Raw genomic sequence first — 72,089 nt, 5'->3', positions numbered from 1 at the left:
AGACATGTCTTCCCAAAACGGACTGAACAGTGAAAAAGTTTTCGCATCTCTTCGTTGGTTGCCTCCCGGTTTTCTTTCTTCCCTTCTTTTGAGAGGTTTGGAAAGACGAGAGAGTCAAGTCAACAGCGACTCACATTCATCGGATAGATATTTCGCTTTCCGTTGCTCAAAAATTAATTAACTTGTGACCGACCGTGGCTGTCCCTGTTTTCTTTTCCTTTATTTTTTTTTATTATTATCATTCCAAGCGGCCATTCTCTTTGTTTGGCCAGCAAGGAAGGCGGGCACGAGAAAACTCATTGCTTGATTCGTTTTCAGGTTAGATTCAATATTTCCGGTGTGATGAATGTTTTCTTGCTTTATGAGAGAGAGAGAGAGAGAGAGAGTAGAAAGAATAAGTATATATAGGAAAGGCTGATTGAAACTGTTTATGAGAGATGGTGATGGAAGGGAATAAACGGGGATGAACAGAATGAAAGAGTAATGCGTGGAAAGGAATGGGTGATCGGTTAGTGATACGAGGGAGAGAGTGCATGTTTAGGGAGAGTGGAAGGACATAATAGAGATTAGTGGAATAATCGAATATAATGGTCGGGAGTGCAAAAGATTTTGTTGAAAACGATGGAAAGGAAAGAGAGGAAAGAGACGGGGAATAGGAGAAGAAAAAAAGGAGTATGAAAGGAGAAGAAAAAGAAACTGAAGAGAAATAAAATGACGAAGTGAGATGGCGGAAAGAGGAAAGAAAAATATCGGAAAAGAGAGAAAAAAAAATGGTGTTAGTAGCGGAGGGCGTATAAAGAGGAAAATGGTAAGGTTAGGAAGGATGAAAAGGGGGCAATTGACTGATAGTGCAAAAATTGACTGTTGCTCTATGAAGGGATATTTAATAGTGGCATTTAATAGTTTTATTTCCGGGACACACACACACACACACACACACACATACACACACACACACACACACACACACACAGACCTACGTAGAACAAAAGCTGTCAAAAATATAATATTTATGAAGCCTTAATGATTACAGTGTGTGTGTGTGTGTGTGTGTGTGTGTGTGTGTGTGTGTGTGTGTGTAATAATAATAATAATAATAATAATAATAATAATAATAATAATAATAATAATAATAATAATATAATAATAATAATAATAATAATAACAGGTTTATTAAATTATTAAATACATTAAACTAATACCAAATAGGCTACACTAGAGGGAGAGAGAGGGTAGGAGGTGGTTTGGGAGAGCTAAAAATAGACAAAAGGGAGAGGGAGGGTGGTGTGAAGGGGGCACTTAGAGGGTGGCGGCGAGGTGCTAATCTGCACCGCGGCCCTTTGGGTTTGACTACCACTGCTTGGCATCTTGGCCTTCATCTTTTCTGTCCTGTCCTACCACACGTAGATTACTAGTAGTAGCGGTAGTAAACAGACACCCTCGCCATAGACCGATAGGTCTTCTGGTGTCTGTTCTTCCTATGTATTCTTTTGTATCATCCGCACTATCGCTGGCACTGCACTTCATTAGAAACGGTCGGTTCGCGGCGCTCTGAAGGGGGTGAGTTTGTTGTGGTGTCTGGTGAAGCAGGTGGGGGGAGGCGCGTCGGGTGGCAGGAGGTGGCGGTGACGAGGATGGTGAAGCAGGGAGATGCCGAATTTTCTGAGGGCGTCCTGGTGCCTGTCAGACAACCTCAGGAGACTCAGGATGGTCAGGGCATTGTCGTAGATGTGGTAGTCAGGGCCTAAAATGACCCTGAAGACCCTCTTCTAAACCCTCTCAAGCTGCTGTTGTTGGGTGAGGGTAAGAGATGATGACCACGCTGGGGAGGCAAACATGAGTTTTGGGAGTATGAATGATGTGTAAATACTGCACAGCTCAGCAGCCGGTGCCCCCAGCGTCCTGAGTCTACGCAGCATGTACAGTTTGTAGGAGGCTGCTCTGACGGTGTTGGAGACGCGGAGCTTCCAGTTGAGTTGGTTATCCACAGTGATGCCGAGTAGTTTGGTGGACTGGACAACCTGGAGGTGGTGTGACCCAATTGACAGCAGTGGAGGTGGCACATTTATTTTGGACGTGCAGACGTGCATCATCACGGTCTTGGTGTGGTTGATTGTGGCACTGTTGTCAACCGTCCAAGCCTGAAGGTTGTCAAGCGACGCTTGAAGAGGTGCTTAGTCTGGATCCCTGTTGTTGACGGGGACGCCCAAGGTGCTGTCGTCAACACATTTCCAGCGATGTGGTGTGTCCATGAGGGAGTTATTAATGAGCACGAAGAAGCAAAGATGACCAATTTTAGTGCCTTGCGGGACGCCACACGTCAGCTCAGGAGGAGGGGAGACGGAGCCCTGGGAGCGAACTATTTGCTGGCGTGTGCTGAGGAAATCAGTCCGCCACGATGCAATATTAGGGTGAAGCCCCAGCTCAATGGCCTTAGTAATGACAACAGTGTGGTCTACAAGGTCAAATGCTTTCCTGAAGTCGACAAAAGCAAGGGCAAGGGAGGTGTCTCGTTTGGCCTGGTGGCTGTGTATGAAATCTAGAAAGCTGACCAGGCAATGAGTGGTGGAGGAGTGCTTCATGTTGCCAAAATGTTGGATGTCTATGAGGCTACTAATATCATCATAAGCCCAGTTAAAAATAAAATCTTCAAAAATGAGGCTGGGAATGGGCGTGATGGCGATTGGCCTAAGGTCATTAAGGGACTATGGACTGGAGGTTTTGGGGATGGGAGTGACATAGGAAATTTTCCAGTCGCTTGGGCAAGTGTTTTGTTCAAGTGAAGCATTTATTGTGGAGCAAATGGGGGTGGCAAGGTCAGGGCAAATTCTTATAAAATTTAATTGGGAGGTCGGTGGGCGTGGTAACTCTGTGCGTCCTTAATTTCTTTAATTTATTGAAAACATCAACCTCCTGGACTAATGGGGGTGGGAAGGGGGATGGTAGGTATGTGAGGAAGGCGGTGAGATCACGTTTTGGGAGGCTTTGACAGATACCCGCGAAATGGGTATTTATCTCCTCGGCCGCTCGGTCAGGTGATAAATGTGAAGTGCAAGGAACGGACGGCGAGTGTTTGCCGAGTCCACAAAGAGACCTGACCTTGTGATACCACTGTCTGCTGTTGGCCTGTTTAAGATGGTGTATTTTATCTGGATAATAGTTCGCTCTGGCAGTTTTGATCTCCCTGATGAATCTGTTCCTGAGCTGTCTGTAGCGGGCAGAATCTGTGTTGTGGAATCTTTTTCTCTGCGAGATGAGCCTCTTGACGGTGGGGTTGATCCAGTGGGCGTTAGATGGATGGACTGGGAACGTCTTGATGGGATAGAAGGTGTGGTAGGCGCTGGTAATTGTGTGCTGGTACTGCTTCCATTTGTGGTTGACATCTGGCTCATTTGTCAGTTCAGTCCAGGGGTGTTGCGTCATCCACTGCCCGAACCGTCTGATTGCTTAGTCAGTCAAGGGGCCTGAATGACCTGGCGGAGGATGATTGAGGCAGTGGTGGTGTGAGCCAGTTCCACAGGACTGACCGGTGGCCGTTGCGTCCCATGAGGGGGAGAGGCTGGGGGGGGGAGTACTGCTGGCTCAGGTCGGTCATAATGAGGTCGAGAGTAGCTTGTTGGTGGGTGGGGAAATTAAGGACCCAAGTGAGATTCAGTTGGTGCATCCTGGTGTGTGTGTGTGTGTGTGTGTGTAATTCACCACGGCCTGATCAAGAGTTGGACTCACTTTCGCCAGCAAGTACCCTCCCGACACGAGCAAGTGCATGCTCATTATCGTCGATCTCTGGGTACTGCCAGGACCTCACACACCACACACCCCATCCCCTTTGCTTCAGGGGGGACAGTAACCACTCCTAGTCCACGGAAATAATCCGGCCTGAGCGGGGCTCGAACCGCCGCTTGTTTGGCCGAGAAGCCTTGCAGCACGGCGCTCTAGCCGATTGACGGTGTGTGTGTGTGTGTGTGTGTGTGTGTGTGTGTGTGTGTGTCCCGTTGTTTAGCATTATAATGTATTTTTCATATCTGTCTCTCTTTATGTGTTCATCTGTCTGTCTGTCTGTCTGTCCAGGTCAGTAATGTGCGTTTGATCTCTCTGTATAGGTCACGTCCATCAACCCCTCTTCTCTCTCTCTCTCTCTCTCTCTCTCTCTCTCTCTCTCTCTCTCTCTCCCCGCGTACATGTGAGCTTTCCACTTTCCTTTTATATTTAACCTCCCGCTCCCCTTCCTTTCAGCCTCTCTCTCCTCCCTCACCTTTAAAATCATCCAGTACGTTCCCCTTATAATCTTTTCCATCCACCTTTCATTCTTCTTCTCCTTTTCTTCCTCATTGTCATCCTGCTTCTCCTTCATGAGATACCTTTTTCCCTCTTGTCTCCCTTTTTCCTCGTTTTCCTATTCTATTCGTCATCCTTTTTCTTTACGGTCTCCTTACCTTCCTTTTGCCTCCTCTCTTGCACCTCCTCCCACTAAATGATCTCGCCCCCACTATTGCCACCTTGTTTCCTCGGCCCTAACCTCTTTTTTTCCTTCCCCCTTTTCCTTATCTTCTTTTCTTTTACTTTTCTTCTTCTACTTCTTCTTCTTCTTCCGTCTCTATCTGTCTCCATCATAGCTTTCTCCTTTTCTTCGACCTGTCCTCTCCTGTCCTCTCTCTCTCTCTCTGCTTCCCTCTCTCTCTGCTTGGTTGTCAAAGTGAGGGGATGTATGAGCTGCGTGCGCGTACATGTTTGTGTGTGTGTGTGTGTGTGTGTGTGTGTGTGTGTGTGTGTGTGTGTGTGTGTGTGTTTCAGGTATGTGCATGCTCTGTGTTCTGTTTTTACGCATTATTTTCCTGTCAGCCAGCATGACAGTCATGTTTTTGTTTCTCTCTCTCTCTCTCTCTCTCTCTCTCTCTCTCTCTCTCTCTCTCTCTCTCTCTCTCTCTCTCTTTTTTCCTTCAGGTATTACATAATCTGTCCTGTTTTGAGACACACACACACACACACACACACACACACACACACACACACACACACACATACCTTGACTCACAACTTCACTTCGTCAGTGTTATCGAAAAAAATCTTGAAAAAAAAAAAATAATAATGTAATCCCGGCATGTCGCAGTAACGCTTGCACGGAGAAAGAGGCAAAGGAGGAGGAGGAGGAGGAGGAGGAGGAGGTGGAGGTGAGTGAAAATGGCAGTATATATGAAATGACAGGTTTCTCGAAGCAGAGTTTTGATATTTATACCAGAGTTCATTTAGGGAACCCTCCATGACTAGTGCACGATAGCTATGATGTGAGAGGGATAATCGCTCTCGCGATAAAGCCTAGAGAAAAACGGCAAATATCCCAACTTCTAGTCTATAACGAGTCTAGGCTGCACTAGAATAAACAAATAAAAACGTGTGAAACAGTCGAGTGAAGCAATCGAGCAGGGTGCTGGCAGCGCCACCTGGACACAGCCAGAGAGAGGTGCCGCAAGCCCCATTCTTTCAAGCCGCCTTGCTCCGTCAAGACGCTCTCCCCTGCTATGCTGCCACAGTGACCTGTGTGACCATTTTTGCTTGGCCTGGTTTCCCTGTGCCTTGCTAAGTTCCTCGTCCTTTTGAAGCGGCGGTTTTCTGACCCCTTTCCCGCATCGGCGCTCTGTCGCCGGGCGAGACGAGCGGCCGTGTTTGTGACAAGTGATTAGCGCCCATGTGGTTCGCTTGACTTGCGTCCATTTGGTTCGCTTTCGTCCTTGGAGGCGCGGATCCCTATCCCTTCCCGGACCGGCGTTCTCTCTCCGTGTTGTCGATGAAGTCGATGAAGTTTTTGGGGTACAACTTTGCAACGGTGGTTGAGTGTTGCGTTGTGTTGTGGCGTTGGTTGGCTATATCACCCCACTTTAGTAATTTTCTTTGGTATTGTCTTTGTTGTTACTTTGGTGATTGTTGTGCTCGCTGTTTCCACATTTGTAGTATAGTTTGTTTTTTCTCATTGACACTTTGGTTGTCTGTAAAAAGTAAAAGATTAGCCAGTTTTTCTTCTTCAGTTGTTGTGTTCACTTCAGGGAAGGGTAGTTGTTGTCTGATGCGTCTGTATGCATCACAGTGTAGTAGGAAGTGTTCTAGCGTTTCGTCTTGGCTAGTGTTGCATTGTGTGCACGGTGTGTTCCCGTTGGTGTGTATGTTTCTGTTGTTCAGTTTGAGGGTGTTGCTGTGGCAACGCATTAGAATCTTGCTGGCCTCGTCATTTTCATAGAGGCCAGTTTCCTTGATGTCAGGATTGTATCTTCTGTATAGGGTGAGGGAGTCTCTTGCAAGTAATTCATTTTTTCCATTCTTGGGTATCTTTTTCATTTATGGATGTTACTATCTTCTAATGTGTCGTGTTGCTGAGGCTGTATATATTGATGTTATATTCATGGAGGTACTTGAGCACTGTTTTTGTCCACTTGTCTTTGCTAGTTTCTATTTTATGTAGGAGACAATGTCTTAGAAGGTCATTGTTTGGATGGTCCATGACGTGCTTCACATATAGTAATTTAGCCTTTACATCCCTGTTCTTCATTGATGTTGATCCTATTTCTCCTTTTAGGAAGCTGTTGGGTGTGTAGGTTGGGGCTCTCAGTAGTATTCTGTATGTCTTGTTATCTGCTCTCTGTAAGGCTTCTAGTTCACTGTTGGTGTAGGGGGATGATCCCTTGGCAGTATATAAATTTGGGTATTGCAACTTGTTTCCAGTACGTTTTGCCGATGAGAAGTCTGTTTGTGCTTCTGGCCACTACTGCTGCTGCTATGTTACTGAGGTTTCTGGCTTCATTCAGTTTTGTGGTTTTAAAGTTTTTGAAGCATCTTCTTTTGTTGGTGATGTTGATGCCAAGCTGCTTTATTTCATTAGTGATCTTGATGCCATTTATGTTGTCTTGGTCTGTGTTGCTGTTGTAGATCATAACAAAGCTTTTCTCCTTGTTTATTTATAAGCCACAGGTCTGAGTCTGTGCGGGTTTTTGTCATGGTCTGTGCTTCATGTATGCTCTGTGCCAGCAGTAAGCCATCGTCGGCATAAAACAGGGCAGGCAGGAAGCACACTTCATCTCTGTAGTCACTTTGTGCTTAGTTTAGATGTAGAATGATGAGGTATGTTAAGAGTAGAAACAGAGATGTTGAGCCATTGCAGCCCTGCCTGATGCCACTTGTCAGATTGAGTTGGGTCATGATTTCGTTGTTCAGGTACATGATGGTAGTGTCTTGTTGGTAAATTTCACTTATGATATCTGAGATGTGGGGGTGAATTCTGAATTTCTTCATGCATTCGATGAGTGTTACGGACGAGAAGAGCGGCCATGTTTGTGGCGAATGACCTTCGTCCGTCTCCAAAGGTGCGGGTGCACGACTCTCTCAAGGACCGGCGTCCTCCCTACACATGTCACTGGCGGGAGGAGCAGCTGCTTTCGTGACGAATGACTTGCGCCCTTCTGGTTCGTCTCTTATCCCTGAGGCACGGATCTACGATCCTTTCCCGGACCATACTCTCTTTCCCCGTGTTACGGCTGCCAGGGACGGCCGTGATTGTGGCGAATGGTTAGCGTCCTTTTTGTTCCCCTATGTTCCTGGAGACCGGTGCCCTCTCTCCCCGTGTTACGGGTGTGTTGAACGAATGTGCTGTGCCGAGTGTCGGAGGCCGCTTGACTCTTTTTCGCCCTTGGGGGTGACCCCGCTCCCCGTATCATACCCCTGCTTGGACCGCGGGCGTGGCTAGCTGCCGTGTTCGAGACGTGCGTCGACTCAAGCCTTACCATCAGCTACGTATATTTGCGGTGGCCTACGTAGTCCTGGGGCCGCCCTAGGTAAATATGGTCTACCGACAGGTAAAATCATCACCCTCGCGCATGCAAGGTACCAAACTCCGCCCATACCCGTAACGTCAAAGAGTGGTATATGTCTGGGTCTTGGATGTGGGTGAGCTTCTTCATTCAACGGAGCTCCCCGTTGTCTTGATTTATTTGTGTCGAGCAGGTTCTTCATTATTTTCCATTCTTTTCTTTGTCTACAGAATTGGTATATATTGTTTTTTTTTGCCTCTTGTCACATGCTGTGTATGGCCCGCATATTTTAGTAATTTTTAATGACATCTCAAAAGAGAGGGGATTTTAATGAATGATTGAGAAGCGCGAGAAAGTATCTGCCATGACTGGGCCACCCCTCTTTATTAAGGGGGATATGGCTATTGTCAATAGATTGATAGAAATGTTACTATTGCTGTGTTGTAAAGATATAGTTTCAGGATATGGTGGCTGAATACATTACGAGTTTTTACCTTCTTCAAGTTAATGGTGGCTTATAACACCATATTCCTCTTGCTATCTACAAAGAAGACTTCATTAATGTAAAAAAACTAACTTCATACGTGTTCACTTTTTCAGTATAGCAGTAGGCAGGATGCAAGTAAAATCAACATGTGGAGCAGTATGCTTTATTTTGTTTTTTTCACTTTTGAATTTTCAGCTTCACCCTTCTCAGCTGTTTTCTTTCCAACTTTTGCTTTCTCAACTGTTATCTTCTTCATTAGTTTGTCCATTTTATTTTTGACTTTCTTGGAAGTGTCTACCATTTGTCTATTTTTAAAGTTTCTCATTCTAAAAACTACCCTACACCTACAAAATACTTAATTACATCATTAGGTAAACTTACCTGTCTACTTATTAACCTACTTAGGTTATACATGCACTGCCTGCCTGGTTTTAGTAATTTTTTTCCATGGTAGCAGACAGACAACTACTCCATTAACTTTATTTTCTCGTGAAATTCATGAGAAGGTGTCATCAGTTTCCTCTCTTCTCTGCAGATTTCTTTAATCCAAGTGTTATCATCTGATGTAACCTTGATTCCCAAGAAGCTATACTGAGGAAATTTCTTTGAAATAAACCCACCAATGCCTCCATCCTTTCTTCCAAGCTTTCCTGTTTAACATTAAACGACAGCTCAATAGGTTCACTGATTTCAATTTCAAAAGCTGGATCTGAAGAGAAAAGCATGGCCGAGAGCATTAGCTCAGACTCAAGTGATACATTTTCAGAACTCTCAGAGGGAACAGTAGGATCTGGGTAAGTCATTTATGACAAAGAGACTTCCTTGTTTTCCTTTTATGTGTTGTAGTTGCTCCTCACCAACTCACAGTTTTTACCAAGTAGGTATGACTTGAACTGGATTTGGGTGTTGATATAAGGCTCCCATATGTCTAAGATAACCAAAGAAATGTTCAAGGCCATCTTGATTTAAACTGTATGTTATATGTACTTTAGTCCAAACTCTCTTCAAAAAAACATACCATTTGAGCAAAGACTGGCATGATACAAGTATGCCTTTTTGAAAAGGGTACAAAGTTATTTCTTTGCTCTGATAAATGTATGCCAAAAGCAACTCTGTTTTTCTTTTTGTCAACAGGGCCTCTGGAATTGAAAACATCAAACCAGGCATCAACTAGTGCTATCAACTTGCTTGAATCATTCCAGTCCATGCTCTTCAGGAGTCCTTGCTCTCCAAACAATTTTATGGATTTGGCTTGTTTCAGACATTAGTTGAGCAGCATGTTTAACATTCATTGTTTTCACACCCTGAACATTTATGTGCTTATGAGACAAACGATGTGTTGTTTTTAAATCGTGCTCACTTCTGATGATAATTTCTTTGACACTACTGTTAGTCACAGTGTGCTTGGAATTACCATCAAATGTAAATCCATGCTTTAAAAAGTTATTCCTGATCAGCTTCAATAGGTGGGGAGCATCTGCAAACACATAGATCTGTCGAGCAGAAGCAGCTGGATTTATAAAGCATGTATTGTCTACACTGATGCCCAAAGAATACCACAAGCTAACATTTGAAGAGCCAAGATCACTAACCATAGCAACAACAACAAATCCTGCTGCTTCTACTTTCAGAATAATATCAAACAGAATGTCTCTTGTCATGTTTGTGTCAAAAGCATAATAGACAACCTGCTGCCAAGCCTTTGCTAGACCTCTGATCATGACACATTGAAATTTACTTTTAGGATTGTACAAGGTGTCAGTTCCCATGTCAAATGACCAATCCTGTGAAACTGTTGTTTCATCAAATGAAATAACACAAAGACGATCATTTTCAGCCATGGTTGAAGCTTTGTCATTCAGTAACCTTAAAACAGGATGTAATAAGCTTGGCTCCACTGGAAGCTTTGAGATCCAGCGACTGATGGTGGCTGAGGAAGGCAGAGGGATTTTCCATTTTTCCCGTATAAAGCGAAATGCTTTTGAGCTACGACTTTTTAAAGTAACTGCTTTAGAAATATCTTCTTTCCAGGAACTTCTATGGTTTTGGGTTATAATAGCCTCAACTTGATTTGGTGTAAAAAGGTCAAGAAGTGCCTTGGATATCGCATTGTTTTGCTCACTTTTTTGTTTGATATGATTTACAATTTAAAGAATTAATTACTTCTTTGCGCTTTGAAACTTCACATTTCAGGCTGTCTCTTCCCTTGGTCAAAGTGACAATTTTAAATTTAAGGCCTTCAACAAGAATTGTCATTTCTTCCCAAAATTTCAACATTTCCTCATCACTGTAACAAGCATTGAAATTTGATTGTAGTTGTGCTGCTGTGAGTAGAACTGCTCCAGGGATGGCTGTGGAATCTCTTACTTTCAGGGGTGCTGTGCAGAGGTCCCTGGAGGCTTTGACAGGCCCGTGCAATCTGCAACATACATGAAGAGTCAGGTGCATATTTACTACAGAAGATTTTTTAATGTATCACTGCTCTCTCTACTATCTACCTATTGACAATAGCCATATCCCCATATATTTACTACAGGGTTTATTTATGGTATCACTTATATCTATTCTATCTATTGACAATAGCCATATCACCCTAAGGAAGAGGGGTGGCCCAGTCATGGCAGATACTTTCTCACACTCCTCAGTCATTCATAAAATCCCCTCTCTTATGAGAGGTGTTATTTTATAAATAATTAAATATTTAGATAAATACTATAATATTTAAAATCCAACCGTACATCATTCATATCATTTACTATGGAATTTTTTAAAGTATCACTGCTACACGGAATTTTTTTGTAGTAAATTACAACATTCCATACTTGATGCAGCTGACTTACATTAACAGTGGAAAAATATGACATGAATATGCAATTATTAAAGGTATGTTTACTTAATATGTATTGCACTTGGTGCTTTTTCTAGACTGGCAGTTGTAATTCAGATATTTTAGCCACTGCATACACCTGTATTGCTGTACCTTTGTCATGGAGGGGAGCACTGCTTGCTGAAGTTGTTTCAGCTAGTGCCTCATGATGCACCTGCACGGATGTGTCCCGAGCTCTCTGACTGCACATACAGAACTTTCAGGGGTGCAGGTGCAGAGGTCCCTGGCGGCTTTGACAGCCCAGTGCAATCTGCAATTTACATGAAGAGTCAGGTGCATATTTACTATAGGGGACTTTTTAAAGTAACTGATATCTATACTATCTATTGACAATAGCCATATCACCCTAAGAAAGAGGGGTGGCCCAGTCACCCAGATACTTTCTCACACTCCTCTGTCATTCATAAAATCTCCTCTCTTTTGAGAGGTGTTATATTAAAAGTAATATTAAAAAATATACATGAGTTAGATGCGTATTTACTACAGGGGATTTTCTCAGGTATCTCTGCTACACGGCTAATTAATGAAGAATAAGCAACACGTGGATTGCTGCTCCATTATTTGCCGCCATTATGTTGTTTTCTGCTAAAAAAGTGAGTTATTATTTTTTTTAGCCTTTCAGGTTAGTATACCCAGTAAATGACATTAATATCAGTTTCAGATACTATGAACGGCATTTTAACTATTCACTTGTCTGGCATGTAGTGCTTGTTAACTAGTTTGGTCAGCGTGAAAAATAGATAACTATTGACATAGCCAGTCCGCCATTAATAACAGCCAGTTAGGTGGGTTAATAATTACACTTTCCTTTATTGTTTGGTAGATGAAGTGTTGGTACAGCTTCTGGCTTGAATTTAAACTGGCAAGCTGGCACCAGTAATCCCAGAAGCTCGTACTTCCGGTTCCTTTCAAATACAGTGGACTCAAAGTGGCGACTACATACACGGCCAAGTTTATAATTGTAATTTTCTGAGGCGCCACATAGTTGAAGCCACTTCCTTTTCAATTCACTGTCTTTTGGGAGCGTGTGAAACCTTGTGGCCCCTCCTCTGACCTTAACAGACTTGCAGCCACGCACAACACAACAATTGGGCATATTTTTTCAATTATTTGTTCAAAATCGAAAATGGAGAAGTTCCCCATGCACGTCCTGCAAGCCACTTCGTCACGGGGTCAAGTCTGATACTGAGCCGCTGTTAGCTCTGAAACCTCTCCTCCTACCCACGCTCTGACATCACACACACCCGCACTCAGAAGCGCAGATTTAGAGCAAGCGTTTAGGGGGGACGATATTACTTGCCCGAAGGATGTTTTTACCTTGGGGGCCGCCAATATTTATACGTATAGGTGCGGCCAGTTACGTTTATTTGCTGTCCCCTACGTATATTTCCGGCCTACGCATCTTTGCGGCCACTCATATAATTATACGTGTATGTGCTGCCAGCTACGTTTATTTACTGTCGCCTAAGTATGTTAGCGGCCGCTCATATATACCTGTATGAGTGGCCAGTTACGCATCTTTGCAGTCGCATACGTTAATGCGTAGCCAGATGCGTCTTTTTGCTATCGCCTCCGGTTATATGTGGACAGCTACGCATCTCTGCTGTCGCCACGTTATGTGCGATAAGCCTACGCATCTTTGTTGTCGCCACGCCATGTGCGGCCAGCTACGCATCTTTGTTGTCGCCTGCGTTATGTGCGGCCAGCTACACATCTTTGTTGTCACCTGCGTTATGTGCGGCCAGCTACGCATCTTTGTTGTCACCTGCGTTATGTGCGGCCAGCTACGCATCTTTGTTGTCACCTGCGTTATGTGCGGCCAGCTACACATCTTTGTTGTCACCTGCGTTATGTGCGGCTAGCTACGCATCTTTGTTGTCACCTGCGTTATGTGCGGCCAGCTACACATCTTTGTTGTCACCTGCGTTATGTGCGGCCAGCTACACATCTTTGTTGTCACCTGCGTTATGTGCGGCCAGCTACGCATCTTTGTTGTCACCTGCGTTATGTGCGGCCAGCTACGCATCTTTGTTGTCACCTGCGTTATGTGCGGCCAGCTACACATCTTTGTTGTCACCTGCGTTATGTGCGGCTAGCTACGCATCTTTGTTGTCGCCTACGTTATGTGCGGCTAGCTACGCATCTTTGTTGTCACCTGCGTTATGTGCGGCTAGCTACGCATCTTTGTTGTCACCTGCGTTATGTGCGGCTAGCTACGCATCTTTGTTGTCGCCTGCGTTATGTGCGGCTAGCTACGCATCTTTGTTGTCGCCTGCGTTATGTGCGGCTAGCTACGCATCTTTGTTGTCACCTGCGTTATGTGCGGCTAGCTACGCATCTTTGTTGTCACCTGCGTTATGTGCGGCCAGCTACGCATCTTTGTTGTCGCCTGCGTTATGTGCGGCTAGCTACGCATCTTTGTTGTCGCCTGCGTTATGTGCGGCTAGCTACGCATCTTTGTTGTCACCTGCGTTATGTGCGGCTAGCTACGCATCTTTGTTGTCACCTGCGTTATGTGCGGCCAGCTACGCATCTTTGTTGTCACCTGCGTTATGTGCGGCTAGCTACGCATCTTTGTTGTCACCTGCGTTATGTGCGGCCAGCTACGCATCTTTGTTGTCGCCTACGTTATGTGCGGCCAGCTACGCATCTTTGTTGTCGCCTACGTTATGTGCGGCCAGCTACACATCTTTGTTGTCGCCTGCGTTATGTGCGGCCAGCTACGCATCTTTGTTGTCGCCTGCGTTATGTGCGGCCAGCTACACATCTTTGTTGTCGCCTACGTTATGTGCGGCCAGCTACACATCTTTGTTGTCGCCTGCGTTATGTGCGGCCAGCTACACATCTTTGTTGTCGCCTACGTTATGTGCGGCCAGCTACGCATCTTTGTTGTCGCCACGTTATGTGCGGCCAGCTACACATCTTTGTTGTCGCCTACGTTATGTGCGGCCAGCTACACATCTTTGTTGTCGCCTACGTTATGTGCGGCCAGCTACACATCTTTGTTGTCGCCTGCGTTATGTGCGGCCAGCTACACATCTTTGTTGTCGCCACGTTATGTGCGGCCAGCTACGCATCTTTATTGTCGCCTGCGTTATGTGCGGCCAGCTACGCATCTTTGCTGTCGCCACGTTATGTGCGGCCAGCTACACATCTTTGCTGTCGCCACGTTATGTGCGGCCAGCTACGCATCTTTGCTGTCGCCACGTTATGTGGGGCCAGCTACGCATCTTTGCTGTCGCCACGTTATGTGCGGCCAGCTACGCATCTTTGCTGTCGCCACGTTATGTGCGGCCAGCTGCGCATCTTTGCTGTCGCCACGTTATGTGCGGCCAGCTACACATCTTTGCTGTCGCCACGTTATGTGCGGCCAGCTACGCATCTTTGCTGTCGCCACGTTATGTGCGGCCAGCTACGTATCTTTGCTGTCGCAACGTTATGTGCGGCCAGCTACTCATCTTTGCTGTCGCAACGTTATGTGCGGCCAGCTACGTATCTTTGCTGTCGCAACGTTATGTGCGGCCAGCTACTCATCTTTGCTGTCGCAACGTTATGTGCGGCCAGCTACTCATCTTTGTTGTCGCCACGTTATGTGCGGCCAGCTACACATCTTTGTTGTCGCCACGTTATGTGCGGCCAGCTACACATCTTTGTTGTCGCCACGTTATGTGCGGCCAGCTACATCTTTGTTGTCGCCACGTTATGTGCGGCCAGCTACACATCTTTGTTGTCGCCACGTTATGTGCGGCCAGCTACACATCTTTGTTGTCGCCACGTTATGTGCGGCCAGCTACGCATCTTTGTTGTCGCCACGTTATGTGCGTCCAGCTGCACATCTTTGCTGTCGCCACGTTATGTGCGTCCAGCTACGCATCTTTGTTGTCGCCACGTTATGTGCGGCCGGCTACGCATCTTTGCTGTCGCCACGGTATGTGCGTCCAGCTACTCATCTTTGCTGTCGCCACGTTATGTGCGGCCAGCTACACATCTTTGCTGTCGCCACGTTATGTGCGGCCAGCTACACATCTTTGCTGTCGCCACGTTATGTGCGGCCAGCTACACATCTTTGTTGTCGCCACGTTATGTGCGGCCAGCTACACATCTTTGTTGTCGCCACGTTATGTGCGGCCAGCTACACATCTTTGTTGTCGCCACGTTATGTGCGGCCAGCTACACATCTTTGTTGTCGCCACGTTATGTGCGGCCAGCTACACATCTTTGATGTCGCCACGTTATGTGCGGCCAGCTACACATCTTTGCTGTCGCCACGTTATGTGCGGCCAGCTACACATCTTTGTTGTCGCCACGTTATGTGCGGCCAGCTACGCATCTTTGTTGTCGCCACGTTATGTGCGGCCAGCTACACATCTTTGCTGTCGCCACGTTATGTGCGGCCATCTTTTTTTTTTTTTTTTTTTTTACAACAAAGGAGGCAGCTCAAGGACAGAAAAAAAGGAAACAATAATAAAAAAGCCCGCTACTCGCTGCTCCTAAAAAAGAATCAGAAGAGGTGGCTGAAAGAGAGTTCAATTTCGGGAGAAGTCTCCTGATACCCTTCTCTTGAAAGAGTTCAAGTCGTAGGCAGGAGGAAATACAGATGAAGGAAGATTGTTCCAGAGTTTACCAGCGTGAGGGATGAAAGAGTGAAGATGCTGGTTAACTCTTGCATAAGGGGTTTGGACAGTATAGGGATGAGCATGAGTAGAAATTCGTGTGCAGCGGGGCCGCGGGAGGGGGGGAGGCATGCAGTTAGCAAGTTCAGAAGAGCAGTCAGCGTGGAAATATCGATAGAAAATATAAATAGAGGCAACATCGCGGGGGAATTTAAGAGGTAGAAGACTATCAGTAGGAGGAGGAGAGCTGATGAGACGAAGAGCCTTAGACTCCACTCTGTCCAGAAGAGCTGTGTGAGTGGAGCCCCCCCACACGTGAGATGCATATTCCATACGAGGGCGGACAAGGCCCCTGTATATGGATAGCAACTGCGCGGGGGAGAAGAACTGGCGGAGACGATATAGAACGCCCAACCTCGAGGAAGCTGATTTAGCGAGAGAGGAGATGTGAAGTTTCCAGTTGAGATTTTGAGTAAAGGATAGACCGAGGATGTTTAGTGTTGAAGATGGTGATAGCTGAGTGTTGTCGAAGAATAGGGGATCGGTGTTTGGAAGATTGTGTCGAGTTGATAGGTGGAGAAATTGAGTTTTTGAGGCATTGGAGGACACAAGGTTCATTCTGCCCCAATCGGAAATGATAGCAAGGTCTAAGGTTAAGCGTTCTGCAGCCTTAAGTCTGGAGTTGTGTACTTCCTGTTGAGAGGGTCTTCTATTGAAGGAAGTTGAATAATGCAGAGTGGAGTCGTCGGCGTATGAGTGGACAGGACAGTTTGTTATGGAAAGAAGATCATTGATGAATAACAGGAAGAGAGTGGGTGATAGGACAGAGCCCTGTGGAACACCACTGTTGAACGGTTTAGGGGAAGAACAGTGACCGTCTACCACCGCAGAGATAGAACGGCCGGAAAGGAAACTGGAGATAAAGGAACAGAGAGAGGGATAGAATCCGAAAGAGGGCAGTTTAGAAAGCAAAGACGTGTGCCAGACTCTATCGAAGGCTTTCGATATGTCTAGCGCAGCAGAGAAAGTTTCACCGAAACGGCTAAGAGAGGATGACCAAGAGTCAGTTAAGAGAGCAAGAAGATCGCCAGTAGAACGCCCCTTGCGGAACCCATACTGGCGATCAGATAGAAGGCTAGAAGTGGAAAGGTGCCTTTGAATCTTCCGGTTAATGACTGATTCAAAAGCTTTAGATAGACAGGAAAGTAGTAAAGCTTTAGGGCGGTAGTTTGAGGGATTGGAACGATCACCCTTATTAGGCATAGGCTGTACAAAGGCATACTTCCAGCAGGAAGCAAAGGTAGATGTTGATAGGCAGATACGAAAGAGTTTGACCAGGCAGGGTGTCAGCACGGAAGCACAGTTTTTAAGGACAATAGGAGGCACTCCATCAGGTCCATAAGCCTTCTGAGAGTTGAGGCCAGAGAGGGCATAGAAAACTTCAATTGGAAGAATCTTAATAACAGGCATAAATGAGTCAGAGGGGGGAATGAATAGGAGGAATATGCCCAGAGTCGTCCAAGGTGGAGTTCTTACAGAAAGTTTGAGCGAAGAGTTAAGCCTTAGAGACAAATGAGACGGCAGTGCTGCCGTCAGGGTTAAGGAGAGGAGGGAAAGAGGAAGAAGTGAAATTGGAGGAGATATTTTTGGCTAGATGCCAGAAGTCACGGGAAGAATTAGAAGCAAGGTGTTGATATTTTCTATTTATAAAATAAGTTTTGGTAAGTCGGAGAAAGAAGTTGGCACGATTCCGGGCTGAAATGTAAAGGTCATAGTTAGTGGGTTAGTGGGCTCTGGAACCTTTTGTGAGCTGCCTCTCTATTTTTAATAGCATGAGAACAAGCATGATTAAACCAAGGCTTTTTAGCATGAGGAGTGGAGAAAGAACGTGGAATGTATGCCTACATTCCAGAGACAATCACCTATGAGATGCGCTGGACACACACAGAGGGATCTCTATCCTGAAAGCAGTAATCATTCCACGGGAAATCGGAAAAGTACATCCTCAGGTCCTCCCACCGAGCTGAAGCAAAATGCCAGAAGCATCGCCTCTTCGGTGGGTCCAGAGGATGTACAGGAGCGATAGGACAGGAAACAGAAATAAGGTTATGATCGGAGGAGCCCAACGGAGAGAACAGTTTGACAGAGTGAGCAGAAGGATTAGAGGTAAGGAAGAGGTCTAGAATGTTGGGCCTGTCTCAAAGACGGTCGGGAATATGTGTAAGGTGCTGAACCAACTGTTCTAGGTCGTTGAGGAGAGCAAAGTTGTAGGCTTGTTCACCAGGCTGGTCAGTGAAAGAGGATGAAAGCCAAAGCTGGTGGTGAACATTGAAATCTCCTAAGATGGAGATTTCAGCGAAGGGAGAGTGAGTCAAGATGTGCTCCACTTTAGAATTCAAATAGTCAAAGAATTTCACATAGTTAGTAGAGTTAGGTGAGAGATAAACAGCACAGATGTATTTAGTAATAGAATGACAATGAAGTCTTAGCCAGATGGTGGAAAATTCAGAAGAGTCAAGGTCGTGGGCACGAGAGCAAGTAATGTCGTTGCTCCGTAGGCGCAACATCCAGCTTTGGATTGAAATCTACGCATCTTTGCTGTCGCCACGTTATGTGCGGCCAGCTACGCATCTTTGCTGTCGCCTAAGTTATGTGCGGCCAGCTACGCATCTTTGCTGTCGCCACGTTATGTGCGGCCAGCTACGCATCTTTGCTGTCGCCTAAGTTATGTGCGGCCAGCTACGCATCTTTGCTGTCGCCTAAGTTATGTGCGGCCAGCTACGCAACTTTGCTGTCGCCTAAGTTATGTGCGGCCAGCTACGCATCTTTGCTTTTGCCTTAGTTATGTGCGGCCAGCTACGCATCTTTGCTGTCGCCTAAGTTATGTGCGGCCAGCTACGCATATTTGCTGTCGCCTAAGTTATGTGTGGCCAGCTACGCATCTTTACTGTCGCCTACGTTTATGGGCAGCTAGCTACGTATTTTTCCTGTCACCTACGTTTATGTGCTACCAGCTACGCACATTTGCTATCACCTACGTTTATGTGCTACCAGCTACGCACATTTGCTGTCACCTACGTTTATGTGCTCCCAGCTACGCACATTTGCTGTCACCTACGTTTATGTGCGGCCAGCTACGCACATTTGCTGTCACCTACGTTTATGTGCGGCCAGCTACGCACATTTGCTGTCACCTACGTTTATGTGCTCCCAGCTACGCACATTTGCTGTCACCTACGTTTATGTGCGGCCAGCTACGCACATTTGCTGTCACCTACGTTTATGTGCTCCCAGCTACGCACATTTGCTGTCACCTACGTTTATGTGCGGCCAGCTACGCACATTTGCTGTCGCCTACGTTTATGTGCTGCCATCTACGCATATTTGCTGTCGCCTACATTTATGGGTGGCCAGCTACATATTTTTCCTGTCGCCTACGTTTATGAGCGGCCATCTACGCATATTTGCTGTCGCCTACTTTTTATGGGCGGTCAGCTACGTATTTTTCCTGTCGCCTACGTTTATGTGCAGCCAGCTACGCATATTTGCTGTCGCCTACTTTTATGGGTGGTCAGCTACGTATTTTTCCTGTAGACTACGTTTATGTGCGGCCAGCTACACACATTTGCTGTCGCCTACGTTTATGGGCGGCCAGCTACGTATTTTTGCTGTCGTCTTTGCATACATGCGGTCACCTACGTATATGTGTGGCCAGCTTCGTATAATTGCTGACGCCTACGTGTTTTTGCGGCCAGCTAAGTATTTTTGAAGCGGCTCACTATTATTTGCGGCTGCTATCATTTTTGTTTTTCAAAGGCATAGTCCATTTGCGGCCGTCTACGGATATTTCCGGAGGCCAACATATACTTGTGGCCAGCAATGTACATTTCCGGCAGCCTACGAAACCGAATTCGTTGGGCCAGGTACTTTGATATACATATATATTAAGACCACACATACCCTATGGTCTAGACTGGGTGGTCTATCCGTGAACGTTTGAGTTGGAGGCAGGAGCTAGCGGCTAGTACAGAGACCTTCAACCTTAATTCTTTCAAGTTGCGGACATGTTCCAGTCCTTTCTAAAGTTTTTCGGCCGTCAGGAGACACAACTCTGTGTCCGCCCTTTACAGCCCTCCTCCAGATCCTACCAAGGAGGACTTAGAGCGTCCGCCGACGCCGCTCTAGGAGTCCATACCTATCGACGCCCCACTTTAAAGGCGAAGGGAGTGTCGGAGCCCTCTACCTCTCATGTTCCTCTTTGTCACAATTGTCGTTCGCTACCCTGTCTAAGGCTGTGACGACAACAGATAAGGGATTTGGCCTCTCATTCCTTCTGTCGACATGCTTAGCTCTGGTCGACTGAGTGGAGGAGCACCTCAACTTACGCCGTGAGGCGTTTCGCTACCGCTCCAAACCTTTTCCCCACTCTCAGGACCCTGTGCAAAGATGCCTGGCAGCTGATACACCAACAATCAAGATAGTGGTACCCCAAGCGTCAGCTCCTCTCCAGCAGCGGTCCGCCACCACAGCAAGACGTGCTAACAATCCGCCTATCGTAGGGGAGGGGGTCAACAGCCCCCGTTTGCGTCTCTCGCAGGAAGCAGGATTCCATGCAAGAGCACTACCACAGGGGGAAAGCCAGAATGGAGGAGACAACTCAGTGTCTCTCCGTTCCCAGGCAGGACGCATGGCCAGGAAACGGATGGACTCCCGCGGTCGTCAGACAAGGACTGACCTGGCCTTGAACCTCTGATCACGAGGCGAGTTTCCTCCTAAGTTTACGAAGGTTCCCATGAACGTTTTCCTTACAAAGGGGCGTAAAGAGAACGGTTGGGAAAGTTTTTCTCTCCCGTGTTTTCACTGTGTCAAAGAAAGACCTAAGCTAATCGAAGTCATACATCAAAACCTTCAAATTTCGACTGCTATTGCTCCAACAAGTGAGGTTGCGGCTTCGACAACATTACTGGTTGGCAGTACTTGATCCGCAGGGCACTTACTGACACGGTCCCATCGACCCTCGTCCCGTTGGTTTCTCGCTTTCCAGGTTGGAGAGTCAACTTTCAGTTTACCAGGTCTCCACTGGGACTCGAGGTTGGCCAAGTTAAGGCTATCTGAGGTTATAAACCTTGGCTTCAAACTCTTTAGTGCTTCAGTTTCTCACCATGTCTCGCAGTCAATGGGAATCCCTGTTGGGCTTCTTCGATTCCGGGTTCCTCCTTTCTTTCTTTAGGAGTACCCCAACCTGGAGGGCAGGACTATCTGCTTCCATAGCTATAACATGACAGCGGTCCAATGCCGCGCCAAGCATGGCACCTCCTGTTCAGGAAAACCTACTGTCACTGTCGGAACAAATATCTGCCCTAGCGGCATTACGTCGCATTTCACTGTCAACTCAGCAGCTCCCAGGGGAAAACAACGGGTGAGCAGAGGCTCTCTCCCACTTCAAGAGGTCCTCAGTGGTACGGATCTTAAAATGGGAGTATTTCGAGAAACTATGCATTAGATTGGGGACACCGCAGATCGATCTCTTTGCCTGCAAGACATAGACCAGGCTTCCCAAGTTCCTCATCAGAGATATTCGGAAAACGAAGGGCGGTCCAGACGCTTTTACTCAACAATGGAACAGGTGGGATTTATTTTATTTGTCCTATCCTCCAGGCACCAGCTTAAAATGGGAAGTGTTGCATAGCCCGACATCCTTCAGGGGCGGGGTAGCTGTTATTGATACCATCATGGTGGCCAGCACAACCACGGTTTGCGGTACTTAACCACGGTTGTCCTCCTCCCCCGCCAGAAGTTAATGCTATCGAGGGGATCCGCCCCGGCAGACTCTTTTCTCCACGCTGGCACCTCACGCATAGAGTTTCTCAGGCCTGTCTAGCACGCCTTGTTCCCTCAAAGGCCATATTGGACATGCTTTCCTCTTTTCGTCCTTTCTCTTCTCTGAAGACATTATGAATCTCATCGGAAGGGTTTCCGATCCTTCGTGAGGGTATGACATAAAGAAAGAATCACTGAGGCTACAGCCTTGGAATTTCTTTCTTGTCTGTCTCACATTAAGGGAAGACGTTATCTACAACTGCAACTCACCTTGCCGTCCTGGCTGTCCCTCTTAAGCATGACTGGGGACTTGTCCGAGACCCTCTCTCAGTTCAGCTACTTAAGCGTGACTCTTTCATCAAAATCCTTCCCCTAGGAGGGGCAGCACCTTTTGGTCTCTATTAAAGGTTATAACGTTCCTCTCTTCCTCCTATTACCACGACGAACCTTCAGTAAAGAACCTTTTTAAAGAGCACCCTGTTCCTCGTAGCGCTCACCTCCGGCTTCAGGTCCTCGCAGCTCAGGGCGCGAATACGTTCCCCGGGTTCATTGCATCCACTGCAGTTGGCTCCGTAGTTTCCTTAGCTCTGCCTCTTAAGCCGCTTGCTAGAAATGAGCACCTCGTTCACCGTCACCAAACCATTGGTCTTACCAGCTTGGTACCTACAAAGGGAAGCTTAACCACTCTGCCCTGTGTCGGCCTTGAGGATACGCATAGCATCCTCTACGGGTCGCGATCAGCATCGCTTGTTCTGTGACCCCACATCTGCAATATCTTTGTCCACCAGGAGGACTGCAGACCTTCTGAGGATAATGACTGCGGAAGGATGTCTTGGCCTCGGACCCATTCTCTGTACCGCGTCAAATAGAGCGGCCAGTAGAGCACGGCTTCCTGTTTTATGGCCAGCTATCTCTCCCTCTCCACGGACGACGCCCCTGCCTTGCGTCGAGGAAGATTCATCAGGAAAGTGTGTTGACATTACGTCAGCCGCGAAAGCAGCTGAAGGGGGCTAGGGGCGCTCCTACCTCTTTCCTCGGTTTAGATTTTCCTTCTCTTTGCCAGTAAAAAGGAATACTTGTGCTGGAAGTATGCTTCCATATCAGTCGTGGTCCTTTGCTATTGTGATTACATTTGGGCTTAAATGAATTGGCCCAGTGCTCCTTTGGATTTGTTGAGCTGGTTTTCCCCGTCTTGGGTCACGGAGAGGATTCTTCGAGATTGAACACTATACTAATTTCGGGTGACTCAGGCCGTCTCTACGTATACCGAAGTGGGACACTAAAGTAGACTCAGGTTTGTGGCACTTCGATGGAGTTGCCTTCTCCCCTGCTCCAAGTGGGAGTTAGCTATCGTGCACTAGCCATGGAGGGTTTCCAAAATGACGGTTTTGATCTCTGAAAAATAACATTTTTTGGGAACCCGGAATGACTAGTGCACATTCCTTATTTCCCCCCTTCCTTCCCTACAGAAGGTTCTTCCAGCCGCCGCCGAAGCATCTTGAAAGAATGGAGCTTGCGGCATCTCTCTTTGCCTGTGTCCAGGTGGCGCTGCCAGTACCCTGCTCGATTGCTTCACTCGACTGTTTCATACGTTTTTATTTGTTTATTTTAGTGCAGCCTAGACTTATTATAGTCTAGAAGTTGGGATATTTGCCGTTTTTCTCTAGGCTTTATCGCGAGAGCGTGTATCCCTCTCACATTATACCTATCGTGCACTTTTCATTCCGGGTTCCCAATAATAGGTTTTTCAGAGATCAAAACCGTCATTCTCTGCAAATCTTGCCGAGGCTGATGTAGCTTTGTCATGTTCCTGTGGCAGTTTGTTTTGAAATATTGTATTATTTAATGTGCGGATATGATGTATGTTTTGCATGTTTGTCAGATCTGTATATTTTCGTTATTATTATTATTATTATTATTATTATTATTATTATTATTATTATTATTATTATCATTATTATTATTACTATTATCATCATTTTTATTATTATTATTTTTATTATTATTATTATTATTATTATTATTATTATTATTATTATTATTATTACTATTATTATCATTATTATTATTATCATTATTATGATTGATTATATCCCGGCAAGGAATCGATCCACAGCCGTGGCGCACGCTGCCCCCTTCGCTAGATGGAGGTTAAAAGTGAGAGATCCACCTTGTCTCTCACCCAACCTCAACTCGCTAGAGTGGTGACTGTCGTTAAGCAAGCCCCGGCATAGGTTTCGTGATATTTAAGCCAAAGAAATACAGGTTAATTATATCCCAGCCAGGGCTTGAACCACAGCCGTGACCTATCTTTCTTTGGTCTATATGTTATGAAACCTATGCCGGGGCTTGATTGAAGACGCAGTCACCTCTCTAGCGTGTTGAGGCTGGGTGAAAGACAGGGTGGGTCTTTCACTTTTACCCTCTATCTAGTGTCTAGTGGGGGTGGCAACGTGCGCCACAGCTGTGTTTCGAGTCGTGGCTGGGATATAATCAACCTGAGGGAGGAGAGGGGGCGAAATGAGAGGGAGATAAGTCATATGCTGGTGTGGAGACAAAACAGGTAGCTATACATAAAAGGAAGTAGTGAGAGGGATAAAAAAAAGTTAGAGGAAAGGGGAAGAAAAAGAATAGATGGGAGGGTCAGCGAGTGAGGGCTAGAGATAAAACAGGTTTGTCATCTCATCTCAATCGCCTTCCACCCACACCTCCTCCTCCTCCTCCTCTTCCTACTCGTCCTCCTCCTCCTCCTCCTTCTCCTCCTACTCGTCCTCCTCCTCCTCTTCCTCCCTCCTCCTCCTCCTCCTCCTCCTCCTTCTCAGTGACACCCGCGATAACGAGGGAGAGCTCCAAAATACCTCGAAGTATGTAGAGGGTAGGGACTGAGGGAGGAGGTAGAGTGGGAAGATGGGGGCACCGACACATATTTCATTTGTCCATTATTATTATTATTATTATAATTATTGTTATTATTATTATTATTGTCATTGTTTAATATTTTCACGTTCATACGCATCGGAAGTGTTACTGTCCTTCTCCTGGCATTGTTTGAGTGTCTAAAATTAGTACCGTCTTAGGACCTATGTAAGTTGGTGCTGTATATTGAACATGCAGTAAAATCAATGACCTAACCGTGCCTGTTACGAACTAAGAGGTTTGGTTTCTGCCTAATTCTCTCACTACAAATGACACTTGTTCTTAAGTCTCTGTACTTTAGTGTGTGCCATGTTTGTTTATCTCCATTAAAGTGATGGGCAGGATTGTTCCAACTTCCTTTCGCGAGGCAGGTAATAAACTTGCCTCGGTATTGCCATATAGGTGTTCCCAGGTGTCTCATTTCCGATCGAGGAGCACGTCCCCTCACGCCTTTCTCAAAGGGAAGGTGTCCTCGCATACATTAGCAAGTCATCGCGCTAATGGGTGCTTGATTCTGCTCAATAGGAGAGCCGGAAACATCATCTACGCGTCTTATTCTGCATTACTCCTCAAGGCCTTCAGCACTTCCCTCGCCAACACCCTTCACTGCCATCCCTTGCGTCTGTTATTGCTGTGCGTCACTACGTAATGTTTTTTCTCCGTCCTCACCTTCACTTCAACACTTCAGACAATCTCCTTCACTCAATGTCGAACTCTCCACCTGATATATTAACATCCGCCTGTCCTTAGTTTTTCTTCACCTTTACATTACAGCCATCATACTCATCTCTCATCCGTCACATCCACTGCTGCTGCCCAGAGGCTTCACCATGACCCTGGTATTACACCTTGTCCAAGGGTGACCTGAGACTATGCAAGGCAGGGGCGTCTAGTTCCCTGAGGTGGGAGGTGATTGAGTTGAGATGACAAACCTGCTTTATATCTCCTCTCCCCTCACTCACTGACCCTCCCCTCTATTTATTTTCTCCCCTTCCCCTTTTACCTTCTTATTTTATCCTTCCCACTACTTCCTTTCATGTATACCTACCTGTTTTGTCTCCACAGCAACATATGACTTATCTCCCTCTCATTTCGTACCCCGGGGTGGGGCCCCGGCTGTTCCTGTTGTCCCTCATATAACTTTTGTTTCTTCTATGCATCAATCGTCTGCCCCCCTCCCGCCCCGCCAGACACATCTTTCCCTACTTCTTCCTCTTCACTCACACACGCACTCTACTTTGTGTCCTCCATCTCGTTCTCTTATCCTTCTTCTTTCTCCCTTTGCGTGCCCGTATCAAACAATCTCTCTCTTTCCTTTCCTTCTACCCACACACCCATCCTTCAACTCCTTATATATTATCATCTTCCCTGCTCAACCTTCTCTCATCTTCCCCTCTTCTCATCTTTTTCCTCCTCCCTCTTTTCCTTTTCTTCTTACAACACATCTTTATTCACCAGTTTTTCCATGCCTTCCCATCTTCCTTCACACCTCTTCCCCCTCTCCCTTCCACCTTGTTACTCCGTATCTCTCCTTCACACACACTTCATATCTCCACCTCACATTTGTCTTCTCCCTCCACACACAGCAGTACACAACTATCGCCACACGGCCCACTGCTGTGTTGGGTCATAATAGTATCACTTTTTGTAAACACTCGACAAACGTTGTGTTGCGGAAAGCTTTAGCTGGGAAGGGTGTGTGGGGAGTGGCTGGAAAGGGCGGTGGGTGAAGAGTGGGTGATGGCGAGTGGTGAAGGGAGTGATAGTGAGTGAGCTGAGTGTGCCTATATTATAGTGAGGACGGAAGTGGCTAAAGTGAGGTGAAAGAGGAAGGAGGTCAGTGTGGGATGTGAGGATGCTAGGTGATAAGATGAGCCAGGTGAGAAAAATGATGGACAAAACGTGAGAATGGTATGGAAGGTGAGATGCGACAGATGGCCAGACAGGAGGTTGGCAGGGAGGAGAGTATGGGAAATGAAAAGACGGTGAGGCGGGGCAGCAGGGAGGGGCAGGTGTCGGGGGTCCTGCTGAGTCAGTGACAGTTGCCAATAGCACTGGGTCGTGGATGTCAGCCTCAGGGAGGGCGATAATTCAGTTTTAGCCTTTGTTTACCTGCGACGCTGCCATGAATATTCCTTCACGGCTGGAGAAAGGTGGAGGAGGGGAGAGTATGGACGAAAGTCTATAGGGTGAGGGGTGATCTAGGGGTGGAGTGGGAAGAGGATAAAGAGGTGGATGAAGGTAAGACAGCAGAAGGGAAGAGAGTTGTAGGATATGGGTTGAAGTACAGGTGGAAAGAAAGGAGAAGGATGGACGGGACGAGAATGCAGGTGGGGACGGTGAACAGGATGGTGAAGGGGAAGTGCAGGGAGAGGGAAAAAAAGAGGAGAGGGAAGAGGGGGAGACAGTAGAGGTGAAAGACTTTAGGATAAGGGCCATATAGTATTGAAAAGAGAGGAGGATGCAGGAAAGGGCAGGGATGAGGTGAGGACAGAAGACCGGAGGGTGAAAGGAGGAGGTATACGACGATTAAATGGACCGTATTGGCTATCAGTTCGCCTCCTCGCCGCCAGAGACCCCTTGCATGCGATACAGGTCAAAATAAGAAGAAGAGGTGGCGACGAATGTTAACAAACATTGGTTGAGGGGGCTCTGGAGGCCGTGGCTCCACAGCATAACTAGCCCTCTAAAACACCCCAATGAAAAAGAAGGCAACGCACGTGTACGCATCGCCCACGGCGTCTTGCACATACCTATTGATCATATTTGTTCCCAGTATCCGGTCCCAGAACTCAAACCGTACCTCGAGAACAGAGGAGTTCAGGTGACGGCGTAATTAATATACCATACAAGCACACGAAAGACAAGCTTGTATCAAACTGTATTGCCAGATCATACTCGAACGATTTACAACCTTTCAAATAACTATAATTCATCTCATTGCAGGTATACATAAAATGACATCTGGCTCTGGAAGTGTCTATATGTAAGTTTTGATCATTTATGTATAACATGTCATATTCGAAATAGCCCAGGTAGCATAACAATCAACAGACAAAATTTACTATTTCATGTTATTTTGAATACCAATCGTTATTTACATGCAGTAAATTATCAAAATACTCTTTATTTGCAATTGCACATCTAGATCATTTAATGTATATTAACTGATATGAATTATAGGCATTTGAGGAGTCATAGATCCTTCATGTATGATCTGACTATTTTTGTTTGACACAAGCTTGTTTTTTTTTTATCTTGTTGTGGTAATTATCAATGCCAAGCGGTATGTTTGGGATTTTGAACGACTGAGGTTTTTTTTGTATGCATAAACATTCCAATACATCATTGAAAAATTAGCTTGAATGTCTATCACAACATTTGATCTTCACGTATTCACAAACTGAAAATGCAGAGGTGCAACAATTATCAAAATTCTCGCTATGTTGATTAACAGATGAAATGAAACAGATCATAGGCTACGCACATTATTATTATTATCGTTACTATTATAAGGATTAGGATTATTATTATTGATATCATAAGATAGTATCATTACATTATTATTTTATATTATTGTTACTAATTTGAAATAAAAACTTTTACAGTTTTTTTCAAATGGATATTAAAAAAAAGGCTCATCAGTATGCTACTGCCCATTGATATAGATGTGTAAATATTTCATAAATCTATGTTCTAAATAAGATATACACAATATTTTTCAGTTTATTATGACATATCCGGCAGCAGTAAAATAACTGGAAAAGAGCGTAATATTCATTTACATAAAGCTTATGTGGTCCACTAGCATCATAATCAATGCGAATAAGGTTATTCATTAAGTAATTTGTGCACTAGCTCCAAAAATTATTTAACCTCGATCTGCTGCTTAATACAAGCCATATAATTTAAACAAATAAGGGGAATGATAGCTTAAAGTATGAACTACTAACAAGTTATACCCATGTAACATACTCCAATCTCGAGGGTTCTTGAAGAACTCTCCCAGTAATTAATTATTTCTAATCACTTAAAACGTTGAGTAGGAAGGCACGTCTTAATTAGGCAGTGGGGGAGGGGGGGTTAGGTTAGGTACTGTCAGGTTATATATAGTTAGGTAAATTATATTAATATAGATTTGTTAAGTTTGTCTATGAAAAATATGTATGATACACTCCATATTCCCCTCCATTGACAACAAAGGCACAGTGTGAAGTGAATCACACATATTTATGGTAATCAACTAAATTTAACAAAATAAATCTAAACTAATCCAACCCAACTAGATCTAACCTAACCTAACCTGATGTGCTGATATCTCATCTCCTACTTGATAAACTACTCTACTCTTTTGATGTCATATGTATCGTACTTGTATTTTCAAACCTCTCAGAAATCAGTGGGAAAGAGCGTATAGATCAAAACAACTGTGAACATAGCCACGAAATGTGTGTGGGAGTTCACGTGGCCGTGGGCGACAAAACCCGTAGGTATGATAGGTCAGGTTAGGTTAGTTTAGATCTGGCAAGTTTATTTTTAATGATAAGTATGCAGTACATCATTCTCACCGGCGGCAGATTAAGCTACAGTGGTGAGCCACGGGTTTGCGCCACCAGTATACAGTTATTTAGTGCTTTCCATTACCTCCAACGAAGTGTTTTCTACATACAAACTTTTGGGCTTGCTTAAACATAGGAGCCACCACGCGGGTTGCAAGACCACACAACCTCACCCACAGGTAGTGCTTGTCTGGGTAGTACTTGCTGGCTGGGAAGGGTTTGTAGAAAACAGGGTTATCCGGACTTGGAGCACCTGAATTAACCCGTCCGCAGCCTAAATAAGAACACATGCACAGGCACTGTCGCAAAACAAACTTCTTCCTCTTCTTCAATGTTTGAGGGGGCCGGTAAGGCCATGGAACCACAGCCTCTAAAGCCCCAGTAGTACAAGTTGCTTGGGGCTGTCGTTGTAGTTAAAATATGTACCAGGGGCGAAGGCTACGCCAGATCAAGCTGGCCAGACGTCTGCATGAAGGTCTGTGTACACTTGAGGGCTTGGAAGGCAGTGTTGGGGTTGAGGGTGTTGCTTCCCAGCAGGTCCTCTAGAGTTGGTTTGTAAATCTGGAGTCTGGTTAGTGATGCTTTGAGGCTGGTGCGGAGGGGGTGGAATCTTGGGCAGTGCAGCAGGGAGTGTTCTGGTGTGTCAGGCTGTGTGAGGCACCATGGGCAGTGGTGTTATGTTTGGGTGGCAGAGAGCGGCTCAAGTCGGTGTTGGGATGGACAGTGGCGAGGAGTGAGGAGTGGATGTCACTTTATGATAGGTGGTGACCGTCTTGGTGTTGCACCTGTGGTCTAGTGAAGGAAGGCCTGTCTCTGCCTGCAGGGCCAGGGTGAGACATGACCTGAAGGCGCCGAGGGCAACTCAAAAGGGTCGCGAGACAAAGTGCAGTGCCTGGCCGAGGAGGCTTTGTTTACAACCGTTTCGGTGTTCGGCGCTGCCTCCAGCGAGAGGGTGTCTATAAATCACTTATCTTAAGACCAGAAGTCATAATAACTACAGGTACCTAAACTAACAATTATTTAACAGCAAATTAAATAATTTTTAAGCTGTTGAAGAGCAAAATAAAGCCCTGGGTAGAAGAAAAAAAAACCTCCCACCTGTGTGTTGCCTGTTTAGGGGCGCTCAGGGGCAGACTGCTGCCCGCGGCACATGCGCCCCTCAGTGGTCTCACACACCATACACTGACGCAAACGTTAAAACCTTACCAGCAAAGGGTAAATACATTTTTTATCTACCAGCAGGTTCGACGTTTGGACATTTGGCTCCAAACGACAACCAGTATTATTTTTTTCCAGAAATAGAAAAGAAGCACCGAGTTAAGTCAAAACAGTACTTTCGTGGTGTTTCTCAGTCTCCGAGTGCGGCGCTGCACGGATAGCCAATACGGTCAATTGGGAGAGAGATGACAAGACTTTTGGATGATAATGAGCAACGAGACCACAGCCAGCAACATTGTGTGCTTGTATTGCAGTGTGTCACATTATGACATAACAAGAGAGACGGTAACCAGGGAGGGGGGGGGGGGGGGGGGGAAGGAAGGAGTGAGTGTTAAAGCTAAGGGAGGGGAGGAAGGAGCGGAGGGGGGTGATTTGCAAGGGCATGGGGGGGTAGGGGGGTGATGAAGGTGTACTGTGGTAAGGGACGTAGGAAGAGTCAGGGCAAAATACATTGTTAGAAAAGGAAGAGAGAAGGAATTTGTGCCCGGAGAGAAAAAGAGAGAAGAGGTTAATAAAAAAAATGGGAAAAAAACAGTGGAAGAGGTATATAGAAATGAAATATAGTAAAGAGATATAAAAATGGAACGGGAGGAAGAAAGAAAGGGATAAAAGAGAAAGAGACAGAAGGAGGAAAAGTGGGTAAGGAGCGAAGAGATCTTCAGGGGAAGGGAGAAGAAACCAGGGAGAAGAGATGAGAAAAGGAGGGTAAATGGGAAAAGGAGGCGGAAGCAATGGGGAAGGAAGGAAGGAAGGAAGGGTGAGATGAGGAATAGGACGGAACGGAAGGAAGGGGTCGACACGCCCCCATTTACTGATTAATTGAAGGATGGAGGGCGAGAAGACGACGACCCACTGACCTTGCCTCCTCCCTCCCTTGCACACACACACACACACACACACACACACACATAGTCTTTCCACGGGTGCCGCTGAAATATTTCATGCTCATTTCATCACATTGTCTAGTTAAGTCTGTTTAAGCTCGTTCGTGAGGGAGAAAAAAAAAAAAAACGCCCTTTTCTAAACAATCCACACATGAATCATAATATCCTTCTTATTCCCCGTGCCTTTTATTGCTAGTGAAAATGAGTTCTTTTTTTTGGTGTGAACGTGCAAGTGATCGTTGAATATTATTAAGGGCCCCCCCACGGATTTGACGGCAAAATCGAAAAATATGACCTTATTAGGTTTTTGTCTCTAAAATTAGTAGCGTCATGTGGCAACATTTTAGTGAAGTACGAACCCATTATGAGCACTAGAAGTGCTTTAAACGTGGGTTTAAATGCTTGTTAAAGGTCCGGGCGCAACACGCGGGCTTGTTTATATCGTAGTAAAGTCCAATAAACTCTCACGTTTTCATAAGATATATATTTATTCTTCTTTACATTACAATCGTACATCTGGAAGTACCTCGGGCATGACTGAGTGAGGTACAGTGCTCCGTGAGGACCTTGACAGCTCATGGCGACTCAGTAGCCTGCGGGCTGGGGAATAAAGAAGATGTATGTCAATTTTGTCGTTTGATCGACCCTCTTATCCCCTGTTTTTCCTTATTTTTCGTTGCTGCTGGGTAACGAAATCATTATGGGTAAACACAGCAATCTTCAGCATTTACGAAAACGCAAATTAGAAGCTGGCAGGAGGTCTTTAGAGGAAAAACGTAAAAGACAGAGGGAGGAAGCCACATGCCGGGACGACACCGTGACTCCTCACCATCCGTCTCCCACCACACCACACACTTCATCCACCACCATCACTGCACTACACACGTCCATCACCTCACAAGTCTCGGAACAGAAGGATGTGGTGGATAAGGCGAGTGAGGAAAGGGATGTGGAAGGAGCTTTGGGTGGTGATGAAACGAATCCACGTCCAGCTGTTTCTATCTCAAGCGCAGAAAAACGAAAGAGACTTTCTTACAAGGAAAAAGAAGAGGAAGTGACGAACGAGGAGAATCTTATATGTAAGAAGAGTGACATTAGGGAAATTGCAAAACACGTTAAGTGTAACAAGTGCAAGGAACATGGAGTTACGTGTGAATTTACCAAATCATCAGTGCGATGTGAATATAAAAGTAGTGTGCTCAAAGTATAAACATATTGTATATAACAATAGTGAAGCAGGTAAAGTGAAATGTGGAAATACTGGTTTATTCAGAGTGACAACAATGGTTATCTATTTTGTCATGTTGCTGGGACATGTTTATGTTGGTGTTGAGAGGTTTTGCAGTATGCTGAGTTTACGTCACTTTTCCAGTAATACTTATGTTAAATACACTAAATTCATCCATGAACATGCTGTGGAAAATGTAAGGGATATTTTGAAAAGAAGTAGGGAAGCAGTGTTTCAGTTTTATGCTCAAAATCTAGGCAGACATCTAGATGAAAGCGGTGTCCTCAACATCGATGTCACTTATGATGGCCCCTGGCAGAAGAGAGGATATAAGTCAATTTTTGGAATCGCAGCAGTAATTGATGCTCAGACAAACCTCATTATAGATTTCGAAACCAATAAAATAAAAAGAAAGATGAGAAATAAGAAATTGGAGAAGGAATTGGCTTATGAGAGGGGAGCGTATTGAGAGCGGAAATCTTCACTCAACTTTAGAGGTGTTTTTCTCAGAACGTAAGTTATCGGATTTTATGTTTATATTTCTCCCATGTTTCTCAACCGATTTTCTTCAATTTAGTATTTCTTTACAGAACGTAAAATTTACTAAACGATTGTGAGTCTCTATTTTTAATACAGGTAATATATTTTATGGCATCACTGTAAATGTCTGTTATTTAACGCGCATTCCGGAATCACTGAAATTAATTTTTTTTTGTGGAAAATTAACACATCAATTAAATAAAACAGACTCACAGAAACTTTGCAAAAATACTTAACTTTTAGCTACGCAAATAAGAAAAGTCAATAATTTAACAATCAGGAGAAATATCAAGTTTTATTCAAACTTTTAAAAATAGCCATATATGCCAAACCAACATTTTTTTTTTCAGATGTTGCATCAGATCAAAACATAGTATTAGGCCAATTTACAATGTAAAAAATAAAGTAGTTAACTAGATATAAGAGTTTTCCCAAACCGTGTCAAATCCTTTGTCTTGTTAATGCTTCTCAAAGGAAAAGTGAGACATGCAAAAATACTTCCTCTCTTACTTTTTTCTTTCCATTCCTTCCAGAATGTATTCCCTTACTACTACTACTACTACTACTACTACTACTACTACTACTACTACTACTACTACTACTGCTACTACCTTTTTATTTATTTCTACTACATAAATGATAACTCCACCCATGTTTATTTTCCCGACACATAATCATGGAGGGCTCATAGCTTGGAGGTCATTAGCTCCAACTCTGTTCGCTAATGACTGTGGCATCCAACCATATCACTAATACTACCTTGTACTAAATCACCTATCATCTATTACGTCCAGATCCCCCTTTCCTTCCCTACTCAATTCACTCCCGACCCACCCTAATGTCACTCTCCACCACTGTGGCTTCATAGTCCATATTGGAGATGTTGGTGGCTTTTGGGCCAGAGTGTTTGGTGCCCCTGATACATAGGATGGCCGACCTGATCAGGGAGAACGAGAGGCGACACCTCATCCAGGCGACAACGTGGCTCCTTGGCTGATGCTTCTTTTCTGAGAATAGTTCCGCGAGGCGTGCGTAGAAGCATTGGGCCCTGGAACCCATCCCGCCGGATGTGGTGAAGACGAGCTGAACAGACTGACGACATTTTCTCATCTTTCTAATACTATCATTCTAATATTATAATTTTTATTTTATTACGGATCATTTCTCTCTCTCTCTCTCTCTCTCTCTCTCTCTCTCTCTCTCTCTCTCTCTCTCTCTCTCTCTCTCTCTCTGTTTTTTTTATTTTTTTTTATTTACTAAGCATGATTACATAAGGTGGTACATGGAATTAGCCTCATTCAACTAAAAGTTACCGGTAAGGTTCCGAATAACTATCTGTAGTTGTGTTACAGGATAATGGACAGTACAGTGACAAAGTTAGTGATGTACATTTGACAATAACCAGGTGTTCACTTCTTTTTTTAAAGTGTGGAGTGTAGTGGATGTGTGAATGTCAGTGTGTCTTGTCAGGCGGTTCCAGAGTCTAGTGTATCGGGGCACGAATGAGCGGAGGAAGGTCTCCGTTCTGGCGAAGGGCACGGTTAACTGGTGTTCCCTCGACAGAGCGACCCTGGTGGCGTGGTAGTGTGGTGTTGCCCACTGTTGCCGGAGAGTTGCGAAGTGCGGAGCAGCCTGCATGTGTACCTTGTAGATGGTACACAGGCCAGCCACGTCTCGCCTCTGCTGAAGAGGATGTAGTGGAGTGGGTTGCTGCTGGTTTGGGGCTGCTCTTTGAGAGATGAGCCGTTGGGCGCGGTTTTGTACCTTGTCGAGAAGACCCAGGTATGATGGAGGGCAGGATGACCATGTCAGGGGGGCGTATTCCATGAGGGAGCGAACCTGGGCAGCATATAGGTTCAACACTCCCTTCGCATGAAGGAGGTGGGAGACACGCCTGACACAGTTTAGCCGTCCTGCTGCCTTGGATGCAGTCTTCCTGATGTGGCTGGTGAAGGACAGGCTGTTGTTCGCCTCCACGCCGAGGGCAGTGATTGACTGTTGCAAGGGCAGCACCTGCCCTTGTAGGATTATGGGGGAGTGGGGATGGCTGGGGGGCAGCGTCGCCTTGAGACCAGCATGACATGTCTTGTCGTGTGCCAGGTCAACCTGCCAACGATGTCCCCACGATGAGACGGTCTGTAGAACCTGGTTGATAAGTGCGACGGTTGCACAGTGATCTGTACCGTCGCAAGGGAATGTGAGGGTACAGTCATCCGCGTAGGCGTTTGCTTCAGGGATGAGGTGGAGGAGATCATTAAAATACACATTCCACAAAAGTGGTCCAAGGACACTACCCTGTGGGACGCCAGCATTAATAGGATACTCCCCCGAGGTGTGACCGTTCACCACTACACTGAGCGATCTGTCCTCGAGGTAGTCGTGAAGGAGATGGAGGAGCCTGCCACTAACACCCAGACTCTGGAGTTTGGAGATGAGTCCGGAGTGCCACACTCTATCAAACGCTCCCGCGATGTCCAGGGCGATGACGAAAGTGTAGCGTCCTCTCTCTCTCTCTCTCTCTCTCTCTCTCTCTCTCTCTCTCTCTCTCTCTCTCTCTCTCTCTCTCTCTCTCTCTCTCTCTCTCTCTCTCTCTCTCTCACACACACACACACACACACGCAACTGCAGTTTCCCTTGTCATCTTTATTCATTGTAATATTTATTAGTATGTTCCCAGTCTCCTCAATTATTTCTTTGTTTAATCTAGACTGATGTATAGGAGGAGGAGCAGGAGGAGGAGGAGAAAGAGGAGAAAAATAAAAAGAAAAAGATGAAGAAGATAAAGAAGAAAAAGAATAAGAAGAGGAAGGAGGAGGAGGAGGAGTACAAAGAATTACAAATGAAAAGCAAACAGCAACATACCTCTTGGTCCTAACTAGGCTGTTTGTTTTTGCTACCATTTACTCTAATCAACGAGTCAGAGACACAGGACAGCAAAGGTGAAGGCTCCTCCCCTCCCACCAGTCCCTCAGCCGAAGCTGACATGAAAAGGAAGAATACCATGTAGTATAGAAAAACTACAATGGAATTTTATATGGACAGAAGGAAGATCATATACAACGACTAAGCTAACTTTACTTTCTGTTAGACCGGAGCAAAATAGCGAATGTTCGGTTTTTGAACGTGCAAATAGTTTCGCTTTCGACGACGTTTTGAGGCAGAGTATTCCATACATTGATGACATGGTTAAAGAAGACATGCTTTTATTCATTTGAGTTGAAACGCTCCCTCAAGATGTGGGCGAAATAACGAATTGTACAGTGTCAATATCACTTTTTCTGATTTATGTTCAAATGTACGACCAATAAATCCGACCAGTGTGTTGGCAGTTTTTACTACTTCTGTGCAATGTTGACTCGGTTTAAGATCGTTCGAAATTATTACTCCAAGATATTTTTCTATGCTGGCTTCAGAAAGTCGCACTCCGTTAAATTGATAATGAATACGATCGTTGTTGATTCCGATATGCATAACCGTGCACTTTTCAATATTGAAATCCATTTGCTATGTCCGTGCCCAATTACTTAAACGTTCGAGAGCAGCTTGGAAGTGTTCTTTATATATTGTCGTTGTGACTCTGCTGGCTATTTTTGTGTCGTCTGCAAATTTCGATATTTTACACGATAACCCCTCGTCAATGTCATTTGCGTACACCAAAAACAGAACAGGTCACAACATCGACCCCTGTGCAACACCGCTTTTGACATCTCGCCAGTCAGATGATATACCATTCATAACAACTCTCTGTTTACGGTCGGTAAGCAAGTCTTTGAGCCACTTATGAATATTACCAATTATACCGTGAGCTTGCAATTTACTAAGGAGGCGGTTGTGAGGGACTTTGTCAAATTCTTTCTGAAAGTCCAAATATATAATGTCTACTGATTGACTTTTATTGTATACATTGATGATGTAGTTGAAGAAATCGAGGAGGTTAGTCAAACAGGAACGCTTGTTTCGAAAACCATGTTGCGAATCCTTAATTAGTCTGTTATCTTCAAAATACTTTACCATTTTTTCGCGAATGATCGTCTCCAAAATTTTGCACACGATTGACGTTAGACTGATCGGTCGATAATTACCTGGTTGTGACTTGTCGCCTTTTTTAGAGATATGAGTTACGTTAGCGAGTTTCCATTCTAGTGGTACCTTTCCTGTATTTAGCGACTTTGAGAATATGATCAAGAGGGGCTTGCTGATCTAATGTTTTGCCTCTTTAGGAATATGCGGGGATATCTTATCTGGGCCTGGCGTTTTGTTTACTTCAATATTATCGATGATTTGGACTATATCACTTTCTACAATGTGGCTAACACTATTCAAGGATGTGTCATCAATATATCTTGGAGCTTCCGGTTGCCTATCGGATAAGATTTCTTCTGTAAAAACGGAGGCAAAAAAATCAGTCAATACGTATATTAGCGATTTTTTTTTATCACCATTCGTGGATTTGCCATTTACAGTTGCTATTGGGCCAATACTGGGGGTGAGACCTTTTTTTTATTTCCTACGTAGGCAAAAAAATCTTTAGGATTTGTTTTGGTCTCGCTTGCAATATGAACCTCGAGGTTTCTTTTATTGATACGTAAGATTCTTTTTTATTATCGGCGTAATCTTTGGAATTCAATATTGTCTGTTTCATTATTTGTAATTAAGTATTTGCGATGCGCTCGATTTTTATTCTCAATTTGCTATTTTAGTTGATTGTTCCATCACTTAGGCCTCCACTTGGCTGTTGGTCGTCTTTTATAGAATGGTACGCATAAATTCACGGCTCTACTTATAGTTTCTGTGAATATTTCCCAAGCTTTATTTATATCTGAGGCTGCATAAATTTCGCTTCAGTCTGCATTCGTTAGTAAATTTCTTAGTTTGTCAAAATCCGCGCGTCGGTAATCAGGTATTCTTTCTTCGCTCGTTTTCATGTCCTATTTTATTTTTTATTTTAAACGAAATCATGCGATGATCGCTGTCGCTGAATTATGTACCAACATTGAGATCATTAACTAGGCTTTCTTTAGTTGTGAGAACAAGATCGAGGATGTTATTTTCGTGAGTTGGTTTATGCACATGCTGATAATGCGCACTTTCTAATAAGTTACTGTATAGATCGTGACCTGAGTATATTTAACGTGTCTCCCCAACTCTTTACTGGTAAGTTAAAGTCTTCCACAATTACAGCTTCAAATTGATTGCATATGTTAGAAATTTGTTCGAACAACTTTCTGTCTATTTCCATTGCTTGGTTTGGAGGTCTATAAGCAATGCCAATAACTAATTTACTTGAACGGTTTATAATTTCTACGAAAACGGTTTATATATTATTTATTCTTACTACTTTGATAACACGTGGATTCATACCAGCTAGAATATATAAGGCGACGCCACCACCAACTCTGTTTTATCTGTCGCAAATAAAAATTGAATAGCCGAGTAAGTTAAATTTCGCAATAAAATCACTGTTACTTGTATTCAAACATGACTCCGCGACGGCGATAATGTGGAAGTTTTCCGTTGCAACAAGTTCTTCCAGGAGGAGATGGAGGAGGAGGAGGAAGAGAACAGGAAGATAAGAAAGAAAAAGAAGAAAAAAGAGGAAAAAAGACATGGGGAGTGGGTGGGGAAGGCAAGAAACAAACGAAAAAATAACCAGGAAAAGAAAGAAACATGAAAGGAATGCGAATAGCAGGATGCAGACGAGGGAAGAGGCTTGCACGCGCACACACACACACACACCAATACTAAGCAGCCATTAACAAAAATCTCCTTGATTGCCTGTGGAATACCTTATCTTCATCCCATCCACTCGTGCGTCATACACACACACACACACACACACACACACACACACACACTCCCTCCCCTCTCTATTGACGTCTGATGTTGACTGATGACCTTGAGGGGCAAAAGAGGATTGAGATTAAGTGTTGAGACCAGGCAACAGCCACACACGAATGAGGTAATGCATGCGAAGGAGGGAATGAAAGGAAGGGCAGGAAGGGTATGGGGAAAGAAATGGCATAAAGGGGTGATGAGATGGTAAATGGAGAAGGCATGCACATAGATGAGAGGTGAGGTAAGGGAAGGAAGGAAAAAATGAGGGAAGGGTGAGAGTGATATTTTAAAGGAAATATTGAAAGGAACATTTTTTTGTATAGCGCCGGTAGGCTTTCTTGGTTGGGGATGGTGGTCGGCCCGAGCCCGTCATGGCACAGACAAATATTTATAGTAGCGACATCTATTCTTGGCTCATGCTGACTCCAGAGCTCATTCTTGATTCAATTGGACAGTTCCTCTAGAGTCCGGGTTGATGAGTGGCGTTCAGGACAGCATGTGGGTAGTCTTATGCTGGGATCAAGATCTACAGTACCAGGTCTCCTCATTTCCGACGTATTTTCGCAGATGCTGGCGCACTCACGTCACCAGGCTGTTCGAGGGTAGGTTCAGCCAGGGCCGAGAGAATACAGGGTCCACGCACGCGCACCTTAAGCCGATGAGGGCGGGGCTAGAGCTGTGACGTCACAGAGTGCGGGTTGCTCTCTCCCCTACCCCCTCCCCCTCTCTCAGGCTTCTCTTTCTCTCTCTCTCTCTCTCTCTCTCTCTCTCTCTCTCTCTCTCTCTCTCTCTCTCTCTCTCTCTCTCTCTCTTGCGGCCCACAGGGTGCGGGTTGCTCTCTCCCCTACCCCCTACCCCTCTCTCAGGCTTCTCTCTCTCACCTGCAGCATATTACCACACTAATATTGTATGTAATCCAATTCTGACTGACTTTGAGGCTTATGTATTGCGGGTGGCTCTCTCCCCCACCCCCTTCCCTTCCCTCAGGCTGGTATCTCTCTCTCTCTCTCTCTCTCTCTCTCTCACCTGCAGCATATTACCACACTAATATTGTATGTAATCCAATTCTGACTGACTTTGAGGCTTATGTATTGCGGGTGGCTCTCTCCCCCACCCCCTTCCCCTCCCTCAGGCTGGTATCTCTCTCTCTCTCTCTCACCTGCAGCATAATACCACACTAATATTGTATGTAATCCAGTTCTTGCTGACGACATTGAGGCTTATTTGTTGATGGTGTCTCTTTCCCACCCTCTCTCTCTCTCTCTCTCTCTCTCTCTCTCTCTCTCTCTCTCTCTCTAAGCAGCAGCATATTACCACACTAATATTGTAAGTAATAAAATTCTTATTGATGACCTTGATACTTTTTTACAGTATATATTATGAGAATATGCTGTCAGTTGACATTCTCACTGCACAAAGGATATGAAAGTGGTAGGGGACTAGGGGTCACATTTAATGATACCACTATCAAAAGTAACAAAACACTGGTGCATACTTCGGAAAAGGCATAATAATATGTTAGGAGCAACATCAGTGCATACTATTACAGTTCACAGACAATTCATCAGTATTCTTATGTCCTCATAACTTTTCATCCTGACCAATCAGGATCTTCCTTTTGTTTTTCTTTGCTGTCTTACTGTCATGCTTTGGCATGACAGTGGCGCACACCCCGCCACGGTTGAACCCAGACTGGCCGCGGCAGCCACCTCGGACTCTTCCAAAGAGACTATATACGAAGAGATAGTGGTATGTAGTAATTCCTCGGGCGTGCGGAAGTAGCGCCATCTATTGCAGCCCACCAAAAACGTCACTTTTCAGGGGTAGCTTAACTATTTTTGAAGTACCTGCCACAGCACCCTATCCAGCCTTCACTTATTTTTTTTATTGTAAAATGATTTACTAATGGGGTAAAGAAAAATATATTTGTTCTTATGTTTTATTAGGTATTATCTACACTATATCAATTTGTTTTTTTAGGAAAAATATGATGTTGAAAGCATTTGCTAATATATATATATATATATATATATATATATATATATATATATATATATATATATATATATATATATATATATATATATATATATATATATATGTGTGTGTGTGTGTGTGTGTGTGTAGCAAACATATCCAGTGCTTTAAATACAAGCAAAGCATACAACATTCTATGCATGCTAAATTACTATAATGCCTTTGCAACTGTGGTAACCTGGATGTCACACTGGTCCTGTGTCCCAGGGTAATGGGATCCCTAACACCACAGGCTCGATCATGGGCTAATGTTACAGAGATGAGCACCGAGGCCACGTGCTGCTACAGCGTATGCCCCCAGCCTTACCTTTACCTTTTGCAAAATGCTCTTAGCTGAGTAAAAATATCATACTAACTGTACAAGTGCCAGATAATGGCAAGCATTGCATACTGCTTGACAGGGCAGAGAACAAAAGCTTCTAAGCATTACAACTGAAATAAGCAATGGGAGACACTCAAAGCTTGTTAACTGAACATGACCCAATTTATAACAGGCAAAACCAACAATGGTGCATTATATAAAATGAAAACTGTATAAAAATGTTGCAAGGCACATCAATATAAGAGCAAAGCATCATAAAACATGCTGAAATACATGATGGAGGACATTAAGAAGGTAACACATGAGTTGTCTTAAATGGAATCCTATAACTTGGTGGTCCTGGGAGACAGGCGAGCCTGGAGGTGAAAATGGAATGTAGGACATGGTATGATCTCACAAGCTCTGACCCTGGTGTCAGGGTCATGAAGATATTAAGCTCAGCAGGCACAACTATGCAGCAGAGGCACATATGATAAAAGCAAATGAGACAAAATAAGGCAACTCATAGTGTAAGAAAATAGCAGGAAAGTTATGCTGCAGTATGTGACACACCAAATTACAGGGCAGAGAGTGATATGTATTTCATAGGCTACATCAGTAAACATGTAGCATTTATTGCAGGAAGCACACATTAAAGTTGGATGTAATAAAATATATGTTTTATGCACACATTAAAGTTGGATGTAATAAAATATATGTTTTTTGCACACATTAAAGTTGGATGTAATAAAATCATTTGATATGAAACTCCTTGAACTGGCCAACCAAACAAACCACTCTGTCCCCCCCATTCAAAAAAGCATTATTTTTCACAAGGTTTATGAGGCATTAGTCAAGAATATCAACTGCCATTACATTTTGTAAATCATACCTATGTGATTATGTATATCATATAAAGCAGAAAAAACATTGCATGCTGTAATACAAACAAGATTACTCCTGGAAGCCACATTAATGATGCCAGACACGTGATGATAGACACTTAGTGTGATGAAATTACATGCTGTATTTCACATTATGAAACCAAGCCAAGTGTCACTGCAGGACATATTAAGTAAGGCAGACACCAAAAGCTTGTTACCTGAACAAGATTAAACATAACAGGCAAAATCCACAATAAAGCATTGCATACTGTTGGGTAGGGAAGAGAACAAATGCTTCCAAGCATTACACCTGAAATAAACAATGGCAGATATTCAAAGCTTGTGAGCTGAACAAGATCTGATTTATCATAGGCAAAACCAACAATGGTGCATTACATGCGATATCTGGCAGGGGATTCCTTGTATTACAATTGGAAAGTGGCAGACACCTAAAGCTTTTTAACTGAACAAGATCTGATTTATAACAGGCAAAACCAACAATGGTGCATTACGTGTGATATCTAGCAGGGAAGATAAATGATTCCTTGCATTACAACTGGAAAGTGGCAGACACCCAAAGCTTGTTAATTGAACAAGATCTGATTTATAACAAGCAAGCCAAACAATGGTGCATGACTTGCAATATTTGGCAAAGTATATGGAAAAAAATTCTTGGCGTAACAAGAGTAATACTAAATAATGGCAAATCCCATGAAGTTTCTCTTCTTTTGACAAAGCCTGTGCTCTTTGCTGCAGGGCTGTCAGAGTCTGTTTGCTCCAGCCAACATGTACTGAAATACCCCTGAGTCATGATTGAAGTGTTGAAACTGAAGACAAGTGAAATACTGTGCTCAGAAATCTATTAGCATTTGGACTTTGATAGTATAAGGCCAGAGCAAACCTCCTCTCTTGTAACCCATATCTCCTACTAGGCTTAGATCTTGGCATCTTGCAGCATGTTGAACCTGACCTCAGAAAAAATCCATCCCTATTGGATCTAAAAAATTGCTGGCTCTGGGCAAAAACTGCCCAGGAGTTGTAACAGCCTGGGCTTTGAGCTGCCTTGCCTCCCGGTGCAGACGACAGACTGTTGTGTGCAGCAATTTTCACTTTTCATGTCTGAAAATACATGAAAAAATATTTAATCACAATTAATCACAATTCTAAATAATAAAATATGTGCATGTAATTGCATTATTTTCAGTGCTATAAGGACAGTGAATCTAAGCATTGACATTATGTCTGCACGCCAGCATCGATGGAAGGCTTCACTTAGATTGCCTGACAAGAGTAATATTTTCAGGAGAGATGGGGGAGAGGATACAACTGGAGACTCTTGACAGATATAATGTCAAGATCTACAAGCACCCATTTACCATATATATCTTTGATGTTCAGTCCATACTAAAACATTTGTCAATGTGTTGCCACACTAAAAATATAAAAATTCCCTGTTTCTGCAATGTTAGCCATACCTAAGCCCTGCTAAACCATCCAAGTGAATCAAGAATGAGTTCCGGGCGGCAGCATGAGCCAATACTAAATGGCACCACTATAAAAAAAAAAAGCCTGCATCATGACGGGCCTGGGCCGATCGCCAGGCGCCTGAAGAAAACCTACCGGCGCTATAGGCAGGTGGGGGAAAAAAAAAAAAAATCACATCAGAAGAATGGACAAAGGTTTGTTAGTGGCACTTCAAGGTTATGCTACCTCTTCAAAGATTGGCCAGTGATGGTTTAAAGTGGAACAGGATAAACAAGAAACAGGTAGATATCTGTGGACACTACTGTTACTATCAAATGCCAGCCTATGGCAAAATTTGAACCTATGCTATCAAAAACATAAGACCCATATGCTGATCACTCGACTAATCGTAACGGTACTACACCCATAGAAACATAATAAAGAGTTTAAATTATATCATTCAAAATTTCAACCTTTTTACATTTTTTTTTTTAGATATGAAGCCTACTGGTGTAACAGTTGAATATTGAACTCAATTTGTATGCAGAGATGTGAAGTATGTTATTAAGCTGTAATGTTTCCAACACATTAGTTGTGATTAAAGCAACATGGAATAGTAACTAAAGAGGATAAATTATCACTGAGAACAAGAGGTTCCTTACTATATTGTGGTGAGCTTGATGGCCGAGTCGAGTTTCCACCAACCCCATCAAGTTCACACCTGTTGAGAGGCAATTTTTTAATCAAAGTGAAAAATGGATGCAAATGGTCACTAAAACTAGTTATTATACTTGGTGTCACAAATTTGGGCAAAGAATTTAGGGAAGGACTCCTGGACTTGGCGTCACTGATGAGGTAAATGATCTCGTGCACTCATTGGGCTATAATATATACATTGTTATAATGTGTATTATTGTCTTGTTACTATATATTACCTACTGATAATGGAAATACATGTCAGGATTAATCATCAAATACAAGGAAAAAAGAATCATGTATGGAAATTGTGAACTTTTAAGTTCATGTAACAAAGTTTATTATACACAAAAAGGTTGGATACTTCAGATGTAAAAGATTTTTGGATATAACATCACCCCCTTCCTCCATATTGGTTCTTTAAAGCAAGGGTTGACTACAGCTGATTATTATTTGCGGCAGGTTACACGACACTTTTTTTAGTGCAAACCATCTGGAAATCAATGATTATTATAAGGAATACTTCTCATGAGTAGCTACTAAAACTTGACAACCTAGAAGGATGCACCATCAGACTGTAAAGGATAGATATATGATAAGACATAGCTACATTGGTGGATCCAAAGGGGGGCCCAGGCCCCCCCAATGTTCCTGAGTGATACAGGAAAACTAGCTCAAAAGCGCGCTGCGGCTAAAACAATGCTTTGGCACAAAGTCCAGGCCGTTATACCCATTGATTTAGGTCACTTCACCAGTTTTTCAAGACCAGGACTGCCTAGAATGGCTAATCGGTAATGCTAATGCTCCTTCCACCCGCAAAAAGTCTGACGTCCTCCCAAAAACTCATTTCCTGGATCTACACCCAAAGACATACCGTAACATGGCTCAGTGATCATGGACAAAAAAAAAATGTTAAGACAATCAATATCTAATCATTTCAGGATACATAAATCAGCAGCCATATGAAGGAATTCTACAACTTAAAAGTGATGTTGAGCAGGGCATGTGTTAAGTGACTTGCACAGTCTATTTTGTGAAGTCATAATTAGATTAATAACACAACAATCAACAAACACTAGATGAAGTATTCATACCAAAATCAGTACATGGAGCTGGTGCACTGCAATGGGAAGCACATTCCTGCAGCTCACCAAGAGGGTTGAATGATGCCATGTATTTCAGGGGGGTGGCTAAATGTCTTCACCCTTGGCCTCTTTCTTGGCCTCTCCCCCTTCAGCTGCCACATTCTCTTGGATGATATCGGACGTGTTCGGATCTGTTGGGATGTGGTTGTGTTAGATGTGGAATAACATACGACAGTGGAACATGGAAGGAAAGAGTATGTCCACACGGTAAAATACAGAGATGAGGATTGCACTACATTAGTTGAGTGATTACAAGATGTAAATTGAAATTCTTTGGATACTGAAAGGATGTACGGGGACAACTGGGTGAGAAGGGAGAGATGCAGATTTTAATGTTATATAGCTAGATACACCAATGAAGACTTAGGACATACACATTCAGAAAGACCACAATTTTGGCTGCTAGACGGAAAAACACTAGATGTCAAAGTGCCAGGACATTGAAGGAAGTAATAATAAGAAAAGCAATAATAATTAATGAGTGTAAATATATTTCTGATATTTTTGTTTATCTTAATGCTAGTATTGGAATTTTCAAACACTAAGAATATAATAAATAAATATTGATAAATTAATTAAAATAAATACATTAATTGTACTAATACTACCACTAACAATATTAACAGCACTGCATCTAATAGACTGAGCAATAAACTGAGTCTGATATGTAACCATAATTAAACTGTCTCTGTCTGGGTGTTATGTGAAGCTTGCTCCATGCACCATGATAGGAATGGCATATATGCATGCAGGTTGCTGAGATGCTTACAGTCACCAGCCACTTGTAGATATGGCACCAAAATGTGTTGGAAGCATTGGCGGCCAACTTCCATTTATTTAACTATTATTTTCTTTAAACAAAGGAGACAGCTCAAGAGCAACAAAGCGTACTAGAAAAAAAAGCCCCACTACTCGCCACTCCCAAACAGACAAAAGTAGAGTCTTGATACACTCTTCTTGAAGGTCAAATTATAGGCAGGAGGAAATGCGGACAATGGAAGGCTGTTCCAGTTTATCAGTTTAAGGGATGAAAGAGTGGAGATATGCTGGTTAACTTTTGCATAAGATGTTTGGCAAGATAGAACATGCAGTAATTGACTTAAATTAGAAAAGTATAGATTTAGGAGGGAAATGGGCAGGCATTGGTTTAGTAATAGGGTGGTGGGGGAATGGAATAGATTCAGCAATCACATAGTGAGTGCAGGGACGATAGCTTGTTTTAAGAGTAGACTGGATAGCTACATGGACGAGGCTGATAGGTGGTAATGGGGAGGAATCTGGAGCTGCCGTGTGTAGGCCATTCGGCCTCTTGCCGCGGGAGGAGGGGAGGCATGCAGTTAGCAAGTTCAGAACAACTGTCAGCGTGAAAATGATTAGAATTTCCACATTATCATTATTTATATATATCACTTACCCCGGCTGGCATCCTTCCGTAATAAATGTAGCTTCACACCAGGCTGTGTCCTCTTTATCACCACAAAGGGACATGATTTGAGGCTCCGGCTGGTAAACGTGGCGGCCGCGGCGGTGTTATGATTTTTGAACGAGGCAGCGTTGCCATCGGAGCAGAGAAAGATATTGCTGCGAATAGCGGTATAATAAACAGTATAAGTTAGACCGAGATAATATTATATTCACCCTCTTTCCCCTACAAACCAATGACTCAATGTATATATCATCATTACTGATGGAAGTCAGCGTGCGTGCTAAAACAATGAGTTTGGAAGAAAAACATGATCACATAGTTTTAAGAACGGCAGTAGGGCTACAATTCCTTGTTTCATTCTAGTACGTACAGAAAGGTTAAACACATAAAACACATCTAACCACACATGCAGAGAAAGTAATATAATTGCGGTATAATAATTATATAATAATAGCATTACTCATGACATGCAGTCAGGCTATATCTACCTAGTAAATATATACAGTATATATAGTTTTACTGTTCATTTTAATATTTATCTACCTTTATTTTATTTTTATTTTTAAATGGAAATAACAGACTGAAGAAAAAAGTAGCAACATTTGCTGCTTGATCCCATGTAACAACACTGCTGATGGGTACTGGGGGTTAGTGGTGGTTGCAACAGATGGCGCAGGAGCAGCGTTGTTTACATCCAGGCGCCTCCTCCAGACACCCACCCCTAACCCCAGTACCCATCAGCAGTGTTGCTATATGGGATGAAGCAGCAATGTTGCTACTTTTTCTTCAGTTTGGTTATTTCCCATTTTAAATAAAAAAACAAAGAAAGAAAATACTAAAATGAACAGTAAGAACTTAATATATTTATCAGGTAGATATAGCCTGACTGCATGTCATGTTAGTAATGCTATATTATTGTACCGTGGTTATATTACTTTATCTGCATTTGTGGGAGGTTAGCAGTGGATAGATGTGCTTTATGTGTTTTAACTGTCTGTATACACACAGGAATGAACCGAGGTTGTAGCCCAACTGCCTTTCTTTCAAAACATGTTTTTTTCTCTCAACCTCAGTGTTTTAGCAGCACGCTGACTTAATTCCTCCAGTAATTATTTACATAGATTTATTGGTTTGTAGGGGGAAAGAGTGGGTGGATAAGATTATCTTGGGCTAACTGATATACTGATTATTATAGCGCTACTTCCAGACGTCTTTCTCAGATCGACGGCAACGCTGCCGTCATTCAAATATCAACACACCGGCCCCTCGTGTAACTACCCGCCATGGCTCCAAATCTCAAATGTGCGGCCTGCTGTGTTTGTGGGAAGAAACGGAGAACACACCCTGGTGTGAAGCTCCATTTATTCCCAAAGGATGCCAGAAGGTAAGTGAAGTTATATGTGGAAATTCTGATTATAACTTCAGCAAAATAATGAATTTCTGCGAGCAACTAGACAACAGTGCTCTGAAGGCAAGCGAAATACCTAATGTATATTGTACATAAGCCATTCAAGCAGTCCACAGATCCCCTCAGACAACACTGGGGTGACTGTTCTTCAAGATAATGCAAGGCACCTACTTATAACCGTCCTCATCTTAAAGGTCTATGATTTTTTTTCAACCCTTAGATTTTTATGTTGACGTGAAAGATTTATGGACCGATTTATGTATTATACTGAGCAGTGAAGTTACTTTTTCAATGCATCGATGCAGCCGGCCACAGGCCTGGTTGGGTAAGAGGTCAGAACAGGCTTGGCCAAAGTTATCTCCTCACATTACAGTTAAATTAGGAAGAAGAAACCCCTAACCCCTCACAAAATCATGACGAAGGCAAACTGTTGCTGGAGTTGACCCGCTGCCGTTGATTGCCAGTGACAAGAAGTGGGAAGCATATTACATTTCAGAAATTTACCTAACCTTGCCTCGCTGCCAAAATGCAATATACTATACATATATATATATATATATATATATATATATATATATATATATATATATATATATATATATATATATATATATATATATATATATATATATATATATATATATATATATATATATGTGTGTGTGTGTGTCAAAAGATTCAAAATTACAAGATGTAGAGATTATAATGTGTGAATATTAACTTTGTGTGAGATATGGCTGCAATTCATTCAGTATTATCAAAATCTGAAAAGCTGCACTTTACTTGATGCATAGTCAGAAGTAAATTATTATGTGACATTGACTCATATTCATATGCCGAAGTACTGTTAGATGACACCGTCTTATTACTGAGCTAATTCACAAGAGGCCTCCTCGATCCTTACTCAGATACATTCTAACTACTGGGGCCTTTCATCAATGTTTGCTAAGGACAGGTATATATTTGGCAATACAAAATTAGTCAGTTTTTTTTATTTTATTTTTATTTTTTATTTTTTATATGCAGATTGATGATTTCATTTAAACCCAACATATACAGGTATACTTGAAGTTGCCTTGGACTAAATACATTATGATAATGGAAAGACAAAACACAAATATTTCACTAGCAAAGGAAAGAGCAGTCTGTTTAAATTTGCCCTGCATTGCATCATAAATGTTTTGAAAACAATCTAGTATATGTAAAATATGTTTGTTTTTTCAGTTTGTTTCAAATTAAATTTTGTAAGGGGTACCAAAGTCAAACATATCCATTCATTATAAACAGGTATTGCATTGCAGCCAGTATTATTTTCATATTAACCCTTAGAAGACAGCGGTGTTTGAGGAGTAGCTCCCCAAAAATGAATGGTCTATACTCTATACATATAGTCATTGCCGACCTTAGGACCGTAGCATAAATATATATATAGTTACCCTGCATAATACGTAGATATTTTTTTGTATCGTCTACTATAGATCCTACCGCAATCTCTAAGTGTTGTTATATTTCTGCCATTCAAAACTGACAGACTGAATTTAGGACTGTCTATGTATATTTCCACTGCTGTCTAAGGGTTAAAAATTATATAAATTTTTAAGGTCTGTTGCTTTCTTTCATTACATTACATTTTGTATTGATTAACAATAATTAGTTAAAATTACCATGTTTTTACTGCAGGTGCCTCCAGTGGGTGAAAGCCTTGAAAATTGGCTTTCAAAAGCATACTCAAGCCATCTGTAGTGACCACTTTGATGGGGTTCATTTTGGCAGCAAGGGCCAGCTGCTGCCGACTGCAACCCCACGTCACACAGGTAAGATGAAGTTATGCATGCTCCTTATTTATGACTTTCTTAATCTCTCTCTCTCTCTCTCTCTCTCTCTCTCTCTCTCTCTCTCTCTCTCTCTCTCTCTCTCTCTCTCTCTCTCTCTCTCTCTCTCATGTGTGTGTGTGTGTGTGTGTGTTTGTTAGTAAATGTAATACTTATACCCATTATCTATTTTGCAGATGGCCATGAGGAGCAACCACCCACTGGGTTCCCGGGTAATAGTCACAACATTTTCTTGTGTACCAAATGCAATGCATGAGTTGGTAATAGACCAATAGTGAAAGAAACCTTGATGCATTGAACAAAAGTTAGATTTCCACACTTGATGGGTTGAGTGTATTCACCTGACAGATAAGAACAAATAGTAGTTTTGTAATCATTATCACTTACTTTTGATTGATTTGCTTACCTCAGCATCATCCCACAATGCAGCCGCCATTGACTTGGAGCCAATGGAGTTGGAACTCTCCTCTACACAGATTGTGCTGCCACATTATGGTTAGTGAAAATTAATTATGGTAATTACTTTACATTGTAATAAGCCATTAATATTTTGCCATGCTCATTATTATTGTTGTTGTTTTACTTTATCTTCATACTTTGGTGATTTTCAAGTTTGCAATTTAATGTTGTCTGTGTCACTGACATCCTTTACTTCATGTTTTTTCCTGGTAATCTTGCATTATGATGAATCACTCGTTCTGATGTTGGCCGCCAATGCTTCCAACACAAATTGGTGCCTTACAAGTGGTTGGTGCCCATAAGTATCTCAGCAACCTGGCTACATCCATGCCATTCCTATCACGGTGCATGGAGCAAGCTTCACATAACTTTCAGACAGAGACAGCTCAATTATCGTTTTATTTCGGATTCAGTGTTTTGCTCAGTCTTTTAGGTGCAGTGTTAATATTACTAGTGGTAGTATTAATACAATTAAGGTATTAATTTTCATTGATTTATCAATATTTATATTAATATATCATTAGTGTTTAAAATTTCTAATACTAATAGTAACATAAACAAAAATATCATAACTATATTTAGCTATACTCATTTATTATTATTGCTTTTCTTATTATTAATCCCTTCAGTGTCCTAGGACTTTAAATCTAGTGCTTTTCCGTCTAGCAGCCAAAGTTGTGGCCTTTGTGAATGTGTATGTCCTAAGTGTTCATTGGTGTAACTAACTATACATCATCAAAATCTGCATCTCTCCCTTCTCACCCAGTTGTCCCCATACGTACATCTTTTCAGTATCCAAAGAATTTCAATATACCTCTTCTAATCACTTAACTAATGAAGTCAGTTCATATCATACCCCATAACTCTTCCTTCATGATCATAACATCACCTGGCCTCTTAATTCCCGGGTACACCAACAAACCCACTTGGCAATTCTCATCTCTGTATTTTACCATGTGGACATACTCTTCCGTTTCCTTCCATGTTTCGCTGTCGAATATTATTCCACATCTAACAAAACCACATCCCAACAGATCCGAACACAGGTTTCGGTAATACCCAAGAGAATGTGGCAGCCGAAGAGGAGAGTCCAAGAAAGAGACCACGGGTGGAGCTGAACAGAACTCAGCCACCCCCAGAGGAATGTGACATTACCCAACCCCACACACAGCTGCTCAGTGTCCCCCAAGCCACACATGAAAATAATGAGCTGCAGCCTGACACTGATGAGTGTGCTCCCCATTGCACTGCACCAGCTCCATGTGCTGATTTTGGTATGAATACTATTAGTTTTTATTGACTGTTGTGTTGTTAATCTAATTATAACTCCACAAAATCATGCAAGAGCAGCACGCCATCATGCTCCTCTGAAGCAGAGGGAGAGGGAATAACTCCTCTGCTTTGATGAAAAAGCTGTATAACAGACCACCACAGCATTGCAACAAAATCATTAAAAACAGTACTTTCTCACAGAATGTTTGGTTGGTTCAAGGAAATTGCAGCTATTAATGAAATGTGATTGATAGTTTGAATCAGCATTTGAGCGTGGACCATCCTACCTTGTGGATGATATTTCACCATCATATAAATTTATACTCATCACATTAGGCATGCATATGTCCGCATCATTTTACACAAACAAAAGGAAAAAATTAAATTCCCTCACTTATTTAACTTAGGCATCCCGGGAGAGTTGTAGAATTCCTTCATATAACTGCTAATTTATGTATCCTGAAATGATTTGATATTGATTGTCATAGTTTTTTTTTTTTTTTCATAGAACCATGTTATTTTGTATATAATACATTTGTCCTTTACAGTCTTTGATGGTGCATCCTTTCAGGCTGTCAAATTTAGTAGCTACTCATGAGACGTATTTCGTAATAATCATTAATTTCCAGATGCTTTGCATTAAAAGAAGTGTCATGAAACCTGCCGCAAAAAATAATCAGCCATAGTCAACCCTTGCTTTAAAGAACCAATTTGGAGGAGGGGAGTGATGTTATATCCCAAAATCTTTAACATCTGAAGCATCCAATTTTTTTTGTGTATAACAAACCTTGTCTATTATATGAACCTAAAAGTTCCCTGTTTCCCTATATAACAATTCTTTCCTTGTATGTGATGCTTAATCCTGACATGCATCTCCATTATCAGCAGGAAGAGTAGTTATAAGAATAACTGTACATATAGCTGATAGCAATGCTGATTTAGAGAGAAAGTTGATGCTAATAGCCTTACTTTTAGTAGTCCTGCCCTATAAAATGACAAAAAAAGACAATAATACATCATCAGCATCATCATCGTTTAACGTAACAATGATGCACATTAAAACAATGTACATATAGCCCAATGAGTGAAGGGGATCATTTACCTCAACAGAGATTCACGCCAAGTCTGGTAGTCCTTCTCTAAATTATGTGCCAAAATTTGTGACGCCAAGTATAATAATTAGTTTTAGTGACCATTTGCATCCATTTTTCACTGTGATTGAGAAATTGCCTCTCAACAGGGTGTGAAACTGAAGGGGTTGGAGGAAACCCGACTCGGCCATCAAGCTCACCAAAATACAGTAAGCAACCTCTTGTGCTCAGTGATAATTTATCCTCTAGTTACTGTTCAGTGTTGTTATGACCACATTTAATGTGTTGGAAACATTACAGCTTAACAATATACCTCACATCCCTGCATACAAATTGAGTTCAATATGTAACTTTTACACCAGTACATATCTTAAGAAAATATATGTAAAAAGGTTGATATTTTGAATGACATTTAAACTGTTTATTATATTCTTATGGCAGTAGTGAGTGATCAGAACATAGGTCTTATGTTCTTGATAGCATAGGTTCTAATTTTGCCATAGGCTGGCAATTGATAGTAACAGTAGTGTCCACAAATACCTGCCTGTCTCTTTTTTATCCTGTTCCACTTTAAACCATGACTGGTCAAGCTTTGAAGAGGTAGCATAACCCTGAAGTGCCACTAACAAACATTTGTCCATGCTACTGATGTGATCATGTTTACCATTCACTCCCAAACATGGCAGCACCCTAGAAATGAGGTCAGTATCCCTGCTATTTAATATCCCATCTTTAATCACATACTCAGGCTTTTCCTTGTATTATGAAACCAAAAAATGTGATTCTTCATACGTTATTCTTAAAGGGATAGTCGTGAGTATCAGGGAAATGGGAGCTACAAGGAACAGTATTATTCTCTAAACTTAATGTATGCATGGAAGACATGAGGCTGAACCATTCCACATCACCCACATTACACTGGATGGACATGTGGAAGAGCTGGGATAATAATTGAATTATGATCTATGCAAGTGTTCAAATGGTTTTAATAAGTAATAAGGATTAGTTTGTTGGGTAAAGTGGCACATCCCGGAGACCACCAGTTTAATGGATTATAATTGTGAAAAGGAAAGTTAGACAGCAGGCAGGATTTGGGTAGGACTAACATTGCAGAAACAGAGAATTTTAGATTTTAGTGTGGCACCATTTTGATGTATGTTTCAGTAGAGATTGAACACCAGAGATGTATATGGATAATCAGTGCTTGTAGATCTTGATATTATTTCTGTCAAGTCTCCAGTTGTACCCTCTCCCCCATCTGGAAATACTACTCTTGTCAGGTAATCTAACTAAAGCCTTTCCAGTCTAAGCTGGCGTGCAGATAAAATGTCATTGCTTGGATTCACTGTCCTAATAGCAATAATAATGCATTAACATGCACATATTTTATTATTTAGAATTGTGAGAAGAGTGCTGTGAAATTTAACTTTTAATATTGGTGTATGCATTTTCAGAGACATCAAAACTGCAATTGTTGCAGAAGACGGTCTGCCGTCTGCGCCGGCAGGTGAGGCAGCTCAAAGCTCAGGCCATTACCACTCCTGGGCAGTTTTTGGCCAAAGCCAGCAATTTCCTAGATCCAAAAGTGGTGGATTTTTTCAAAGGACAGGTTCAACATGCTGCAAGATGTCATGATCTAAACATGGTAGGAGATATGGGTTACAAGAGAGGAGATTTGCTGTGGCCTTATACTATCAAAGTCCAAAAGATTATTGATTTCTAAGTACAGTATTTAATTTGCCTTCAGTTTCAGCACTTCGCTCATGGCTCAGGAGTATTTCAGTAAATGTTGGGTGGAGCAAATAGACTCTGGCAGCCCTGAAGAAAAGAGCACAGGCTTTGTCAAAAGAAGAGACACTTTATGGAATTGCATTTGATGCCATGAGTATTAAAGAATTCTTGCATTTTGACAAAGCCTCTGATTTTATCACAGGAAGGGAGGATTTCGGAGAGCATGGGAAGAGTTTGCAACCAGTAAATTATGCACTCGTGTTCATGGTTAAGGGCTTATTGAAAAAATAGAAACTTGTTTTAGGATGTTTCTTTAATTCGGGAAGTATAAAAACTTGTAATATGAGGGAACTGTATGAAACAGCAATAAAAAGTCAAGGACACGGGACACAGAGTTATGTTTACAGTTTGTGATCAAGAGGAGTGCATCGTTCCTTGTTCCAGACTCTTGGCATGACAACTGAAAATCCTTCCTTTACAGTCGATGGTGAGAAGGTTCACTTTTATTTTGATTCTCCACATCTTTTGAAAAGCCTGAGGAACACACTTCTCAAATATGATATTAAAATTGGAGAAAATAAAATTTCATGGGATCACATAAAAAAGTTTTTTGAAAAAGATCAGCAACAAAGTATTAGACTTGCTCCTAAATTGAGCAGCAAACATATGTGGTGAAGGCTTTTCAAAATGCGTGTCAATCTTGCTGCCCAAGTGATGAGTCATACTGTGGCGGCAGGAATTTTCGTTCATTCAACATCAGGAATGCTACCACAGAAAGCCATCTATACTGCAGAATTCATAGATAAGGTGGACATTTTGTTTGATTGTTTCAATAGTTCATCCATTTATAATTATAAAGATGCCCTTACTGCCATTACTTCAAATTCATGTCATATGAAAATCATAAAAGAGACTAAAGATTACTTGTTGTCATTAAAGGTCTGTGCTCCACCTCATGTACGCATTCACTGTGTAAATGGCTGGCTCATCAACTTGACAGCACTTGATGCTCTGTGGCAAGATCTGCAGAGTTATCAAGTAAAGTACCTCCTCACTCGGCGATTAAATCAGGACTGTCTTGAAAATCTGTTTGCCAGACTGAGGGTTAGATTTGGGAACTGTGACCATCCCACTGCCAATTTTATGAAGGGCCTCAAGTCAGTAATGACCAATTATTATTCACAAGTTCCCCAGACAAGTAACTGTGAGGCGGATGAGTCATACTTCCTTGACGTAACCTCAAACTGTGATGCAGATTTGCCCCCTTCAGATACTGACTCGGACAATGAGGAGTCAGTAGCAAGCATGCCACCTGCTGAGGTCAATGCTTTGTTTTATGTAGTTGGCTGGACTTGTAAAAATTTTTTGAAAAAACATAATTGTCAACATTGCAGGGAGCATCTGTTGGATGTAAAACAACAACTTGACAACATAAATTTATTTTGTTATTTTAAAGCCTTTTCTAACAATCCAGATATTCCATTTGGGGGACTCTCTGTGCCCAGTGATAGTGTTTTTAAACACTTTCATGAAGTTGAAGCCATTCTCCAGGCAACACTGGAGAAGGCAATGTTGGGCACTAGAGTCTCCCAAATGCTCTTGTCTAAATTAAATAATCATGAATTTCTAAGTCCTCTGCACCTGTGTTCCACCCAGCTAACTGAAAACATTCACCTCATCTACATAAAATTAAGGATATACTACAAACTAAAATGGAGGAATAGGGAGCAGACCCATCCCAAAATGAAAAAAAATAGGAAATTAATTAAATTGCAGCATTAGTAATAACAATAATTAGGGATATAAATTTACTCATGATATTTATAAGTTTCTTTTACAGCATAATATTTCAGTCTTCAGGATTGATAGTGTGCATGATTGTAACAGAATGGTGTGCATGTACGCCAGCTGGGGATGGGTTTTTGTGCCTTATGTTTTCTTCAAGTGATTTTTTTCTAGCTTAATGCATCAATGCTTTTTCATTGTCTATTGCAACATAATAATCATATATTGCCTGCTTTGCCTATCTCTGAAGCTGAAAATCTATCCTGCATGTGCATGAGGTCTGCTCCCTAATTTCTTGCAGCATGTTGAACAAATGTTTTTGGTATTAATTGGTATAATAAATTTATTAATTGATTTTGATGTTATTTTGTTTTCAGAAATTATCACCATGCCACCACTCTTTGGATGTTTGCCATTATTTGGTGTTGCTTTTGTTATGCCAAGAAATTTTTTTCATATACTTTGCTAAATATTGCAAATAATACACCATTGTTGGTTTTGCCTGTTATAAGTCAGATCTTGTTCATTTAACAAAGCTTTGGATGTCTGCCACTTTCTTTCCAGTTGTAATGCAAGGAATTATTTATCTGCCCTGCCAGATATTGCATGTAATGCACCATTGCTGGTTTTGCCTGTTATAAGTCAGATCTTGTTCATTTAACAAAGCTTTGGATGTCTGCCACTTTCTTTCCAGTTGTAATGCAAGGAATTATTTATCTGCCCTGCCAGATATTGCATGTAACGCACCATTGCTGGTTTTGCCTGTTATAAATCAGATCTTGTTCAGCTCACAAGCTTTGGATGTCTGCCATTGTTTATTTCAGGTGTAATGCTTGGAAACTTTTGTTCTCTGCCCTGCCAAACAGTATGCAATGCTTTATTGTGGATTTTGCCTGTTATAATTTATCTTGTTCAGGTAACAAGCTTTTGGTGTCTGCCTTACCTAATATGTGCTGCAGTGACACTTGGCTGCATGGGTTTCATGATGTGAAATACAGCATATAATTTCATCACATGGCTGGCATCATTGATGTGGCGTCCAGGAGTAATCGTGTTTGTACTATAGCATGTTATGATTTTTTCTGCTTTATATGATATAATCACATAGGTATATATATAAATATATATATAAATTTTTATATATATATATATATATATATATATATATATATATATATATATATATATATATATATATATATATATATATATATATATATATATATATATATATATATATATATATATTTATTTATTTATTTATTTATTTATTTATTTATTTATTTATATATTTATTTATTTATTTATTTATTTATTTTTTTTCTGACAAAATATAATGCCAGTTGATATTCTTGACTAATGCCTTGTAAACCTTGTGAAAAATAATGCTTATTTTTGGGGGGAGACAGAGTGGTTTGTTGAATTGGCTAGTTTAAGGAGTTTCATTTCAAATGATTTTGTTACATCCAACTTTAATGTGTGCTAAAAAACAAATATTGTTTTACTGTTCCTGCAATAAATGCTACTTGTTTACTGATGTAGCCCTTGAAAAACAAATCACTCTCTGCCCTGTAATTTGGTATGTCACATACTGCAGCATAACTTTCCTGCTATTTTCTTACACTATTAGTTGCCGGTTTTTGTCTCATTTGCTTTCATCATAATATGTGCCTCCACTGCATAGTTGTGCCTACTGAGCTTAATATCTTCAGGACACTGGCTGATGCCAAGGTCAGAGCTTGTGAGATCATACTGTGTCCTACATTCCATTTTTACTTCCATGCCCAGCTGTCTCCCAGGACCACCAAGTTATTGCATTCCATTTAAGACAACTCATGTGTTACCTTCTTGATATCCTCCATCATGTATGTCAGCATGCCTTATGATGCTTTTATATTGATGTGCCTTGCAACTTTTATACAGTTGTTATTGCATGTAATACACCATAGTAGATTTTGCCTGTTATAAATCAGATCATGTTCAGTTAACAAGCTTTGGGTGTCTGCCATTGTTTATTTCAGTTATAAATCAGATCATGTTCAGTTAACAAGCTTTGGGTGTCTGCCATTGTTTATTTCAGTTATAAATCAGATCATGTCCAGTTAACAAGCTTTGGGTGTCTGCCATTGTTTATTTCAGTTGTAATGCTTAGCTTTTGTTATCTGCCCTGCCAAACAGTGCACAATGCTGCTTGCCATTATGTGGCAGTATGATATTTTTACTCAGCTAAGAGCATGTTGCAAAGGCATTGTAGTAATCATAGAATGTTGTATGCTTTGCTTGTATTTGAAGCACTGGATATATTTGCTACACACACACGTACACTATATATATATATATATATATATATATATATATATATATATATATATATATATATATATATATATATATATATATATATATATATATATATATATATATATATATATATATATATATATATATATATATATATATATATATATATATATATATATATATATATATATATATATATAAATGCTTTCTACACATTATATTTTCCCAAAATAACAAATTGATATAGTGTAAATAATATTAATAAAACATAAGAGCAAATATATTTTTCTTTACCCCATTCGTAAATCATTTTACAATAATGAAAATAACAAATAAAGGCAGGGTAGGGTGCTGTGGCAGGTACTTTAAAAATAGTAAAGCTACCCCTGAAAAATGACGTTTTTGGTGGGCTGCAATAGATGGCGCTACTTCCGCACGCCCGAGGAATTACCACATACCACTATCTCTTCGTGTATAGTCTCTTTGGACTCTTCCCTGCACGCACCCTGTGACGTCACGACCTGCGCGGCCCGGTGGAGTTTTTGGTGGCTCCTTGCGCGGACCCTGTATTCTCTCGGCCCTGGGTTCAGCGGGGCCGATGGGCAGGGTTGCCAGGTTTTCTGGCTAAAAAGATGCCAAGTTATGGAAAAAAATATGCCAAAAAATGCCAAACTCATTTTTAATATGCCGAAAAATATGCCAAACTTTTATCTATTTTCATGGCTTTACATGTGTTACATGATGAGTAACTAAAATCCTATTAAAATATAACTGAACGTTATAAGCCACTGTAGCCAATACAAATAGCTAATCTCACATGATACATCACTGATGTATCATGTGAGATTAGCTATTAAGGTATCTGTGGAATTCAAGTGATGTAACATCACTTGAATTCCACAGATACCTTAATAAACCACCATCGGCTGAAACATATTATATTGTAGTCTTGTAGACTGGACTCAGTTTCTGAAAAATGTTTGTAATGTGTTAAATAAATATATCCTTTAAAATAAATATATCCTTTATATAAACATTTCCTTGAAATAAAAAAAAAAAAAAAACTCAGTTTCTGAAAAATCTCTGTAATTCACAGATTACAGAATAAATATATCCTATAAAATAAATATATCTTTTATATAAATATTTCCTTGAAAATATATCCTTTGGTTAGATACCAAGATTACCAACTCTGCTGGGGCTCTAAATATATTCAAATGCATCATCGGATTCACAAATGTTTGCTGAACTGGTCCCTTCATACATGTTTTTGGTGGAGAAGAGTTGCAGCATCTTTTGATTAGGTACAAAATCTTTACAACATTTCCCTCTAAAATGTAGATGAGTCCGGATGCGGATAATTGCATCTAACATTCTCACTCCCATCCTGTTCCTTAATTTATTCTTGACATAAGTCACATGCGAGAAGACCCGCTCAACTACAGCATTGCTGACAGGAGTAACCAAGCATGAAAGTGCATACTCAGAGATTTCTGTGAAGGGATGGGAGCCTGCTACCTTTTTTGAACCTACACCAACCCAAAAGGCTGCAGTGTCTTCTGGAATTGTACCACTGAACATAGCTTCCTCAGCCCAGTTCACATGCAAAATTTTCCTGTATTGTTCCTCAATTTTAATGAAGTTGTTTTCAATCAAATGTGGGAAAGGTAGATCTTTAAATTTTGCTCTCTGTATCTGACTAAGAACATTAACTGGGCTCAATGCTGACAGTTTCTTAAATGTATCTCGAGTGGGAGGAAGTCGCTTTTCTAACTGGAGTACTGCCTCATTGATGAAAGAAAGGCAATCTACTTTCACTTGTTGAATTTTTTCTTCATATTGAGGAAATTTTTCTAAAAAACTTTGTGCCTCAAGAGCAAATCTAGCTCCAGAGTCAACTAGATCCATTGGCAAGGTCTCCCCTTTGTAGTTTTTAATTCTTGTAACTAAGCTTTGATGATGACATTTTAACTCCTCATCTAAATTTTGTGGATCTACATTTGTTGCTTGAAAATATGCATTCACTTTTTCAAACTCAGCAATTATTGGTGTGAGGCACTGCAGATAAAGAAAATTACAATGATCACTGAGCATATCATAAAGAACTTTAGCTTTGTATCTACAGTCATGTGTTGATTGTTTTTCTGCACAAATGAAATAAGCTTTCAGCTCCTCCCAGTTGGACAGAATGTTGTTCATTACTTTACCTCTTACCAACCACCTAGTGGCAGATGCTTGTTGGAATGGCAATGGTGTTCCTTTCCTTTCCTCACAAGGATCCATTATTTTGAAAAGTGTACTAAAGGCTTCCCTTCTTATGGCACTTTTAGAGAACCATTTTGGAATCTCTGCCAACAGAAATCCAAGGCTTGCGGGAAGTTTACTAAATGCTGCCTGAACACACAAAGCCAAGGAATGACAAATGCATTTCGTCTGGATACAATTAGGAGATTCCTTATGAATTCTGCTCCACACTGAATTGTGAGTGCCAGTCATGACTGATGCTCCATCACTAGCATATCCTATACAGTCTTTCAGTGTCAATCCAAGCTTTTCAATTGAATTTTTAATTGCTTGGAACAATGACTCACCTGTAGCTTCACTTACCTGAACTATTTCAACAAATTCTGTCACTTTTCTTTTCTCTGATCTGCTGAAGTACCTGATAACAATACAAAGTAACTTTGCTGATGAAACATCAGTTGATTCATCAACAAGAATAGCAAACTTTTGCCCCAAAACATCCGATGCCAACTCATCCACATAACCAGGGGAAATAACCTCAGTCAGTAATTTGCTACACTTTGTGCGATGAATACTTATTTTACCAAGAGTACTTCCCTTTCCACTTCGTTTAATCATCTCACCAATATGATCAACCGACACAGTAGAACAGTGACAGCACATGGCAGTTGCTATCTCCAACTCTGCGCGTTTTACTTCATCAGAAACACTTGAACTGGCTTTAAAGAAAGAAGTACTCGTAAAAGATACTACACTCTGTTTCTTTTGGTGTTTTCCCGATTTTTCATGATTTTGGAGGGAAGAAAGTCTTGGTACTAAATTACAATGACAAACCTTGCAATAAGCCTCTCCAGATCCATCACTAGACTCTTTTACCCACATGAACTGTCTTTCCCACTCATCTTTAAATCTCCTGGACGTGTCATATGAAGTCTTCCATTTAGTAGACATAATGTTGTACCTGCTTCACTATTAGTCGTGCAAAAAAGGTAGTAGCCTGATCTCATCCGCACCTTGGGAAGTTGGGAAGCTTGAGATAGCTCGTCAGTCACTCAGCATCAAATCATAGGAAGATTCAGATCGGGAAATATACCTAAAAAAAAAACAAGTATTGGCCATTAGAATGTATTCATTCATATTACAAAGGCGTTAAACAAACCTCCATCACTCTACATGGCCAACATATACATCAATAGAACCGTAATTCCTTCAGCAGTACGTATAGATAACTTACCTGAACGCAGCGTCAGCTGAGACTGTTATTGTTTTAAGGTTTTCAAATTGGGCCCGTTCTCTTACTTCCACCGTGCAAAGAGTACGGTATATATTTTAGGAGTCACCATAGAAAAAACTGACTTGCAACTTTATGCTAGTAAAAGAATGGTCTTTGCTTCAAAGTAACAGTTTCATATCAAGGGGGAAAAAAAACGCCAAACAATATGCCAAATTATGAAAAATGCCAAACAATAAATTTTCCTGCCAAACACAATAAAAATATGCCAAAAAGGCAGAATTTGGCGCAAAAAACGCCAACCTGGCAACCCTGCCGATGGGGTCAGTCGCTCTTCCAACCTCCGTGTAGTAACAGCTAGCTGGCAGTCGCTCCCAGTTTCTCTCTCTCTCTCTCACACACACACACACACACACACACACACACACACACACACATGTAAGCTAGTAATAAGAATGGAGTAGAGGGTATCTACTCATAGTCATTGACAAAGCATATTATAAGAATTACATATAGAAAAAATATGAAGTAGGGAGATATACAAAATATTACAGCTGTTATGCGTACATTTGCGTTTGTGGTGAGAACACACACCACACACAATACTACTTCTACTAATAATAATGACAGCAGCAACATCTGGGGGCACATATGGGGTATTCGTGAGAGAGAGAGAGAGAGAGAGAGAGAGAGAGAGAGAGAGAGAGAGAGAGAGAGAGAGAGAGAGAGAGAGAGAACGGGGAATATAGAATAGTTCCCCGTCTTCCTCACTGTCTCACAGCCAGCTGACGTCACAGGCTGCGCAGTGGAGGTAAAGTGAGGAGACCTGTTACTATAGATCTTGGCTGGGATCACACATCTGCGATTTCGCTCTGCGACGGTTGGCGATTTTGAAAATGCACGAAATCGTGGGAGCATCGCCATTGTCTCTGCGAGTTTGCATCTGTTTCAACTCACAACAACATGGCGAGGGAGGGTCGCTCGCCTATACGCACACGAGAGCGACAGGCGAGGGGACGTCGAAGTGAATCGTGCGTGAATGCGCGCGACTGTACCCAGAGGAGCCCAATTTTGAAAATAAAACCCGTTGTGATGGTTTGCGATGAACGCAGGGCCTGGTGACTATGTGCGACCGCCCCTCGTCACGCATGGTCGAGAAAACGTCGAGGGCGCGTTAATGTACGAACCATAATAGGCGGGCAACATCGCGCTCTCTCTACCATCCATCCTCCACACACCACATACACACACACACACACACACACATATAGATATATATATATATATATATATATATATATATATATATATATATATATATATATATATATATATATATATATATATATATATATATATATATATATTGTTTCTTGCTCCTAATTCAGCAGTTCTTAACCTGGGGGTCGTGATCTCCTGGGAACGAAGTAAGTTGTTTTGAGGAATATTGGATTTTATTCGTAGTATGTAAGGTTTTCTGCATGTTATACCATATCTACAACTTCTGTAATAAGTTTTAAGTAGAAAGAGTTTTACAGTCTGTAATAACTTGCTAACAAGCTAATGAAGTAGTCAAAATAAATACATTATAATGTTATTGTGTACTCTAGCTAATAATTTTACTGTGCACACTAGCTTATAAATTTGCATTTTGTTAAACCAGGCTATTATTTTGCATTTAGGAATATTATTCTATTATTTTGTATTCATGAACACTAAGCTATTAATTAGCAGTTAGGAATTATATTCTATTATTTTGCATATATGAACACTAGGGTATTATTCTTGCATTTAGGAATACTATTCTATTATTTTCCATTCATGAATACTAAGCTATTATTTAGCAGTTAACAATAATATGTTATTATTATAAATTCATGAATATTAGGCTATTATTTTGCAGGCGGGCAGAGTAGCGGCGTGTGGCAGGACAGTGTGAGTGCGAGCGAGTGGTCGCTGGCCAACGGTTTTTCACACCCTCTCGCTCGTTCGCTGCCATCTCGCTTTCTGAAGCAGCGTCGCTGCCATACGCACGATGTACAAAGTCGCTCGCATATAACGCTCGCATACATCGCGACCCCCTTGCGTTTGACCAAGATCTACAGTACCAGGTCTCCTCATTTCCGACGTATTTTCGCAGATGCTGGCGCACTCACGTCACCAGGCTGTTCGAGGGTAGGTTCAGCGGGGCCGATGGGGTCAGTCGCTCTTCCAACCTCCGTGTAGTAACAGCTAGCTGGCAGTCGCTCCCAGTTTCTCTCTCTCTCACACACACACACACACACACACACACACACACACACACACACATGTAAGCTAGTAATAAGAATGGAGTAGAAGGTATCTACTCATAGTCATTGACAAAGCACATTATAAGAATTACATATAGAAAAAATATGAAGTAGGGAGATATACAAAATATTACAGCTGTTATGCGTACATTTGCGTTTGTGAGTGAACACACACCACACACACAATACTACTACTAATAATAATAATGACAGCATCAACATCTGGGGGCAAATATGGGGTATTCTTGAGAGAGAGAGAGAGAGAGAGAGAGAGAGAGAGAGAGAGAGAGAGAGAGAGAGAGAACGGGGAATATAGAATAGTTCCCCGTCTTCCTCACTGTCTCACAGCCAGCTGACGTCACAGGCTGCGCAGTGGAGGTAAAGTGAGGAGACCTGTTACTAGCGATGGTCTCTCGCTTAACCGTGCGAATAATCGTGCGATTTGGCCAATATCGCAGACTTTCTGCGAACTTTTTGAACATTTCAAAATATTCGCGCGACGGGCCAGCACTTGCAAGTCGCACGAACTTTATCGCGCGACTATTGCAGACTAATCGCACGGACGTCGCTACGATGTCGAGGGTATATGCCGATTTCGGAAATGTTCAAAATCGCCAACCGTCGCAGAACGAAATCGCGGATGTGTGATCCCAGCATTACCCGCGCTGGAAGGTGTTCTCAAAAGACGTGGATAACCGGCCCCGACCCACGCGGCGAGGGACACTTTTTTATTTATTTTTTTTTTTATTTTTTTTTACATCTGGCCTACCACACACCATCAGAAGCAGAAAAGCATCTGTGCTTGTAAAAGTGATGCGACGAAAACCGGCTGAGTACTAAGGAGTTGAAGGGAAATAAGTCCAAGGAAATGTTTACTCCATAGTTCACTTAACTCTGATTTTCGTATGTGTAATTTTACATTGTTGTTACAATTTTATGCTAGTGTTATGCAGAATTTTCTCAGGATGATCGTGGTCTCATGTTTTCGTAAAAATGAATGTTGGGGTCAGGAAACAGGGTGGGAGTGAGGTGTGTGAAGTCGTCGGTTTGGGCAGACAACGAGGATTGGGCGTGGCCAAGCGTGAAGGCTATAGGATTTGCTAACGAGTGATTTCCTCTCGCCTGTATGACGATACCTTCTCTATACTTGCCTTGGGTTTACCCGTGCGGGCTACCAGTGCCGACCCGCGCGAAGAGAATTGTACCATTGAAACAGGTATAATCGTTGACAGAAAAAGCAGGCTCGAACGGGTTGGAGCTGGCAGGCTCGAACGGGTTAGAGCTGGCAGGCTCCAACCTGTTCGAGCTCGCATTATTTGTTAACGCTTATACCTGCTTCAATGGTATAAGAATTCTTCGAGCGTGTCTGTGCTGGTAGGCCGCGCGGGTAAACCTGCTTTCTCTATATGCGCTTCTTAAGGGATGAGAGCCTTTCTTCGCAAGGTTTGTTGGGCAAGGAAGAGGTCATCTCTGTAATATATATATATATATATATATATATATATATATATATATATATATATATATATATATATATATATATATATATATATATATATATCGTCATATGTATATGAATGTATGACTGTATTTGTTCCGACACCCGGTCGGTGTCGCACAACAGGATGTTTAACAACACGTCGTGCTTTTGGCCGTGAGAAACCGTGATGAGCTGACGCTAGATCAGCAAGGATCAGCAAATGATGACTTTCATCAGCAGTCATCAACCGGAAACCACACCTTTCCGGGATGAATGATGATGCAATGAAAAGGGCGAGCAACGCAGAGGAGAGGGAGAGAAGACAGCGGGTAACGGGCGGTGGTCAGCCGCTGTTGCCCTACGTTGCACATACTCAAATTTTGAAATGTCCTTTGCGTGGTGGGGAGACCATAACAATACCGCGTATTCTAAATGAGGGCTGACTAAACTATTGTACAGTGGAAGTATTACCTCTTTATTCATGAATGATGATTTTTTTTTTTTTTTTAATGAAACTCAACATTTTATTCCTTTGCTTGTTGCGTCAGCGCATCCGTGTGTTGCTACTGCTACAAGTGCTACCACCACCACCACTACTACTACTACTACTACTACTACTACTACTACTACTACTACCACTACTACTTCTACTATTACTACTACTACCACTTCCACCTTTACCACTACTACTACAACTTATACTACTACTACTATTACTACTACTACTACTATTAATACTACTACTACTATTACTACTACTACTACTTTTAAAACAATTGTACTATATATTTACTTTCTAGATCGGCTAATTGTGTATACTAATGGTTATAATTACTATATATTATTATTTTTGTTATTATTATGATGGTGATGAAATAATAATAATAATAATGATGACGATGATAATGATGATAATGATGGGTATCACGGTAATAAAAAGAAACATAAATAATAATTATTTTTAAAAGAAGTAAACAAAAATCTATAAAGAACTGCCATTTTTCATTTGAAAGCTCCCGTCACCCAGGTGGAAGATGTCGAATTTTCTTCCCGAACGCTTCGGTTTCTTTTTGGAGGAGGAGGAGAAGGAGGTCAGAAATGGAAAAAGAGAAAATATGAAAGATTTCAATCTTTTTTTTTATATGCAACCGATATTTTTTATCCATGTATCCACAAATAGCGTGTGTGTGTGTGTGTGTGTGTGTGTGTGTGTGTGTGTGTGTGTGTGTGTGTGTGTGTGTGTGTGTGTGTGTGTGTGTGTATATGCTTGCATGCATGTATATGTGTGTGTGTGTGTGTGTGTTTCGGTATGGATAGGTATGTGTGTATAATGTGTGTTTGTGTGTGTGTGTGTGTGTGTGTGTGTGTGCGGGTGGGCGCGTGGGGGAGTGGGTGTATTTTGTCTCTTGGTTTTCATATTAGCCCTCAATTGGACCATCCTTACTAGTGAGTAAAAGTTGAAGCGGAAGGAGAGGAGAGGGAAAGAGGAGACGAGGAAAGAAAAGCGAATGGAGAGGAATGGAAGGGAAGAGGCAGATATTTGAGGCGTGGAAGGAGAGAGGGAGGAAGGTGTGGAAATCAAGTTTAAGAGAGAGGGGATGGAGAGAGGAGAAAAAATGACTGGATAAGGATTGGAAAAAGAAGAACAGGAGGGGAACTGAGAAGGATGAGATTAAGAACAGGAAGTTTGGAGCCTAGGGGAAGAGTGAGGGGGTGAAGGGGAGCTGTGATCAAGGGGGGGGGGGGAGAAGAAGAGAGTGATGTGACAGTCTTAAGAGGTGATAAATTTTCTTCCCAAGTTTTTCTTTCATCTTATCAGTCTGCAAGCTTTTTTTATTTCTTTGTCCTGGCCTTACTCTATGGAATGACTAGAAAAACAAAACATTGCGTCTTATCTTCCAGTGACCTATTATTACTTACCGCTTTCGTTTTGCTTTTAGTTTACGATTGGTATGACTAGGAATTTGGTTACCTTGTAATTCATGGTGTAGTAGTGGTAGTAGTAGTAGCAGCACTAGTAATAGTAGTATCATAGGCATAGGGTCATAGGCAAGGATGTCATGGAGGTGGTGAAGGACGACGTGAGGAAGGCGGTGGGAAACCTCCAAGTGTGTGCGGGTCAGCAGGCTGGGTGTGAAGCTGCCATTCACGCCGTCAAGAAAATGTCGAAGACCCAGAATGCGAGGCGGTGCTGATGGTGGACGGTGCAAATGCGTTCAACAACATCAATAGGGAAACAGCACTGCACAACATCAAAATCAAGTGCCCTATATACGCCCAATATATTGAAAATACATACAAGGAACCTGCCAGACTGTTCATCAGCAGTCATAATGATCAACGACTTGGAGACCCGGTGGCCATACAATCCTCAGAGGGCACCACCCAGGGGGACCCAGTAGCCATGGCAATGTTTGCCCTGGGAATGATGAAGCTGCAGGACATCATCCGCCATGAAAACACCAACGTCAAACAGGTGGCGTATGCGGATGACCTCACCGGGGTAGGAAAGTCTGCAGACCTCAGGAAATGGTGGGACCTCGTCAATGAACACGGCCCTAAAATAGGGTACCGTCCCAACGCCACGAAGTCTGTGGTGATTGTAAAACCAGAGGCATACGATCGGGCCAAAACAGCATTCCAGGGCAGTAGCGTGAAACTGTTAGTGACTGGCGAAAGACACCTCGGGGCAGTCATTGGAACAGCTGAATACAGAACCGAATATGTGAAAACAGCTGTAAAGCGCTGGGAGTCCGAACTGCAGAGGCTGAGCGAGATCGCCAAAACAGAACCGCAGGCAGCCTACGCAGCATTTACGTACGGTGTCAAGCATAAATGGAACTACCTCATGAGGACAGTTCCTGATGTTGCTCCGTTACTAAAACCTCTGGAAGATGCTATCAGAAACACCTTCATACCGGCGATAGCAAATGGGAGATGTCCCAGTGACCAGGAGAGAAGATTGCTAGAGTTGCCGCCAAGAATGGATGGGCTCGGCATCACCAACCCGCAAAATCTGGCTGAGTCTGAATTCGGGAACTCAATCCGAATCACAGCCTCCTTGACCGGATATATTACCAATCAAAATGAAAGGGGAGAAGACAACCCTCAAGATATTAGGTCACTAAGGAATGAAATCTCCATAAACAGATAAGAAAAACAGAGAGACACTCTGAGTGACCTAATGAGAGAACTCCCAGAAGACACAAGGAGGAGGACAGATATTGCACAGGAAGTGGGAGCTTCAAACTGGCTAACCACACTACCTATCAGGGCAAAAGGCTTCAACTTAAACAAACAATAATTCACTGATGCCCTTGCATTCAGGTATGGCTGGCCAGTGGATGGGCTCCCAAACATGTGTAACTGTGGCTCACCCTTCAACGAAAATCATGCCATGATATGCAAGAGAGGAGGTTTCGTCTGCATGAGACATGATGAAGTAAGAGACGTAACAGCTCAGATGCTGAAAGAAGTCTGCCACGACGTGACTGTGGAACCCATGCTGCTCCCTCTGCAAGGCGAACACCTCGCCAGACGCACCGCTAATGTTTCGAACGAAGCACGAGTGGATGTTAGCGCCAGAGGGTTTTGGACTCGTGGACAAAGGGCATATTTTGACATAAGGATCTTTGATCCCATGGCCCATTGCCACAGAGACCTTACCCTTGATGCAGCCCACAGAAGAAACGAACAAGAGAACATAGCATATGAAGAAAGAATACAGAATGTGGACCAGGGCTCCTTCACCCCGGTAGTATTCACGACGGCAGGAGGGATGGGACCAAGGGCGCAGAGTTTCTACGCAAGACTCGCCGAAACATTGGCGGATAAGAAACAGCAGTCAAGAAGCAATGTAGTCGCCTGGATGAGATGCAGGCTGTCCTTCTCCCTCCTGAGGTCAGCCTTGGTCTGCCTGAAAGGAACCAGGTCACCTGCACCCAAAACCGCCCGCATTGCCGACCTGGACTTTGAGGCGACGGTGGTTGATTGGCGTATTAACCACAAGCTCTGTTAGCTTAAAAATAATATGTTTAGTAAGGTTTGTAATATTAAATAAAGATGGTTGTCGGCCACAGTCATTGGCGGGGTGGGGCCAATGAATTGCTTTGTGAAAGGAAATGAGAGGATATACCGCTCACAACGCAACTCTAATAGATGGAGGACGTAGTAGTTAAAAAAAAAAAGTAATAGTAGTAGTATAAGTAGTAGTAGTAGTAGTAGTAGTAGTAGTACTAGCGCTAGTACTAGTAGTAGTAGTAGTAGTACTAGCGCTAGTACTAGTAGTAGTAGTAGTAGTAATAGTAGTAGTAGTAGTAGTAGTTTATTAGGAGTAGGTAGGAAGACACCTACCGAAACGGGCGTAAGCTACTCTCGCTGAGCTATATATATGGGAAGCGAGGATGGTGCTGCAAGCCCTCCAAAGACCCTTCCCATGTCCTCACTATTCGTTTCCCTATTGTCTTATCAACATGCTCTCTAAAGACAGATCCTCTCTCTTTCCACACCACACTACATTCACACAACATACACACCTTTTCCCAATTTTTTTTATTCTAAATGTAGCTAATCTCATACATAATGCCTCGGAGTCCCCGCCTAGGGGGGGACCATAAATTCCCCCAGGGAGAACTCCCCTTCTGGCTGCCGACCTGAGAGGTGTCTTGAAAACTCCTCGAACCTCTTTCTTATCAATTTCTGCAACATTCGCGGTCTTCGTTCTAATTTTCTTTCAGTGGAACACCATCTCTCCTCCTCTAAACCTCACCTTCTCTTCCTCACCGAAACACAGGTTTCTGAGGTAACTGACAGCAATCTCTTCTCTATTCCCTCCTACTATCTCTATCCTGAATTTCAATCCAAAGCTGGATGTTGCGCCTACGTGCGCAAGGACATCTCTTGTTCTCGTGCCCACGACCTTGACTCTTTTGAATTTTCCACCACCTGACTAAGACTTCATCGTCATTCTGTTACTAAATACATTTGTGCTGTTCATCTCTCACCAAACTCTACTAACTATGTAACATTTTTTGACAACTTGAACTCTAAAGTGGAGCACATCTTGACCCACTTTCCCTTCGCTGAAATCTCCATCCTAGGAGATTTCAATGTCCACCACCAGCTTTGGCTTTCATCCTCTTTCACTGACCACCCTGGTGAACAAGCCTACAACTTTGCTCTCCTCAACGATCTAGAGCAGTTGGTCCAGCACCTTACATGTATTCTCGACCGTCTTGGAGACAAGCCCAACATACTAGACCTCTTCCTTACTTCTAACCCTTCTACTTACTCTGTCAAACTGTTCTCTCCGCTGGGCTTCTCCGATCACAACCTTATTTCTGTATCCTGTCCTATCGCTCCTGTACACCCTCTGGACCCACCGAAGAGGCGATGTTTCTGTCATTTTGCTTCCGCTCAGTGGGACGACCTGAGGATGTACTTTTCCGATTTCCCGTGGAATGATTACTGCTTCCATGAGAGAGACCTCTCTGTGTGTGCCCAGCGCGTCACATAGGTGATGTCTCTGGACTGGAGGCACACATTCCACGTACTTTTTCTACTCCTCATGCTAAAAAGCTTTGGTTTAATCACGCTTTTTCTCGAGCTATCCAAGATAGAGAGGTAGCTCAGTACCAAAACCTTCGAACTCCTGCTAACCACGATCGTTATATTTCTGGCCGGAATCGTGCCAAATCTATTCTTCGACTTACCATACGAGGGCGGACAAGGCCCCTATAAATGGAGAGCATCTGTGAGGGGGAGGAGAACTGGCGGAGACGATACAGAACACCCAGCCTCGAGGAAGCTGATTTAGTGAGAGGGGAGATGTGAAGTTTCCAGTTGAGATTTTGAGCCAAGGATAGACCGAAGATATTTAGTGTTGAAGAAGGTGACAGTTGAGTGATGTCGAAGAATAGGGGATAAGTGTTTGGAAGATTGTGTCGAGTTGATAGGTCAATAAGCTGATTTAGCGAGAGAGGAGATGTGAAGTTTCCAGTTGAGGTTTTTGAGCCAAGGATAGACCGAAGATATTTAGTGTTGAAGAAGGTGACAGTTGAGTGATGTCGAAGAATAGGGGATAAGTGTTTGGAAGATTGTGTCGAGTTGATAGGTCAATAAATTTGGGTTTTGAGGCATTGAAGGAGGCAAGGTTCCTTTTACCCCAATCGGAAATGATAGCAAGGTCTGAGGTTATGCGTTCTGCGAGTCACCAGCCTGGAGTCATGTATT

General features: G+C 42.4%; 1 protein-coding gene and 1 long non-coding RNA gene across 2 annotated transcripts; one reads left to right on the top strand and one right to left on the bottom strand.

The window, feature by feature from the left end:
* Positions 1-41,828: 41,828 nt before the first annotated feature.
* LOC126992521 (uncharacterized) lies at positions 41,829-46,923 on the bottom strand. The gene is made up of 4 exons (XR_007746614.1): positions 46,722-46,923; positions 45,257-45,438; positions 44,129-44,187; positions 41,829-43,121 (listed from the first exon to the last, which is right to left on the bottom strand). It is a non-coding gene; the product is annotated as an uncharacterized LOC126992521 (long non-coding RNA).
* An 812-nt stretch (positions 46,924-47,735) lies between these two features.
* Positions 47,736-60,999, top strand: LOC126995282 (uncharacterized). Its single transcript, XM_050854771.1, has 8 exons — positions 47,736-48,117; positions 49,822-49,955; positions 50,150-50,185; positions 50,385-50,468; positions 51,467-51,706; positions 52,945-53,004; positions 54,250-54,404; positions 60,943-60,999. The coding sequence occupies exons 1-8, from the start codon at positions 48,017-48,019 to the stop codon at positions 60,997-60,999; spliced, it is 867 nt and encodes a 288-aa protein (XP_050710728.1). The 5' UTR covers positions 47,736-48,016.
* The last annotated feature ends 11,090 nt before the right edge of the window (positions 61,000-72,089 follow it).

This window comes from Eriocheir sinensis, chromosome 7, assembly GCF_024679095.1.
Source record: "Eriocheir sinensis breed Jianghai 21 chromosome 7, ASM2467909v1, whole genome shotgun sequence".
NCBI lineage: Eukaryota > Metazoa > Arthropoda > Malacostraca > Decapoda > Varunidae > Eriocheir > Eriocheir sinensis.
The sequence above is the reverse complement of the archived record's forward strand: the minus strand, read 5'-3'. Positions and strand labels throughout refer to the sequence as shown.

Excerpts from the sequence above, each read along its gene's own strand:
- LOC126995282 (XM_050854771.1), top strand. The coding sequence starts at position 48,017 with ATGGCTCCAAATCTCAAATGTGCGGCCTGCTGTGTTTGTGGGAAGAAA. Across the intron at positions 48,118-49,821 it reads TTCCCAAAGGATGCCAGAAG|GTGCCTCCAGTGGGTGAAAG; the intron begins GTAAGTGAAGTT and ends TTTTTACTGCAG. Across the intron at positions 50,186-50,384 it reads ACCACCCACTGGGTTCCCGG|CATCATCCCACAATGCAGCC; the intron begins GTAATAGTCACA and ends TGCTTACCTCAG.